Source organism: Rhinolophus ferrumequinum, chromosome 7, assembly GCF_004115265.2.
Source record: "Rhinolophus ferrumequinum isolate MPI-CBG mRhiFer1 chromosome 7, mRhiFer1_v1.p, whole genome shotgun sequence".
Taxonomy (NCBI): Eukaryota; Metazoa; Chordata; class Mammalia; order Chiroptera; family Rhinolophidae; genus Rhinolophus; species Rhinolophus ferrumequinum.
Window position 1 is genome coordinate 63,318,243 of NC_046290.1, and position 60,948 is coordinate 63,379,190.

Here is a 60,948-nt window from a genome sequence, read left to right on the forward strand (position 1 = left end):
AACTATGTTCCTGATTTTAAGAAAATCTACACAATCCTCTTTTGCTAATTCAGTTAATTTGAGCTAGATTAATGACACCACCAGTTAATTATCACCAACATTTAACTTCCTTGGTAAATCAACCTCCCATTAAAAATTTAGTTTGCAACTTTTAAGTGAAAAGACATAGTTTTCTACAACAAACGTTCCAACAAATTGGGTTTCTATATATATAATGGTCTAGTTTGGAACTTACAAGTCAACAGTTCTTGAAACTACTCAAATCAGCATCTCAATATTTTAGGAAAGCTGAATGCCGTTCATAGCAAACAGAGACAAATATTCAATTTTATGATGACAAGATAGAGAATAGGTTTATATTTAACTTAAATTTTACCAGAACTCTTCTGAAAATATTTGTCACTGTCACCTTATCCACTTAAGATGTAATGGCTGATTTAAGACTTGTCTTTTCAAATCTCATGTCCTCAATAGATTCCCACTCTTTCCTGGTTCTTTATAAACAATTTCTAGTGGGAGCTAGAAATCCACCAAATTCAGTTATACTTTTAACCAAAATGTATTTATATAAATTAATCTTATACTTTTCTGTTTTTACAGGTCTGTACTCAAAGTGACCCAGTCTTGTGTTTTCTCTGCAAAGCAAGTAGAACGTAAGATGAATTTTTAGAGATAAGACTCCACAAGCGTGGAGGAATGAGCTTAGAACCAAACCATATGAGTCAAAAAAAATTCCAGGCACAAAGCTAAACCATGACATGTGTCAAACTAATCATCTGCCACCCCCCCTTCTAATTGATACTCCTTAAATCTGTGCAACATTTAGTGATGTGTGAATTACCGGTAAGCAGGTTTTGGCTATTGGTTGCTTGGTTCGAAGTTGTGATTGCTGTTTTAATCTCCACTTGAGGGCACAGCTTTCTTCAGCAGGAGTGGGGCCAATTAATGTTTTGGTCATTATGTAAGAGGTCTCCTATGAAAAATTGAAGTAACTGGTGCCATAATTCTGACTTATTCCAACTATATCTTCAGACCTTAAAAACTAGTGATCTGACTGACCTGCTTTCTCATCCTGCCTTTGGCCTGTCATCCTGGTTTGGAACAGGCCATCGCTTAGACTGATTTCTAGTATTGGGGTGGCTATTGTCCCCAAGTGATGACTTACCTCAAAAGGATGTCTGCTCTGGGATTTCACTTCCTGAGGTAGGTGTACTCTGCCACTAACCCAAAAGCTCAGAGAGCTATACCTCCAGGTCATCCTCATTCCCTCTCATCCTGACATGTGCCTTTTATCCCATCCCTCAGGCTCACTCAGACTACAGCAGGTAGTCGGCCATCTCTCACCCTGAACGTTTGCTAGGTAGGAATCAGACATCAGCCCACTGTGTCCTCCTACTCTAAGGGGAAACATACCAAGTTCTCCAAGTGATCCTACAGAAGCCCTGAAGCCCCTTCCTCTTGATTTGCACTGCAGGGTAAGTGCCCCCCCCCCACACACACACACACACACTTATAAACCTTTTCCCCTTGGGAATAGATCTCCAAGGAAATCCTCCTCACAAATTCTCCCTGATCCCTAACAAGTGACCCTTTTTTTATCCTTGAGGTGTTTGAAATGTGCTATCATCACGTAAATGATTTTTGGATATTTACTTGGAAATTTCTATAAGATGCTCTGTCTTACAACTCATATTGTTATCTGATATCTATTACTGGAGAGTTTAGCTAAAACTTCCATTTTAATTTTCTGTTCCCAGCAAGGGCTAATCGCTAACCTATAACAGTATCAAAACCCTATAAAGTCATCCAGATAAAAAGTTAAAAAGTGCTTTACCAAGCACATTTAGAATAACAGCCCTTCATCATATCTCACTTGGAGAACTACCAGGTCCTGACCACCTCATGCCCTATTTCTCATCCTTACAGTCACGTGCTTTTTGAGGAAAGCTTGACAAATGGCATTGCTTTGACTCATTCTAAAGACAGGACTACCTTGGTTGCCTGAAATAACTCCCTTGATCCACCTGTATGAGTGTCCAATTCCCTCCCCACAGAGGGCTCCATGTACTGCAGATTGAGAGGGCATGCACGTTCTGCTCAGCAGCATTTCTAGAGTCAAAACTGCTATAAATAAACACAAGTCACTTTTCTGCTCTGGGGTTTGATAGCTTGAGTCTATGCATCTTTCTGTTTATATCTTCTAAGTAGCAGGACAGATAAATCCATGTTGACATTAGATAAGGCATGGGATCTTCTAAGCACTTATAGAGGCAGTACATTCTTTAATTATTTTGGAACAGAAATTGTAAAAATAAACATACTCATTTTTCGAAGAATCAGCACAGACCAAATAAATATGTGATTTCAAAGTCACTTGAATCCTCCTCTCTAAACTACCCATGACTAACAACAGGTAAACATCCTTTCAAATACTTTTCTACGTATAACATACAAATACAAGGACAGATAGCTACTTTAAATAGCTCAATAGATAAATGGAGAGAAGTATCTCATTCTTTCTTTAAAAGCAAGAATGAAATCTAGCGTAGCATCAAATACCTCCAAGCTTCTTTGTGCCAAAACTTTTTGGGGAAATATCGGGGTTCTGTTTTGTCTCTAAGGAGAAAATAAAACAAAACAAAACAAGAATCCCCTTCAGAAATTGCAGCGGGGGGAGTTAGGTGAGAAATCCACAGTAGATTCGTGAAATTTCCCCACGAGCACTGGCAGATTCTGGAGCAAAGGATAGAGAAGCTGAGTGCTGAGAGCGCTTGGAGACCAGAGGAGGTATGATAAAAGCAGAAAGATATTTGATTTTTCATACTTTGCTTACTTTTGAGTTATGGTCTTGTTTTATTGAACAATTTACTCATATTAAACATAAAATTTTGTCTGTGAATATCCACAGCCCTACTTTGAACAGAAAACATTTGTCAGATGCTCTGTTAGGTTCTGGAAATGCAGAAATGAATAAAAGACCAGCTGTGCCTTCACGATATTTCCAGTTCCATGGAGGAAGCAGGACAACACTGGACAATGACAATAAGATGTGGGAAATGAAATTCACTTACAGATGACTATTAGAACAACAACAAGCGGCTTCGTCTGAGGCATTCTAGGCAGACAGAGTCGTGTGTGCAACAGATATGGGAAGTGACAATACATGATTTATTTCTGGAATGGGCACTAGCGTCACAGGCAGAGAAGGCTGCCTTATCAGCATCCTGTCCAGTTTTGCGGACTCAGATGTACACACTTATAGGCTGCCATCAATTTCCTAAGCTGCCGAACAAGAACGGGGAAATGTATGTCAGGGCTTACCCAGGTACCAATCAAGTAGCCGTGACATCCTGAGACTATCCTGACAGGTAGGTTCAAGTGCTCCACAGAAATAGCCACCTCACTTTGTTGTCGCATTCATCCGTCCGTGAAACTGTGTGCCTGCTATATGCAGCAGAGGCTATCTAGTCAACTGAAACAACACATTTTCTCTTCCCTGTCCCACCTTCAAACCCAAGCCTTTCGTTCATCTCTTCATTTGTTCCTACTTACAGCATCCAGAGGTATCATGTTTCCAAATAAACTTATTTTAAAATAAAAAAGGGCTTTGAAGATATCCAGAACACTTTTCTAAGAATTTTGGAAAGGGGGGAAAAATAGAGAGATCCAAAATACTTACAGATATTGAAAATGCCTTGCCCTAACCAGGATTATTTTCCTTAGGTAGGTTTCTTCCAGACCACCAGCCTTAACTGGGGCTTGTTAGAAACACAAGTCTCCAGCCCCCTCCCAGCCCCACTGAATCAGAACTCAGGGGCTGGGGCCCAGCAGTCTGTGTTCTCACAAGACTCCTGGCGATTCTGATGCAGGCTCAAGTTTGAGAGCCACTGTCCTGGAGTGATAAGTAAGGGTCTGGAAAAAAACCACAAATCCACAGATATTCTCATACAAGACTGCCATTTATGTTACAGAAATGTTTATCATTTAAATGTATTCCGTGGGATCAATGCACGAGCCCCTCACAGTGATCATACCTTACTTAGGGAAGACACAGCCCACAGACTCCAGAGAGGTGCCTCAGGGGTCATCTGTCTCCTCCAAACCTCCTTTTTTAATGATGAGAAGACTGGGACCCAGAGAGGCCAGGGTCACAGCTGATCAGCAGAGATGAGGTCTTGTCTCCAGATTTCTTGACACGAAGTTCAAGGTCTGCACCACAAAAATGAACATAATTACACATAAAAATTCAGTTCCTCTAGCAAACACTAGAGATTCAAAGAAATGGATCACAGTGAAAATAGTTCTATTATTTCTAGACAGTTTTTTTTTCTTACTAGGAAAGAAGTGTATGTTCAATGTAGGGAATTTGGAATTAATAAAATGCATAAAGAAGACAAAAATAAACTACTACTATACCAAGAGATAAGTGCTTTAACATTTAAGTGTGTGTTCGTACATGTGTAAATATGTGTACAGAGTACTCATGTGGAATATATATGTGTGTGTTTGTATATAGAGAGAATGTATACATAGAGAGAAAATTTTTATATTTGGATTATATAATACATAGAATTTATGTCTTGTCTTTTTACTTAACATTTCTTTAGTAAACAAAAATCACCATTTTAATGATTGATTTGTATTTCATCAGAATCCATTTATTTAATTTTCTTACTGATTCATATTTAAGTTGTTTTCAATGTTTTGCTCTTGTAAATAGGAAAGATGGTAAGATTTGAAGTTTCAGTAAGATGCAGGAAAGGTGTGTTATATAAGCAGGCCAGCATGGAGTACCGAACAAGCAACCCTTGTCCACTGAAGAACTAAAAGACTGGACCCCTATGGAGCTATTAAGATGGGGAGGAGGAAATCCCCAAGAAAAACTGGCCATTCACAAATTTTCCCACGGTCCTGGGTACCAATATGGCAACCCCTGAAAGAGCACGTAGGTTTATCCAAGGTCAACGTGTCTCCCCACCTCCCTACATTTCATTCATAACTCAGTGAGAAACTACTTTTCCAGAATACTTCAGTCAAGTGATAACAAACTTCTTCAGTGTTTCATTTATCTTAGAAAGGACAATTCAATCAAAACATATCTTCGGAAGAATTCTTGAACGATAGTACACCCTTTTTATAAATATTTGTAATGCCTTTTGTTTCCTCTCATCTGAATACAGTACCCCCACCTCTTTTTTTGTTTTTACTCAGTGCAAAAAAATTCTCAAATAATGATAGATGACCTATTTATATGAAAAGAAAATAAGAGTATACTACTTCTAACCTAAAAGGCTATGTTTAGGCTGCTCAGCTAAAATGTTCTCTAGTTATAAAATGTTTACGAAAAATTTTCCTATGTTTTGCCCTTTCAACAGGTTCACAATTATCCGGGTAGTGTTTGGATAAGAACTACATTCGTATTTTGCTAGTTACACCGTTTCCCAAGCAAATAGCAATCTTTTCCTAATGGGCCCTTACTCAACACAATGACATTTATTTTTAATTCCATCCAAATTTTAGAAAGAATTTAATATTTGTTTCAAGTAATATTTGTTTAATTGCAATATTATCCTGATCTTCAAGTGACTTTAATTTCCATGTATTCCTCTTAGCTCTTTTCTTGCTTACAGCATTTCTGTAAGACTGACCTCTTTTTAGATTTTGGATTTTAAATGTCTGTTCAAGGAGTAGATTCACAAAGATTCAATCATACAGAACATCAACGGAATAAGACAACACTGCTCTTCTGAAAGGCCGCCAGGTATTCCAATGTCAAACTTGAGTTTTAGTAGAAGGACCGATCTCCTGAGCAGTTGGTGTTGATCCTGGTCCTATACCTCTGCTTGGGCAGGGGTTCCGTTGTGTTAGTCCACCAGTGAAAATGCCACTGACCTGTAAAAGAATTTCTAGGAAATTCCTTTCTGAGCTTTGCACTGGGATTATTCTCAGAAACAAACTTTCTAAGGCAGTATTTCTGAAAGTATGTTCTGAGGTTCACTGTTTCCCTGGGATGATGATAATTCTTTCTCAATGTAAAATAAAACAAATTTACGTGGTTATAAAACTTTTGAAAATGAAGTTAAGCAGTTTGACCTGCTAAAGCACATGCTGAAGAGGGAGCTAAGAGAAACAGTGTTTCCTAGACTTATCTGACCACAAATTCTTCTTTCAAGGAAAAACCATTAAATGTCCCGATGAAGAATTTGAAGCCACCAAGGCAGTTTCGAAGGTAAATTGTCTCTCCCTCTATGTCCTACTCCACTGCAAGTTACCCCCACTCCACTTTTAGCTGCACCACTTCTTACTGACAATTCTCCAGATTACTTTACCCTTAGCGGTGTAGCTTTCCTGCATTTACATCAGCAGGTGCTCACCCCATGTGTTAGAAAGCCTTTTCTTTAGTGAAAGAGTGTAATTGTTTTATTCTCTCATTTCTATAAAAGGACAGACAGCTGCTCCTAATATGTTTCATGGCAGTGCTACTTTATCTCCTGATGCATTTCCCCAATGCATGGCCTTCCCAAGTGCACACATATTTTGAATTGAAATCAGTGGAATTTTTTCCACATAATTTGATTGTCTCTCTCCCATTATTTGTTTCCAAATAGTGGTGGTTTCTTCCGACAGGAACCATGAAATGTTCTTTGCTTCCTGTCATGAGGAAAGAGTAAAGTTGAGTGAACAGCCAGCTTCTTGCCGTGGCAGAGGTGGGAATAGAAGAAACCTACTTCATAGCCAAACCTCTACTACCACCTCCTGCACCTCATGTTGCTAATCCCTTTATCTCTGTCCCCTGAACCAGAATGCAGATCTGTTGGCCCACCTGATACCTACATGTGACCTGAAACCTCAATAGTAACAGATTTGTCCTTCTTTCTCTAGACCAAGGGATCTCAGAATCCAAATCGAAATGAGAGAAAAGTAAATCTCCTATGTGAATCATGCTTTTCAAATTTTCTCGCATTGCCTTTGACCTGCCCTAGCTAGTAATCCTGCATCCACGAGAGCTCCACTTCCAGCAAGGTCGCTAACCACCAGACCCACGGCCGGCCCCCACATCAGATTCCATAGGACTCTAGGGTAACTAACCACTGAAGGGTTTCCTAAGACTCAGGACTTTCCGTGCAAAAGCAGGGAAAGTCCTGGACAAACTGGGATTGGTCACTCCATTCTCAAGCAAACCATCTTTGACAATGGTTTTTCCCAGTAAGAGCACACAGTTAGGGTAGCAGAACTCCTCCTTTCACAAGATTCCTACTTGAAAGCTCGTGCCTCCGGGCAGCTAGTAACCAACTGGAGCCAGGCCAAGCCCATGACTCAGTGGGGAGACTGGCTCCTCCCTTCCTGTCTCCTCCCCCTCAGCAACTCCAAACTCCCCCCTGAAGCCTCCTCTTCCCATCTCTGTGTCCTTCAAGTCTTGGTCACAGAATGTCCCACTTTAGTTTATCATTTCCTTTAACATGTCTTCTGAACATGTCATTCTAATTAGGAAAGTTAGTTAGACTTTATCTCCCTGGAGCCTGGAGTATGCACATAGGGTTAGCACAATCAGATGTCCTGCTATTGGCTGGCACATCCATCTCCTTGCAGTAACACCAATGCTCTTTCTACCTAGTTGTTATTTCTGACCAATGGGGTGGGTAAACCCTCCTGGCCTGGTCCAGTTCCTCCCAGAACTATCTGGCTGACTCACAGCTTCCTGAATTCACCTTTCCCCATTACACAGAAACAAATACATATCTACGTTCTATCACCAGATGCATACTGAACAGAGAACACTGAACGTACACGAGTGTCACATTCTCACTATCCATTTCTCCCTTATAGCAAGTCTCTCCTACTATGGGCAGTAACAGAGACATAGTGCCAGAGCATGATTGCAATAGGACAAGTCACAATTCTTCAACAAATGACAGAAAGAATCTTAAAGGTTAATGAAAGTTGCTGCAGGGAAAATGGATCTGGGCTCAGATTCCCAAGGCTGCTCCTCCTGTTTAGAGGTGAAAATGTCAAAGGGACAAGAAAGATAGGTTTACATGAAAAGAAGTAACATTCTGAAACTCTTTCGTGAGGATTTGCAATGTGCACTCTCAGCCATATACTCGCATACACTACTATTTCAAGCTTCCTAATGTTCAAATTGTCTGTAATTAAATTGTTATCCTTGAAATTATAAGGTTTTATCAATGTTCTCAGCTGAATCATGTTTTGGATACTTGGAACATTTTCACTCCAGAAGCTTTAAAAACCTGAATTATTACAAAACATACAGGAAAAGGTGATTAAGTTTGCACTTTGGGGAAATTATTCCACATCTCTTAAACACCACAGGTCCGTGAGCAACTATGAATAATTCTAAAATAAATTTGCTTTTGCAGAGAGAGAAGTTAATTTAAGTTTACCCCAGACTAGATTTATCATTCTTTATCAGTATATATTTTTTTAAAAAACTTATGAATATATAAAAATAAATTTGGAGATGAGACCTAAACACGTTGCCAAGATGAGGTAAATTTTTTATGCTTTCTAATGTTCAACTAGCCATTCAAAAAATATATTTAAAACATTAAAAGGTATTCCACATCAAGTGATTCAATGTCTATCTCACAAATAAAATATTACTAAGTCAGTGGGGTTTCACATCTTTGACTTGCTTATTCAAAGCTTTTCAAAACAAATGTATCATTTATTTATTTCTACACCTAAGATCTACATATACGGTAATAATACTCTTTTTATTGTATCAATTAGGGTGTTTCCACTGCAAGTAACAGACAATCCTATTCCAACTAGTTTATACAATAAAGGGCTTGCATTGCTTCGTAAAACTTGCAAGTCTAAAGTAGGAAAGTTTTTGGAGGTTATCAGACTTAGTGCTCAGTGAAGTTACCCATCTCTAACACTGTTCTCATTGTCTGCTCTGCCTTTCAGAGTTTTGCTTTCTGGTAAGACCAGAGTCATTACCCCACCAAGGTTTGTTTCCGTCACAAATTGGATCATGTGGAATCCTCAGGGCTCATTTCTTCATGATCCTCTCTTGTGCCTAACTCCTACATCTGTGCCTGGGTGTCTGTTCCACCAGGGAAAACCAGGCACAAAAATCATGACTGCTCACTGGCTTCCAAAAACAAACAAAAATACCCTTCTCCCTAAGCACTTACTGAATCTAGAAACGAAGATTTGCAGTCAAAGTTGGGGTCACCACAAGCCCTAGCTGGTCCACATCTCAGTGCTCTCTCCTCACTCTTTCACACACCTCCCAGCAATTCTCCTTCTTCCCAGCATCCAGTCCTCACCAGCTTCCTAGAGTGCGGCTTCCCTGTTCCTCTAAGAAGTCAGGGCACTAGCGGACACACTCCCAATTCATGATGCAGTCATTGTCCTTTAAAAAGTGGTTGATGCCATTTGGAGGCTTATGCACCACCTGCAGATAGGGGAAGGCCCACGCGGGGCGGAGGCCCAGGGAGGGCCAGTGTCATCCCCCATCCCTCCCACCAAGGGTGGCAGCAGTTTCCAGGTCCTTCCACCACGGAGTGCTGCCCAGACAGACAGTAAAGAACAAACTCTTCTTGGATATTTGGATGACTTTCTACAGTATTCATCATTTAGTCAGCACCATTATTATATATATATATTTTTTGATGTTTTTATTTTTATTTTTTTTTAATTAAAGTTTATTGGGGTGGCAATTGTTAGTAAATTTACATAGATTTCAGGTGTACAGTTCTGTATTACATCATCTATAAATCCCCTTGTGTATTCACCACCCAAAGTCAGTTCTCCTTCCATCACCATAAATTTGATCCCCCTTACCCTCATCTCCCACCCTCCCACCCCCCTTACCCTCTGGTTGTTATATATTTTAAGTATTACAATATAAATATCTTTTGCTCTCTTTTTCTCCGTTTGGATAAATTGATAAACTGCATTATTGAATAGTTTTATTTTATTTAACACACAGTTTTATTATTTATTTATTACTTAAACATGCAAGACCAACAAAGAATTCTCCACTAGAATCCCCAAGGACTTTGTCAAAGAGATTTTAAAATAAATAAGGAAATGCGTATGCGCCTATGTACTAGACATCCGTACACAAATCCATTCTTCTGATGCGCTTCACAACAGTTGAAGACTTTCCTCATAAGTATCTTCAATATCCCTCTTCAATTTTATTTGTTAAAATTATTGCCTAGACTCAAGCTTTTTAAAAAGGGGAACCTAGCAACAATGAATAACGGGTGCATGTCAACACCATCTCTGGTGCATTTACCACCACCTGAGATGGAAGGTGGGGGGGTCTCCCTGACAACACACAACTTCAAGAACAGTGTCCACTATAAAGCCAAATGTTGGGGAGAGGAGGAAATGAGATAACCTGCCGTGCCCATTTCATAGCCTAAATTTCACGGCTTCTAATGAAGAGTACTTTAGCGTGAGCTGCATTACGATGCCATTCCTTAAAGAATAGTTTATTCCATAAACATGATTAACGTAAACAATAGACTAAAAAGCAGGATGACGTGTAGCTCAAAATTGCCTTAAGGAAGACTGTAACAAGCAGTTGGAGAGATGCCTGGCTCAGAAATAATGTTTGTTTTATTAACTAAATACCAAATTCTCTGCCAATCTATGTTTGATACAGTAATGAGAGAGAGAGAAGACAGAAAGAAATATTGAGACAGAGAATTGAATTCTGTCTCCATGACACCAAATCAAGAACTGCCCCCTTCTCCATCTTTCACCACTATTTGGAAGATGCCTGTAGAAGAGGAAAGAGCTGAGCGGCTTCTGTGGCACAACGAGAATGAGACATAAGCAGCTCTGATGACATTTCCTTGAGTGACGCCCTGTCACCTGCAGAGCTACCTTTGCTTCTCCATCACTTCCCAGTTCTTAAATGGCCCCCTGGAATAAATCATCGGAAACCCCGTCATCACTCATGGGGGAAGGGTGAAGACTAGTGACAAATGACAATGTTTTCACAGAAAATTCTAAAAACCCATAATTTAAATGAATAAAAATGCTTTTGTCCTCTAAGCTTTATTTGGGTATAGTTTACCTAAAATAAAATGTATCCATTTTAAGCATATAGTTCACGGGGTTTGACTGGAGCTCTACACCTATGGAGTCAACACCACTGTCAATATAAGGAACATTTCTATCACTCTGGGAAGCTCCCTGGTGTTCTCCCCTGTAAATGCCCCCAGGAAAGTATTTTTTATTTTGTAAGTCATAGAACATTTATTTGAACTTTTTAAAACTGGGGTAGCATAGAAAAGAAGCTGTTCGCTTTCCAGAAACAACATTCAGATCTTCAATTCTTAACGGAAAACCAGATAACACTTCTCTAAGTATAATTTTAGCACAGACTAGCTACTGATAAGAAGCCATTGCCACTGAGCTTTCAAACCTGGCCAATATTTGAAGTGTAACATTCACCCAAAAATCCGAGTGGGAAAGGGGTGTTTAAATCTACTTGATATATTCTGAAGTTATAAAGGTCTCGTAGTAAGGCTACATGGTATGTAGTTAACATGGGTGAGAGAGTTGAGGGAAGGGGGAAGCAAAAATGGGGGGGAAAGACTTCCCTTAAAAATGTGATATCACATTTATGCGTTTATATAAAATTGTATATGTATGTACATCAATGGATATTGAATATAACATTTAAAACATTAAAATAAATACAGAGATACCCCACTTCCTACAAAATTATTTTTCAGAGTTTCTTTTTTGTGTCTTTATTTTGTTTGGGATGGAGAAGTTTATCAGTTTACATGGATACTTTTTCATGTTACAAAAATAAAAACACCATGTTAGGAGTTCCTGTAACAGTGCCATGAATGCTTCTTCAGAAACAATGTGGTCTTAGAGGCCCAAGTTTCCAAATTGTTTAACTGGATCTTACAATGGCAACTTTAGACACAAGAAGAAAGAGAAAACCCAACAGTTCTCTACAAGAACTAAATATTTTTGTCATAGTTTTCCATTATGGACTTGGCATCTTAAAGTTTAAGAAAAAAATTTCCTTCACAAGGAAGTAGAAACCGAATTCATACATTTGCCTGTGTTTACATTTCACCAGGCTTTGTTCTGACATAGAAGTCATAGTACTCAAGGACCCAGGAAACACTATTTGACTGCTCAGCTCTCCCTCGCCTGCAGGGTAAAATCCGAGCTCCTTAGTATGCCTACAAGAAGACAGAAGACCCTTTGGGGCCTGGCATCTACTAACCTGTACAACCTCATCTCTGACTATCAACCCGCCCTGTTCCTGCCACTCAGCCCTACTTGCCCTGAATATGGGCACTCCCTGCGTGAAACATACTTCATCCACTCTGTGGTGGGGGGATAACTCCCCCAGGGCCACAGGACTCCCCTCAGGTGTCACCTCTTCCAAGAAGTCCTCCTTCCCTCCTTCCCTGCAGGCGGCTACGTGTTCTTCCTCTGGACTGCCACAGTGTCTTTGCTCTCCTCTATAATTGTACTTACCATAATTCATCTTGAAAGCCTGTGCACTTATTCTAATTTCCCTTTTATAATATCAGAGAAGACAGAGTTTTTTTCCTGTTTTGCTCATTGCCATACACCCAGTGCCTCAAATGTACTTAGAAGGTACCCAATAAATGTTTGCATGCTTGTTTGACTGACAGAATAAATGAGTTGAGTGAACAAATGACTGAATGAACTCAGCAGAGAACTTGAGTATCTAAAACACAAGGTGCCTGACAAGGGGTAGAAGTAATGCCAAAAGCAGAAGGGGGCAGAAAAGGATGACGGTACATAAAGACTTCAAAAAGAAGCAACTTGGCAAGGTGAAAAGGGCATCAGACACACGACTATGTGACTGTGAGAAAGTTCCTCAACTTGTACCTGTAAAATGGGACACTATGCTTACTCAGTTGTTGTGAAAACTAACTGAACTATAAATATATAAATACACACACACAGTACTTTGCATGTAGTAGGTATTCAATAAATGTTTGACTTTTTCCCTATTCCCTTATGTCTATTTTTATAACTATGAAAAGCTGATCACAAATTTCTAGGAAAAAAATGAACTGGACAAAATTTTTTTACTTTAATTTTTTAAAAGAAAAATCATGCTAGAAGAGCAAAGGGAAGATGCCCAAACTCTTACCAGGGGAGGCATGACCCTAAGGAGAGGTAGGGGTGTAGCACATACCGACGTAATGGGCCCCTCAGAAGGTTATTCAGGGGTAAGTTTGTACAGAACAGAATCTCACATATTTTAATGGTGGGACCTAAAGGTATTCCCAGAGCAAGGAAAAACCTCCCCCTTATGGATTTCAGTACACTTTCTATTGATGAGACAAACACATACAATATTAAGTTCTGTCCTAGAGCCATTTGGCTAAATGTGTGGATGTCTAGAGCCAAAAATACATTCATTGATTTGGGGATTAGAATCTATTTCTGTGCTTTCAAACAGATATTTCTGTTCACCTTGAAGCCTTGTGCTTATGTTGGGCTGGAGGGGGACAGTGGGGACACGGTCTCACTACACAACAAAAATGGGCTTCTCCAGATCAGTAGAGCAGCAAGTGGGGTGGTGGCCCACACCAGCTGGTGCCCCGAGCTGACTCTCTCAGGGGTGTCGGATGGAGGTGTTTTTAGAGCAGACTGCTGGATCCACAGGCTCACTCAGGGCCTCCCTGGAAGAGTAAGAAACTTCCCCACAACAAAGATTTTTGCAGAGAAATGAAGGAAACAAGAAATGGGACTGGAGAAGCTAGAGTCAATATTCTTGGTGCCAGCAGCATAGCAATTCTGTAAACTAAGTTAACAACAAGCACAAGCTTTTATTGCCTCCATAAAAACTCCTGGCTCCCGTATCTGGTGGCTACACAATAAATCAGCACTTGAATTGTCATGGCCTTTGAAATATTAGCTTACCTAGCTTTGTACTGCATTGTCAGCCAGGTGGGTTTTTGTCAGTTTTTTTCCATTGTTGAATTTTGTTTGTTGTTTTGGACGCTGTTTGCACATGTGAATATGTGTGACAGACTGTATACAAAGATGAATGCACTCCCCCAGAGAGTATGTTTTCCTTCCGCATTTTATTTCATTGTAAATTATCAACGTTACTATATTTTAACATATCTCACTTCTTAATTTGGTTAGTCGATGTGTTTAGCTGACATTAACCAAAGCCAGCTAAAGGGCAGTAGGGGTTGGGGGCAGGAAACACGCCTAAGGGAGGTGGGAATTCACCACAGCAGCTTGGCTGCAATTAGCTATCTGGGGAGAAGCTGTTTGTTCAGAGGTGGGAGGGAAAGAAGTGGTAACAGGAAAACAGAAAATGGAAATAAAGAGCCTTGCTGAAAGGTGGAAGGAGGAGGAGTAGCCAGGTATAAACACAAAGGTAGGAATGACAGCAAATTGCTAGCTGACACCTGAGGGGTGCCTGGTAAGATGTGGTTTGGCCTTGGGTGGAGGGGGGGGCGGTGCAGATGGTAATGAGAACCTGGGGAAGATGTTCTGAAAGGAGAAACCACCTCCAGCACTGCTACAGTGTAGGAAAATTCACATAGACGTGAATCTAAGACACTGAGAGGTGGATGGATGGATTGGCAGGTGGGTAGGCAGCTAGAAGACTGTTTATAGGAACACAGTATCAATTTTAGGAACACACACGAGGCGGCTCCTGACCAGAATTATGTTCTCTGTAGACCTTCAGGGATGCTACCTTTAGAAATTCCTTCCTTTGAGTTGTTCAGTGTGTGGTCCTTGGATCTCTGGATCAAAATGAGCTTGTTTAGAAACTCATGGGGGTGGGGCCTGAGAATCTACAGTCTAAGAAGCTCTCAAGTGTTATACACACTAATGTTTGAAATGCCCGGACTAAGGATTGTCCTTTGTAAGGGGTAAAGCCCATACTGACTTCCTTAGATCCTTTTCTTATAGACAACTGGCTACAAGTCAGACAGGAAGAGAATGGGACACGAAATATTTGGGGGATGGCAAGGGAGCCTGTCCTCTCTCCAAGTGTCAGTGGAGATCCTACACAGTAAGAGCCCCTGGAAGTGTCCTTAGGGCTATTACGGGGGAAAGAAAATAGTCCAACCTCCATGAGTGCCACTCAGACCTTAGGGACTCCCCAGCTGCATTTTTCAAGGTCCACGTAAAATGCCAGCTCCTTCACAGTTCGTGCCATATTCACCCACCTACCCCCAGAGAGAAGTCAGCTGTACTTCTGAATTCCCCTGTAGAATTTTACCTACACATCTTTATGGACTTCGTTTATTCACTTATTTAACACATATTTACTGAGCACTTACCAAGTGCCAGACACTGTTCTAGGCACTGGAGCAGAGGAATCAACAAAGGAGACCAAAATTTGTGCCCTATTGAGCTTAGATTCTAGCAGGGAAAATATTTAATAAGAGTAAATGCATAAATGCTGAGGGGTAAGTACAGCAGGAAATAGTGGTAAGAAGCGTGTGTTTGTAAGAGGAAACAAGAGTTTTAGATAGCCAGGGAAGTCCGCTCTGACTTGAAATAAAGACCAGAAGGGAAAAAGGGAGTGAGCAGAGGGAACGTCCAGGGAAAGTGCATTTAAGCTGAGGCAACAGCAAGATCAAAGGCCCTGAGGCCAAGGCTACTGGTATTTTCAAGGAGACCCAAGGTGGCCTTTGAGGCTGCAGGAGAGTAGGCCAGGGAAAGAGACAGGACAGGCAGTCAGGAGCCATGGGCGGGCCACATCACATCGGCCTCAGAAAGCTTTTGTAGATTTTAGAAACATTTCGTCCCTTACAAGTTGGAAACTATTGAAGGATTTTGAGCTGACGAGTCTCATGATCACTGTAACTTTGACAACATCACTGGCTATTTCGTTGAGAATAATTGTTGGAGGACGTAATAAGTTTAATAGAAGAAAGATTGGTTTTCGCAAGTTATTGCAATAATCCAAGGGAGAAATAATGGCAGTTTGGCCCAGTGCGGCAGCAGAGAAGGTGGTAAGAAGTGACCCGGTCTGGATATATTTGGAAGGTTTGGCAAACAGGAAGGGTAGGAGAAGACAAGAGGAGGGTGAAAAAGAATTCCACGGTTTGGGGCTTGAGCAACTAGAAACAGGCTGTTGTCATGCACTGCGATAGGAAAGGCTGTCTGGGGGAAGAGGATCTGAGGGATCATCAGCCTACAGCCAGCAGATTCAGTGAGATCATCAGGTCGTGAATGGAGAAGTCCAAGACTGAGTACTGGCACGCTTCCACACTCAGAGGCAGAGAGTGGCCAGCAACGCTCGTTTGCCCAGGGCGGACGGTTCCCAGGACATAAGACTTCTGACAAAGTTCCAAGCAAACTGAGATGATTGATCACCTGCTCGGAGGTCAGGGAGCTGAAGGAGAAACCCATGAAAAGGGAAGAGCAGAGCCACGGGAGACACGTTGCCCTGAGAGCCAAGTTTAAAGAACTTGAAGAACAAGTTTCAAGTAGAAGACAGTCTCAGCTCTGTCAAATACTGCTGATGGGGTAAGATGTGGACTTAGAATTGACCCCTGGATTTAGCAAGAGAGGTCAAAGGGACCTTGTCAAGAGCAGTGGAAAGAGTAAGGGACAGAAAGACTGACTTTAGTGATTCAAGATTGTCTTAGTCTGATCAGGCTGCTATAAGAAAATACCATGGACTGTGTTGCTTAAACAACAGAAGTTTATTCCTCATAATTCTGGAGGCTGGGAAGTCCAAGATCAAGGCGTTGGCAGATTTGGTTCCTGGTAAGAGTCCTCCTCCTGGCTTACAGCCGACTGTCTTCTCACTGTGTCCTCACACTTTCTTCTGTGTATGTATGTGTGTGTGTGTGTGTGTGTGTGTGTGTGTGTGTATAGAGGAAGGGAGGGAGGGACAAAGAAATACTGAGATTGCTTTCTCTTCTTATAAGGACACCATTCAGGGACCCAGTTTTATGACCTCACTTATCCTGAATTAATTCCTAAAGATCCTATCTCCAAATACAGTCACATTCATTGGGGTTAGGGTTTCAACATATGAATTTGAGAGAGGGACACAATTCAGACCATAGCAAAAAGAAATTGGAAAGAGCAAAATATAAACACTTTCAGGGAAAGGAAAGTGATTTTCCTGTACAGGAAAGGAAAAAAAAAAAGTGAGTGGTAGCTGAAGGATATATAGGATCAAAAGAAGGTTATTTGCTTTAAGGTGAAAGGAAGAAAAAAAAAAGTATGTTCGTATGATGATGAGAATAATCCCGTAAAGAGGCAAGAGGGAGTGGGACCTCTGGACAACTGGGAATGGCCTGAACGAGGAGCAAGGAGGGTTCAGCTGCTAAAACAGGAGAGGAGGCAGAATTTATGGACACAAATGCACGTAGGTCTAGAGATGTAGTGGGTGGGCTCCTCAAAATTCCCTTCCATTTTCTTGGTGGAATAGAAAGGAGAGGTCATCAGCTGAAAGTGAAGATGAGAGAGGAGCTGGTGGCGGATTGACATCAGAGGAAAAGGTAGGAGAGCAGGAGAATGATGGACTAAGGAAATGAACTATAATTGCAAGGAGCATCAAGGACCCACTTAGCACTGAGCACCCCTTTAGAATGGAAGTGAAACACTCACACCTTAGCAGAATTCAGTGTGATGCCTCCCAGGAGGGAACGTGCAAAAGGGATGATTGGAAGACTGGGGGTCTGGTCAGATTTGCACCATTTACTTATATGAGTCACTTAACCTCTGTGAACCTGTTTGCATTTTTATTTGTCAAATCTAGTCTTCCTTTCTCACCTACAGACCCTGTATCTGTTTCTCGGATAGTTGCACCCTTGGGAAATAATCACTAATAATAGATACAGCCTAGCGGATTCCCCACCTGGCATTCAGCTGAGCCCTTTAGATGTATTACTGCATTTAATCCTCACAACCAATTTATGAGGTACCTATTGTTAGCTCACTTTACAGATGAGAAAACTGAGGCTTGACAAGGTAAAGTAATTTTGCCCAAAGTAAGTACTTTTGAGGACAAAGTACTTGAGGGGTCAAGGTCCTAACCCACTCTCTTGGTGTCCATAGCCACTTGTCCTCTGTCACTGTTGTGTCAGTCTCCCTTGGCACTTGATAAAATGATACTTAGGATGGTTTAATGAGCCTTTTGGACTGCATAAAGAAAACACTAAATACTGTATCTCTAGGTTTTGAGGGCTTAGCTTAGCACCATTGAAGCCAAATCTCATGGATGGTACTTATCTGTGGGATCAAAGTTTGTCGTTCAGCATCCTGAACATCCTGTGCCCTCCGAGCAAGGCAAATCCAGTACTATAATTTGAAAAGTAACACAGCCAAAAGTATCATTTCTATATATGCGGGCCTAGTAGTATTAGTAAATCATCCAAATTCCAATTTTAAGACTTGGGAAAATATTTCAGAGCTAAAACAATCCACATGTTATTGGTGAAATAACTGACCGAAATTTCTCCTACAAAGCCAGAGTTCAGTATTTTATGTAAAGCCGGGTCCCACCTGCCGTCATTGCTACATTCTTTGTCAAACGCCCCCTAGTGGCCTTTTAAAAGAGTTGGCTTCCTTAACAAACATGCTAGAGGATGATTTGGGAGGACCGTAGTCTTTCATTTGCTTTGTCTGTTTTGATGGAAATTGGTCTTTTATCAAACTGTGAAGGTGAAAGCAGGGGAAGGGTGTGAAATATCAATTTTAAAATGGCCCTTTCCCATCTAATGAGACAAAGAGGTGACAGAACCTAGTGACTGTTATGACAATGAGCAGTAAGCAGGCCCTTGAAGCTCCTAAATCCCAGGGATTTAAGAATTTAAAGTGTGAGGGCCAATCCCACTGACATCACAGACCCTTCCTGCAGTCACAATGCTGCTGAACCACCTCAGGAAAATGTCCCAGAAACATCTTCATGTTTAGTCAGGATGCGATCAAGTTTCCTTAGTACTTGGGTTTTCTGAGAGAGAGAGGGAAAAAAAAAATCTCTGTTCCCTTTCAAAAAAATCAAATTAACAAAAAGAAAGCCAAGAAATCAAGCATCATGAGTTCAGGTATTTGTCTCACAGATTACTCAAGATCTCTAAATTTCTCATACTTTCCTATTTCCTATCTGACTTATATTTCATAGTATGTATAAACAAGGTTATACATCCTAAAGAAGACAGTTGGATGGCTTGGGCATAGTAGGGTGAGAAATCATTCCCTATTATTTTAGAAGGGTTTGATCTCAATACGTGCTTTTCAACAAAGTTTTCAAAATGTCTAATGTAAGTAGCTGAGTTCCTAAGTACTTCTAGTTGACTATAGATGTGATGGGGTCCCTGAGGGGAATTGGGGTACGGACGGAGGGAAGAGGGGAGTGTAAAACAAATTGGAAGGCTCCCTTTAACCTTCACCATATGTTCAGAAACTGCCCTCAATTTTAAAGAAACCACCGCCCTGCAAAAATGCACTTGCCATAGTTCCTGATCTGATTCAGCATTCCGGTTGCCTAGATACAGATGTAAACAAAAGTACCTCCCCGACTGCAGAAGAACAACCAGATGAACCTGATGGCTCCTTTCCTGGCTCAACCAGTGACCAAGCAAGTATTTTTAGATATTCTTATTAAAAATAGCATATTTTGTTCAGCTTCTTTAGAGCTTAGCTTCACTTAGAGAGTTGTAAGGAATCCTGGAAGAGTTGTTTTTCTTTTCACTCTACCCATATTTCCTGGGTTTTTTCCTACTTTGATAAAGTGACTGATGACAGCACAAACTGAAAAGCAAAAGGGTTTCAATTTGTGAATACATTCATTGGACTGACTTTTACCATGTAGGGCTAAAAATTAATATTAATAAAAATTCGATAATTTACTTTTTATAAAGATTCAAAAGAAACTATGATAAACTCAAGGTACAGACGTTATCTTTCACATGAAAAAGAATAGCTAAATAGTATGTTTCTTTAGCGGTGCTTGTCTTATCTTCACCATTAATGAAAAAGAACATTCAAAGAAGCAGTGTTTTTAGACTTGCTTTGTAATTCTCATAATACCTAACCAGCTTCTTGTGATGAAAAGAGCACTGGAAACCAGCACAATATCAAGCACTGATATTTTGCATCTATTGGCTGTACCACACATTAGCTGTGTGACTTTCAGCAATCACGTAACCTCTCTGTTCCCTCTTCTATGAAATGGACTAGTGAAGCCTACCTTACAAAGAAGTAGGGTTTGAATGAGCCACTAAGGTAAAGGACTTAGCAGGTAGGAAGGACTCAGTCAATAGCTATAACATGAGTATTATCACCATCTATATGATCTTGAACAAGTCTGTTACTTCTCTGCTCATTAGCTTCCTCACCTATAAAAATTATCATCTTAAATTCTTTCTGTAATAAAGAAGGATTTCAGTTACTTAATGTTATCCTTTTGGTAAAGATAATGATTCCTGCCTTACAGGACTGTTGGAAAAATAAAATCAGATCATATACGTGAAAGTGTTCTATAGGTCATTAAGCCATAAAGAACTATAACATTTTAAAGTATTATTATGAAACAGGTCAAAACTGACATGTGTACAAGTCGCATAATAATCACCAAGTTGTTTGTGAGAATTTTTATATAATTATATTCTAGCTTGTAGGAACAGGGATGAAACAGAGCTGACTCCTATAGTCAATTAGCAAAGATATAAAAATTTACTGCTTTAGATACATTTAAAAAGGCATAGAAAAAAAGAAATGTGTCACAATATTAATGTCTTTTGATCTAGGTAGTAGAATTCTAAGTGAAAATATTTTTTCCTGTATCTTTCATTTTTATACATTTTTCCAAGATTTCCTCCATCATCAGGTTTAACACTTGTTACTTTAAAAGTGAGTGCATTTTGAGAGGATGCTATTTATGATTTTCCAAATAAGACTTAAAAAATAAAACATACACATCTGTTTCACTCAAGGAAAAAAGAAGACAAAAACCCAATAATTTAGTGTCCTTGGATACAATGTTTGTCATACTCTTTGATTCCACAAATACTTACAAAAAAAGCCCATGAGGCACCAAACACACAGGTCGGGGACCAGTCCGTTGTTGAGGAAATACCACAGACAGACTCCCACAGGCAGGGGCAGCGATGGAGAGGTGAGAAGGAAAGAGTTGGCACTAGTAATTGAGGAGCCCCAGGGCCCAGCCCTGTCCGAGAGGAAAACTGGAGTGAAAACACAAACCAGGGGAAAAGGCTAGTCACAATCTCCAGTGAATTAGGATGGTTTTCACAGCGTGGATACCTCGGCACCCGGATCAATGGATTCCTGCTACAGGGAAAGCCCAGGCTTCAGAGCGGCACCCCCACTGCAGACCCCACTCAGCAATAGGGAGAGAGGGTCTAAAGCACCATCATCGTGGCTCGTGGGCTCCATCCTTTGTAGCATGGAGCTGTTCTGGTTGCCTACCACCAAGGGGGCCCGGTCAGGAGAGCCTGATTATTGTCAGGTGATCTTTAACTGCTTCCTTAATAATTGACTAACCTTTTATTTTTAAGTTTTGTTGGAAGAGAAAGGGAGATTGCCAATTAATTTTCCTAGACCCTAAATTAAGAAGTGGTAGTTCCTCAAGCACTTGCAAAAGGAATGATTTCTGTATGTGAGTCTTAACATAGTCTGATCACCATTATACTATACAATAACATAGACCCAGAAAAAATAGCCTAGGAACATATTTTGTTTAAGTTTTAAAATGAGGTGGAATGCCACTCATTCTGTCCCTATTGAGGATAAAAATGGGTCTTCTTTTGAAACTTAAAAATAAAAGAACATCAGAGTTGAAAACAGATTCAGCATATGTAAAACAGTGACTACTGTTTCCTCCTTCCTCCTAGAAATGCTGCAAAAATATGAACTGTCATGCAAATAGAACTCCCTAGTGGTACCATTTTATTAAAGTAATTAAGTGTTCACATGGCCAGCTATGTTTAATGCTAGTAGGTTATGTGCATAACTGTGCTCTGTATTTTTCTTTCTCATTGACTATAACAATGTGACATTTGTGTTCTAGCTTTCTTAGAAAACAAAATTACCTGGATAGACTAGTTTTCTAGTTTTTGGCTTTGTTTTTGAAGATTAGCCGATTCCCTTCAGAATTCAGCATGTCAGGATATTGGATATTTCATTTAAAAATCATCTAAGAGTAATCTACGGCTTTGACCTTTCCAGAAAGATTTTCCTGTGATCTCAAATCTGTGAAATACAACTCTCCACTTATCATTGGCTATTTCATTAAAAAAATTATCTAAGAGTAATCTATGGCTTTGACCTTTCCAGAAAGTTTTTCCTGAATATGAAACCAAATCCGTGAAATACAGCTCTCTAGTTATCTTCCCAGAAATTGATTTTGGTTTTAGTCTCTAGCAATACAAATGGGGCATGTGCAAGATTAACTGAGCTGATGGTCTATGATCTATAGTATATATTTTGTTTAAAATTCAAAAATTTGTATAAGGACAAGATGGACAAGATTTCCCTGTAAAGTAACTGATACATTCTAAACCCATAACTCTGTTTTAGGTAAGATTATCTCCAGCCAAAATGTCAACCAAGAATTCTACAGATCTAGTTGAATATGTTAACAAGTAAGTCTGTGATTTACAACTAGTTTTAACTATTTACTGTATTTAATGATTCAGTTAGAGATTTAAGTGCCTGAATGAGATCTTTGAGTTCATCTAAACTAGTCTTCTGCTTTTGAAACTTAAACCATCTCTGAAAGACGAGCCTCTCTATTCTATCATTTTCTGATTGACCGAGAAAGCCGTTTTTTACAGCCCCCTCTTTAAATAACCTCCGTAGGTTCCTATAGATTTATGAATAAAATAATACAACACAGGCAATGAATGACATATGCTATGATCTGATATAGTTAACCATGACTTTCAAAATAAATCTGTTAATAACATCTCATAATAAAAAATTAGGAAAATGTGAAATATATTAAATTAATCATCAGAAATTTTGGTTCAGCTGTTTATAGTGCCACACCTGGAGCTCATCCAGGGAAAGTCTACAGAACAGGGACAAATCTTGGGACTAGGAAATATAACATATTATTGATACATATGCAATGTCCAAAAGATCCTAGAATTCCAGTTTGAAAAGGTGAGATCACGGAAGCAATACGTATTAATTTGAGTTGTTTTCTATTCCATTTGTCAGAGGAGGATTTTATGCACCTACTAATGTATTCAAGGCACTTGGGATTTAATATCAGGCTTTCTACAATTTTCTGTGTCACCTCCGTCAGTCCCTTAATGTCTCTGGGCTTTGGCTCTTGCATTTGCCAAATGAAAAGGTTAGATTAGAAGCTATCTAGGACCTATTGCAGCTTTAAAATAATTCTGATCCTAAAATATACATCATGACAACAGACGAAAAAAGGGACGAAGCAAATGAAATGAGTCGATGTGAAGAGAAAAATCTACATACTGAATTTTTAGTTTTCAAGTACCTTTAACAATGAAGATGATTTCAAATTCACTGATTTTTATTACAATATGTTCACAATTAAGAATTTTATTATTCTTGAATTAATTGAATTTAATACATTCCAAACAGTTCAATCACAGTATTTCCTCTCCTCTTTTCATGTTACCCATATTTGCTTATATGACAATGGGACTATAATTTAGAGAAAATGGAGCTAAACAAGAGAAAGGACTTTTTTTTTTTACTGTTTAAAAATATGATTTTTGGATAGAAGATTTTTCTTCTGAGTTAAGAGCAATGAATGTGGTATGCACAAAAGTATTTATCATAAATGGATATATTAGCTAACCTTGCATTCCAAGGAGAATGAAGACCTGTTTGCACCTGATTACCCACGTGACCAATGTAAATTAGAAATCATTCTTCTGATCTATTAAATTCCAATATAAACCTAAGTGAATTTCTTTAGCCCAGGCTGGTGACCTACATTCCAGCAACTGAGAGAGCAAATTCCTGGAAGATGGCAACAGACTTCAAAAGAAACCCAAGGAAATTTTTGCCATTTCTTGGATTTCAGAGAAACTAAAATTAAGAAAAAGGGGAAGAAACAGTCCATAAATCAAAGCAAAAACATGAAGATTATCTGGCCCCAACATTCATTTTCTACCTGGATCTCTCCCACAGCTCTTCTCTTGCTAAGCCATATATCTAGAACTTTCTATATACCACCTGAAATGGTTAGTTTTCTTCTGGTCTTTCCCCACTAATCTTGCAGAACAGGCTGCAAGCTCCCTAAAGACAGGCACTCCGTGGTCTCATGTTGCTGATATCCCTACGGTAGCGTGTCACAGTGTACTGAATACGGATTGTTGAGAAACTATAGTTGACAGATTTAATGGAGAGTAATGGTGAGCCTGTGACTCTGCTTAGAGCAGCAGACTCCTGGGTAGCTGGTTAACTGGAAAAGCAAAATGGCATTCAGGCATTTCAATGATCACTGCAGATGTTTTGAATTGACTTGTTGAATCCAAAAAAAATAAACATACAAAACAATCAAGTTTAAAACAACTTCATCCTTCAACTCATAGTACTCATTGAATGGCAACAAATTTATCGATATGCAAACAAAGTACTTAGACAAGTAAAAGTTATTACTGACACATTACAGTGCCTCAATATATACGACATATTCTCAGAGCTTCTGCCTTAGAAATCTATGTGGGTATGTTTATAGGTAATACTAACAAATAATAACAACCAAAAAAAATTAAAATCCAGCAACAAAAGAGGTAATGCCTATCCTATGACCAGGCTTGCCTAGAGATAAGCACACTTAAAGGATAGGCAGACGGAGTGTTTACAGGGCGCTTCTCAGCTCAGGCAGCTGGAGTGACACCCACACATTACTAGCACTTGTTAAATTGTTCGGTCACATTGAGAACCCATGGGGCAGGGGGAGGCGGAAACGCTTGCAATCATTTGTGAGACAATTACGGTGACACTACATCAAAGGCAGTAAATAATTCTGATTTCCATATGTTCATTGGTTCACAATGAGCCGACATCCACTGATTTTATGACAGTGTGTGTATCCAAGGTACATTTAAGCCTAATGGAGCCGAAAGTACCAAAGCCTGGTTTTTCTTCTTTTCCTCCTACTGGTGGAAGGAGTGCTGCATGGAGGCCAGGCACCTCAGGTCTACTCCTGAATCCGCCTCTAATCAGCAACGTGACCTTGAGAAACCGGTCTTCTCTCTGGGCAAGCTCTGTAAAATGGGACTGGGTTTTCAGTGATGAGTGATGAGCAGCCTGAGAGCCAAGGGCTGTCTGTGTTCAAGACAAGATCCAGATTTCCTTTCTAGGTTGGGGATTAGAAAAAAGTCTCTACCTGTTATTGCTCAACTCGGCCCACAATTTCTCAAAAATACTCTTTTATGTAAAAAAGTAAGTGGCTAAGATTTACACACATATACTATTCCCTCCATAGGATTTAATTCTGAATGGAAAATAAATTTGGTCCATAAATCACTTTTTATTTTTCTTCAGTTGACACTCCTTTAAAAAAATAAAAAATTAAAAAAAAAAATATATATATATATATATATACACACACACACACACACATATGTATTTCTCACCACTAAATCAAATAATTTATAAGGGCTCATCCATCCCTAAGATTCTTTGGTCTTCAAAAATCAAGTGAAAAATTACCATTTTTTCACTTAACCAAACATTTATTGAGTATCTACTATGTGCCAAGTACTATGGAGAGTCGTCAGTGAAAAAAGCAGACAAAGCCCCTGCCCTCCTGGAGCTTCTGGTCTAGCAGGAGGAAGGGACACACCTTGTTAAACAGAGTGACAAGAGCAGGCCTCACTGAGAAGCTGGCATTTGAGTGACAACCAGATGAGGGAGTTGGCCATCATCTCGGGGAAGAGCAAAGTTTCTAAGGCAGGAACGTCCCTGTGGTGTGGCAGAAACAGCAAGGGGGCGAAGATGGCTGGAGGGAAAAGGAAGGAACTATAAACCTGAACTGTAATGCTACCTACATCAGGGAAATGAAATTGTTTCGTACTGAGAAGCTGTGCAGGCTGAGCTATAGCCAACATATATCTCAGAAATTCTCTCAGTAATACATTTTGGGAAGATGAGGGCCTGGCTGACAGCCAAGGAATGCTACTTAAAGTTCAGATACACAAAACTATCAATAAGTCAAATGGGCAAAATAATCAATGATTAATGATTTCGCCTTGTGATAGAATATGGCATTCAATCTGAAAAGGATTCATCTTCAAGGCTTTTTCTTAGGACCATGGCAGATATTTTATTATACCGTGATGTACTGCTTTTGTCGCTACGTGATGAAGATGGATATTTCACATTACAGTACACAAGAAAGGAAAACAAAATGTTGTCGTTGAGCTTTCTATGAGATAAGTAAGTCATGTTTGGTTGGAGATCTTTCAGGTTTTATTCTGCAATGTAATATCTATCTTTGAGAGTAATTAGCTCCCAGCTGAGAAATCTCAAAATAGTCTGCACAGCTTATGAAGGAAGGAAGGGATACGTGGGGCACTCTCACCTGTCAGAAAGTTTTTCTTATTACCTGGCAGACCCTCTTCCACCCTGAACAGTTCCCTGGCACCACTAACCATATTTATTATTAGAGCTTCCAGCTTTTCCTCAGTGTTAATCATCTCATTTCATCCTCACAATAACCCTACGAGGTGGATAGTGTCACTATTTTAAAGATGCGGAGAAGACCCTGGGGTTCAGAGGAGTCAAATATTGACCCAAAGTTATATAATGCTATGACATAACCAAGATACTCACCCAGAAATTTATGTCTATGTTATTTCAAAGCCTATTTTCTTAACTACTCTTCTGTTTCTTAACACTCCCTGTCAGCTGTTCTTTCAATGCACATACACACGCCCTGGGACATCTTCACCTCCATCCTTCCCTCGCGTGGAGATGTGACACAACCACAGATTTCTGCTCTTCCTCCGTGGGTGCCCCTCTGCAGTGTACAGGCAGCCTGATCTCACAGCAGCATCTTCGCTGCACCTCAGAAGCACTGCTGTCAGCCACAGGGCGGCCTTTTATCCTTCTCTCTCTAGCCTCTTCTCACTGCCCCCTGCCTCTGACGGGGTAGACGCTGGCTAGAGGTGGGCACAGCGGCAGGAGCTGGACATCACACACAGCGCACTCCAAATCACTCAGGGCAGCGTCTGCCCCAGTGAAGCTTGTTCCCTGCTGCCCCAGGAGGCTCTCTGGACTCTTGCCACACTGAAGAGCTTCTGCTCAAGTGTGAGAACTCTGCTGAGGTCAGGCTGAGGCCAGTCTCAGTTCTCTAGAGCAGAGACAGAGCCCTTCCAACCTCTGGCCTCAAAGAGGACCCTTAGGACTCCAGGGAGAGACATGAGCCAAGCAGAGGAAAAGCAACTGGAATGAAAATTACTATAATGTTGGGAGCAAGTTACATATTAAAAAGCAGAGGAATAAGTACATCTTCTCTCTCTGAGAAAAACACAAATATAACAGGAAGAGCTACTCATTCATCTGCACAAAGCTGCTGTGATATAGGACAAAGAGCCAAAGAGGCAGGTTAAAATGTTTCCCAGCTGAGTTAATGACAATCTCCGAGCCTCGGTTTCCAACTAAATTGAGAAAAATTTCACTTATGCCACAGGGTGGTTGTGAGGATGAAACGAAATAATGTTTGTGAAAGTCGTACGTTGTCCACAAGCACTAAATAGAAATAAGGTCGTATAATAATCAATTCCTTACATTGCTCCTGGACTAGGAACTCCCCTCAAATAATTTACCATCTGTATCAGTTTCCTAGGGCTGACATAACACAGTGCCACACACTGGGTGGCTTAAAACAACAGAAATGTACTGCTTCCCACTTCTGGGGATTGGAAGTCCACAGTCAAGGTGCCAGCAGGGTCGGCTCCTTCTGCGGGACCTGCCGGGGGCACCTGCTCCATGCCTCTGTGCCAGCTCCCGGCATCCCTTGGCTTGTCGGTGCATGACTCCAAGTGCTTCCTCTGTCCTCACGTGATACTCTCCCTGTGTGTCCCGGTCCTCACATAGCCGTTCCTTACAAGGACACGAGTCATATTGGATTAGGGGCCCACCCGACTCCAGGAGGACCTCATTGTCACTAATTACATCTGCAACAACCCTATTTCTAAATTGAGTCGCGTTCTGAGGCACTCGTGTTTAGGATTGGGGGCCTAAACATATCTCTTCTTTGGGGGCCGGGGAAGGGACACACAATTGAATCCATAACACCATCTAGTAATGACCAATAACTGTAAGAACGCATGTCTGTAAAGCTTGTAGGCGCTACAAAGCACGTCAAATGTGTTAATTACATTGATTCCCTCAGCCAGTTGGTCAGGGTAGGAATCATTATGTCCACAGAACAACAAGGAACTCTCTTCTGGACAATCGAAAAGAGGTGAAAGGTAGTAAGTGGCAGAGGCAGAACTTGAACCCAGGTCTTCTGTCTCCAGGTACAGTGTTCTTTCCCCGGAGACTCACATAAATGATACACACCCTTTAAACATAGCAAGGTAATATGGGAAAATGTCTCAAGAGCACTACACAACGCAATAGGAACTCCAAATGTCATCAGAACAATTTGCTGCTGCAGTTTACATCCATTCTACCTGTGAGTAACCCAGACGCCCACTGTGCATTCACAAAGGGACTCTGGAACACTTCCCAACCTGCATGACACTACAAGGGAGCCAGTCACAACAGTACATCATTGGTTCCGTAATTTTATTTAAAAACGTCCTGAACATGAGGAGTTTGCCTCATAAAACTTTTCTGTCTAAAAGAGCCACAACTAGTCTCCTTCTCCAGTATCCTCTTGGCTGTCACTATTTGGAGTCCTCTCCTTTCTAGACCCTTCCATGCAGATCCCCACGCTGGCCTAACCGTACTGGCTTTGGTCTGCCCTTCTGGACTGATCCACTGAAACCTGAATTGCCTCCCTCACCTCCCCAGAGCATTCAGCCCTATGGAAAACTCAGCGAAAGCAGCTTCTGCAGCCACCAAAATCCATCTGCCAGGGGGGCTATAAACAAGCAATGGAGAAACTTTAGAAAATATATTTTCAATTTCATCGCTCCACACACACACACACTATTTTTGTGAGACACAAAGAATGTTCTATAAAATTTCACTATTTATGTATTTATATTTATATATTTTGCAGGACTCTATGCACTCAGAATACAACTGGTCATGGGTTAGCTCTTATACAAAAATGAAATTTTTTTCAGTTATGCCCTTTCATGTTCTAGAAAAGGATTTAACTTTTCAAATTTTTGTGTCTTGAGTATTACAGGTTGCCAACATGGTTTTCAGACTCTCCTAAGTAAATTTAGTTCTGTATTCGCGAGAACAGAACAGGCAGAGAAGTGAGAGGCTCTGTGTACTGCTGCATCTGCCAGCAACAGCACAGCTGGTGTAAGTCGCACAGAACTGCAGAGAAATAGAACTCAGAGTTTGTGGAAAATCTGTTCACAGTCAGTTGTCAGCTACATCATCATCAATGATTTATGTAAAGCCCAAGTATCTCTCTGAAAAAGCTCCCTAGGAATTCTTCCTCCTGGGGCTAGCAACTCCATCTGGAATCTTCTATTATTTCTTTCCTTTCACAGTTAAATTTCTATATAAGTTCCACTGATATAATATACTAATAAAGCAGTGATTTTTTTTTTTAATTTGCTGAAAGAATCAGGGTGACCACACCGTGCTACCAGTGCACGGCCTGAGTTTTTAGTCTTTTGAATGATCCGATGATTTAAACAGTGGTATCATTGGGACCCTCCCTTAGAAAACTGAGTGTTCATATGTTTGTTCTTCCAGTTGTTGACTGAGAAAGGTCAACTGGAAAACAATATTTTTCTCTTTTGTGGTAAATGGAAATAGTAAAAAATATAAACTCTATGTTGATCTTGCAGGAATCCTGTGAATAGAATTAAACATAGCATCATTTTGGTGCTTCATTAAGAATCACTAATAAGTAATAATAATAATAATAATACTTGAATTAATAGTAAATCTTAGGCATGAAAAGAAAGTTCAAAAAGGGATGCCCTCGGGGCCGGCCCGGTGGCTCAGGCGGATAGAGCTCCGTGCTCCTAACTCTGAAGCTGCCGGTTCGATTCCCACATGGGCCAGTGGGCTCTCAACCACAAGGTTGCCAGTTCAATTCCTCGAGTCCCGCAAGGGATGGTGGGCTCCGCCCCCTGCAACTAAGAATGAACATGGCACCTTGAGCTGGGCTGCCGCTGAGCTCCTGGATGGCTCAGTTGGTTGGAGTGCGTCCTCTCAACCACAAGGTTGCTGGTTCGACTCCTGCAAGGGATGGTGGGCTGTGCCCCCTGCAACTAGCAATGGCAACTGGACCTGGAGCTGAGCTGCTCCCTCCACAACTAAGATAGAAAGGACAACAACTTGAAGCTGAACAGCACCCTCTACAACTAAGATTGAAAGGACAACAATTTGACTTGGAAAAAAAAATGTCCTGGAAGTAAGTACACACTGTTCCTCAATAAAGTCCCGTTCCCCTTCCCCAATAAAATCTTTAAAAAAAAAACACTCATAATTTAAAAAGAAAAAAGGGATGCCCTCCACTTAAATGTAAGATAACTTTTAAAAATAAACTTTAAAAACTAAAGGAAAAGAAATAGAGTCCAGAATGTATGTGTGTCATTGATGTCCCCACGGTTGCAGGCAAACACATTCACATAGTACTGGGGGTTGCCGTCCTCAGAGGCTTCCTTCAAATAATAACAACACTGAGACCAGACATGTCAGCAGGACCGCAGCCTAGCAGCTCAGCGGAGTGGCTGCCATGTTCGATTGGCCTTTCTGCTAGCCAGGTTCAGCTTCCTCATCTCTTTCTGGAGACAGTCTTGACAGCATCCAACAGCACGTCCAAAGAGTGAGTGCATATGGGCCCTACGTGACCCTAGACGGCAGGGCCGCCGTATGGCATTGGTTTTACCATCCCCTACCACTTGCTTCTCGCTTGTTATCTCAAAACTTACAACCATACAGTGAAGTAGGGCCTGTTAGCTGTGATTCAAGATGAATTAAGTGAAACACTTCGTTGGTAAGTGGAAGAACCTATATTCTACCCTCGGTTTATCTCACCTTCCAACGTGCCAAGCTGCTTCTGACTATCTACATAACTTGACAGCTCATATTCCATATTTCATACTTCAGCACTTTATGATATATCCTGCCTTCTATTAGTCCCTGATTCACATGACTGGTCTTAAATCAGTACTGTTCAATCTTTAGAATACATTAGAATCACATAAATGCTTATTTAAAATACATATTCTTGCCCTCCACTTCACCAGACCCCCAAGATTATGACTTAGTAGGTTTATGGTAGAGCCAAGGAATCTTGATTTTAACAACTTCCCTCACTTCCCGACCCCCATGATATTAATTCAAGTTTATTTATGAGACACACTGAATTAGACTAAGTTCCTTAAGGGACATAACTAGTGTTTATGGCACATGGACTACGGCAGACCTTTAGTAAATTCTTGCTAACTGACATATTTCTATTTCAACTGACATTTTTATAGGTAAGTTATTAGATACAGATACAGTGCTTTCAGCGGTGCATAAAAACACTCCAACCAAAATGGCTTAAATGTAAGGGCATTGATTAGTTCACATGAAAATAAAAAATCTGGAGTTTGGTTAATTGAAAGGCTCAATAACATCAAGAACCCAAGTGCTTTCTATCCTGCCTCCCTGCCATCGTCTTTTTCCTCATGATCCCAAGATGGCTTCAGCAGTTCCAGGCATCAAGCAGAGACAAGACAACATCCAGCAAAGGGAAGGAGAATTTCTTCCCATGTGTCTCTCCTTGAAGGCAAAGAAACCTTACCCAGAAGCCCCAGAGTAGGGCTCCTCTTGAGTCTCATTAGTCAGAATTGCTTTACATGCTCTTCTCTAAACCAACTGCATCTCAACCCAGAAGAATGAGACCACCATGATTAGCCTGCTCCCTGCAGGACACGGGACAGGAGGATGAACCAAATCAGGCAGAAGGGAAGGATGGCTATGGGGAAGGTAACCTTCAGTGTCTGCCGCACTGGGAACTCCTAAGAGAAAATCTAAATTTTGAGAGGAATGCAGCATAATTTACAAGTGTTTGTACAGGACTGAAGATGGGAGAGCAAATACCCTTTCACTGGCAACTGCAGGCTGGAGATTATCTAGAGGCCAGAAAGAAGCACTATCTCAAGGAAAATAATGAGCAAATATGCAGCCACTACTACACCACGTGTCACCATAAGCAGGGCCCGACATCTTCCTCCCCTCTGCCTGGGACTCATACGTGCGATCCAGGGTAGCACTGTCAGCATGCTGGCGGTTTAGAGGAATGGATTTCATATAGATGAGGTTCCATTGGGTAATTTTCCAGAACATTTTGAGCCAAATGAGTGGTAGATGGAATCTGATTAATGAAACCCCTTAGCAAAGCCTTCTCCATTCCTCAGATATGCAGGTGATGGGAAAGGGGAATCTTACTCTCATGTACTGTTGGTGGGAGTGCAAATTGGTGCAGCCACTATGGAAAACAGTATGGAGGGTCCTCAAAAAATGAAAAATAGAACTACTTTATGACCCAGCAATTCCACTTCTGGATATTTATCTGTAGAAACCTAAGAGAATTTGAAAAGATATATGCATCCCTATGTTCACTGCAGTGTTATTTACAATAGCCAAGATATGGAAGCGACCTTCTAAGTCGCCTTCGGTAGACCAATGGATTAAGAGATGTATTACATATACGTATACAATGGAATATTACTCAGTCATAAAACAGAATGAAACCTTACCATTTGCGATAACATGGACGGACTAGAAGATATTATGCTAAGTGAAATAAGTCAAACAAAGACAAATACCATATGCTCTCACTTATATGTGGAGTCTAAAGAACAAAATAAACAAAACAGAAACAAACTCATAGATACAGAGAACAAACTGATGGTTGCCAGAGGGGAGGGGTTCTAGGGGGATGGGTGAAAAAGGCGAAGGGATTAAGAAGTACAAATTGGTAGTTACAAAATAGTCAAGGGATGTAAAGTACAGCATAGGGAATATAGTCAATAATGTGGTAATAACTATGTATAGTGCCAGGTGGGGACTAGACTAGTCAGGGGGATCACTTCGAAAATTATATAAAACTCTAATCATTATGCTGTACACCTGAAACTAACATACAATAATAATGGGGGGAAAAGAAAGCAGCCTTCCTCTCAATAGCCAATTAACAGGTATTAAACGTATGTGGATCCAGCCTGGCTTGTTACAATAGTAGGTAACATACAGAACAATTCCTGCTTGGAAAACATGAAAAATGCATGTTTTTCATGCAAGTCAAGGCCTAAGTCAGATCAGCTTCTTAGATGAGACATAGACCAAGATTCTAACAATGCCATGCTGAAGCCCTAGAGGGCTTCTCACCGGGGAGAAAAATATGAGAGGAGAAGTGAGGATGCAAGTTCTATTTCTGGCTCCTCCAAGCTCATTCTTGTAACACCCTGGGTGTTGTTTCCTTTTCCTGACCAGGGATCATTCTTTCCTTCCTGTCATTCCAAACACCCAGAGAAGTCAGCTCGACACCAGGCTAAACAGTCAGGAGCGCACGATCGCTTTCCTCCTTGAACAAGCCTTCCACATCAAGGAGGACATCTCTGCTTGTCTTCAGGGGACTCACGGCTTTCAAAAAGAGGAGTTACTAGCCAGGAAGCTACTGGAAAACCATATCCAGACCATCACCATCATCGTCAAAAAACTCAGCCAAAACATTGAGGTAGTTCTTTGTTTGCCAGGGAGGGATCATTGCTTGACAGCGATTATCAACCACCAAGGTCATTTTTCAACTATAGAAATGAGTTGCTATTGTTTAAGTGTAAATGATTACCATTTAGTTGCCTCTGAGGAAAACAGTTCCATATTCCAACTGCTCATTTGTGCCAAAAAGTAGAAGGAAATTCTAGTCAAAAAAAGTTTGATGACTATCTATGTGACAGCAAAGACATTTGTTTAGCATTATGTCAAACATTGTGTTAAGTGCTTATCTTACTCTAAATCTCCATGATTCTATTAATGTAATCATTTCAAGTAGAGGTTTCCATAAGGTAGTGGCAATGCTGGTTCATAGGACCACTACAATCTCTTTGTATCCCAGCTCCTACTGCTCGCTCCTTCACTCTGGCCAAACTGCCTCCCAGCTCTTCCTAGAACATAGCAAACACCGTAGCTTCAGGGCCTTTGCACCTGCTGTTCACTCTGGCTGGACCGTCTTCCACTAGATATTCGTATGAAATGTTCTTCATTTCCATCAGGTCCCTGAGCAAATATCACCTTCTCAGAGAGGATTCCCTTGACATACTGTGAAATAGCACCCCTCCGTACCCTAACAGTCATAATCTCCCTTAAACTGTACATTATTTTTATCCATAGCCCTATCACAAACAAGCATGGTCTGTAATTCCTTATTGTTTGTTTTCCCCTTCTAAAATATAATATCCATGAGAGCAGGGACTTTGCTTTGTTCACTGCTAAATCCCACACCAGATGATGAGAAAGCCTGGGAGATAGTCAGCACTCAGTAAATATTTTCTGAATAGATGAATGAATGAATGAATGAATGAATGATGTTTAAGGTGTTAAAGGAAAAATAGAGTTTCTGATCAAAAAAGACAATGCTTGAGTTAAACCAAGACAAACAGGTTTTCACTACAGGTCTTTCAGACCTGTTTTTAAAGTGCTGGTGTGGACTATGAATCCGGGGTAGCAACTTTCAGATAAGGATTCCAAAGAATACCCTTTAGGAAGCTGGCCAAAAATGTGGGGAATTATCATAAGAATTGATGACAATGTCATCCTTTTCTACTATTGGAGACAACAGTGGATTACACAAAACAAAAAACAACGTGAGATCGACTCAGCAAGGACTTCCTTGTGACTCTGTATTTAAGACTAAGGATATTTATTAATTTATTTTCTATCTGTAGGGCCTGGAAGACCCCAGAATGCATTTGAGGGAGTGTGGAAAGTTAAAAAAGAAAAAGAAAAAACAACACCTTAGTGACCTTTTAAAAGGTACTTTATTGGTATTTAGCACATACTGAATTGACTCCACTGCCTAAAAGTCAATGCCACTTCTCATAGTGGTCAAAGGTGTTTCCAGGCAGAATAGAGTGTCATGGAAGTGACAAGAGATAAGGGGCTGGTGCCTTTGAGATGAGGAAATCAAGTTAGGATAGCAGAGCACTACAATAAGATCCTAATTTAGGAATCAAAACTTCTTGGTAATTGAAGAGAACAGCATTCTGAGAAATATCAAAATACTTATAGAATGTTCCACATTTTGATATGGGTGGCTCACACGTAGTTGATTATATCTGTCAAAATTCATCCAGATACAGACTTTGATTGCTACATTTTAATACATATCAATCATACCCCAATAAAATACTCTTAGCATTAAGAGGAGAAAAGTTCCCAGATCTCTGGAAACCTTGCTAAGAGATTATTTTCCTATAATCATCATTTTAGATTAGTTCAAAAAAAGATAAAGCTGAAACGTTTTCCAAAAATTGTAAAATCTCAAGATATTTGCAATCATGTTAAGAATTTGGCATATATAGTGAAAATGAAGGGGACTGGTCTGACTGGGCAGAAAACTGAATTAGAAAATATTTTAAAGGTTATGGATAATATAGTTAAAACATGAAGAAACAGGCGACCTAACTAAGACTATAAAGTAATACGCAGTTTACAGAGAAATGGATGTTATTCAAGTATTATAAAAGACTATAAACTCATTAACCAGAACAGCCTACTTGCAAATTGGCCAGATAGATCCAAGTGGGAGTTGAAGTCTCACATGGGTCATTAAAAGGCATGAAAAAAAATTTTTTTCATCAACCATAATTGTAGTAGTTAAGTTGCTAGTTCCTTTTTAAAATATCAATTTTTAAGCCACCAGCTGTTTTAAAATTAAATTATTTTAACTAAAGAAATGAGAATTTTATGTATAACATTACTGTATTGTGTTTTCTCCACACTTATAAGAGTAATACTTGCTCATTGTAATTATTTTGAAAGTTTAAGAAAAACATTTAAAACCTTGGGAAAAAATTTCTTGTAATTCCACCACCAAATGGTAATCTCTACAAACACTCAGATGCATCTCACTCTAGTGCTTTCAGACATTCCATTTAGGAGGCTCAGACTATATTTGTAAGCAGAATATTTAATATAAAATTAAATCATAAATTCTTTCATATGTCACTAAAAGCTCTTTGCATGGTGCATACACCATGATTTGCTTAATTATCCTCCTAATATTGAAATAGCTTTGTGTATAGATATGTGTCTGCATTTGGATTATTTCCATACTATATATTCTTAGAAGTAGGATTACCAAGGTATGGACACAGTGAAAACTTTTGATGCATGTTGCCAAATTGGTTTCCAGAAAGTTAATAGCTATTTACACTTCCATTAGCATTATATGACAGTACTTTCTTCTCTATGCTGATGCCAGCATTGAGATTTATTGTTTTTCATCTTTCTTAATTTGATGGGATAGTAATGAGATCTTTCTCTTTTTTTTAACTTCTTAAAAGTGACTATAACAATTTGCATTTCTTCTGTCAATAATCTGTTAATGTCTTTAGTGAATTTATTTTGGAGGGTTTCAGTGATTTTTTAATTTGTATTGGTTTGAAGAACTTTTTTATTAAGGATAATAATCAGTGGTATGTTGGTAAATGTTTAATAATCAGCAAACAATTTTTTTCTGGATGATTCAAATCTAATTTGCAGTGTTTGCCAATTTCCGTGGTGTAAATACTCTCACCTGATCGATTTCAAACACCAACATGACTGAACACGAAGATGGGAAGAAGCATGAAAAATTGGGTGTCGCGAACATGTGCATGCTGATTGTAGCACACCACTGAAACCTTTGACAATAACATTTGTTATAAATGTTTTCCCAGTTTTTTGTTTCTATCTTAATTGTATTTAAAATACTTTTACACATTTCATATAAAGTTAAACATTCCAATATTTTGCTTTGTGATTTCTCTCATTACTTTTAAGAACAGAAATTTCTTCAAAGATGAAATTATCTCTATTATCTGTTATTTTTATGGTTTAACTTTTTATTTATTTGTAGTCTGTCTTTTCCAAAATCTATACTAATGTATGACATGAAGTAGGGATCTAAATGGATTGTTTTCTGAATAACTTACCAGAGATCCCATAACCATCTGTAGAATTCCTCCCCCCTTGATTTGTGAGTCTCACGTATAGCATATTTCTTTCTTAGATTTACCAAGGTCTTTGTTACGTTACATTGATCTATGTAGCTATACTGATTTACTTATCTTTATTTTGTAAGATTTTTTTAGTATTTAGTAGGGCAAGTTCCCTTCCATCACTGTTCTTTACCAAAACAAAGCATAACAACATCTACTGTTATGGTCTGAATGTTTGTGTCTCTCCGAATCATATGTTGCAATCCTAATGCCCAGTATGGTGGTACTAGGAGGTGGGGCCTTTGGGGGGTGCTTAGGTCATGAGGGTGGAGCTCTCATGAGTGGGATTAGTGCCCTCTTAAGAGAGAGTCCACACAGCTCCCTAGTCCCTTCCACCATGTAAGAACACAGGAAGAAGCTGGCAACCTGCAACCCGCAAAAGGGCTCTCGCCAGAACCACACCAGGCTGGCGCCCTGATCTGGACTTCCAGCCTCCACAACTGTGAGAAATAAATTTCTGTTTTTATGAACTACACAGTCTGTGGTATTTTGTTATAGCAATCTGGACTAAAACACCTACACACATACAAAAAATAACACAAAACAAATGAAAATAAACAAAACTCTAGCTAGGGTTTTTGACACTTTTAGGTCTTCAATTAAAGCATAGGTTGTCTTGATCTGCCAACTTACAAATGGACAAGAGTCTGTCTATGGTCTTTGAAATTTCTATAATTCATTTGCTACAAAATCCTTCTTTTTCTCAGAAAATTCATAAATATAATGTTTAAACATAGTTCAGGCCTCGGTCAAATACAGCAACTAAACTTGAATGTTTTCCCACATCACAAATTTGTGTTTTCCAAAGTCCTATACTCTCACTTTTTTTCTGAGTAAATACAAATTATTTTTATATATCCTTACTTTACATTGCAATTTGTTTGAATGTCAAATATGATATAATTTTTTCAATGGACAAGCAAATTTTTTTCAATTATTAAATTAATATTTATACATGAATGCAAAAGATTAGAAACTACTGTTCTTGGGACCACCAACTTGATGTAGAGTCAGCTCTATTTTAGAACACCCAGATTTAATGAAGACATGACTAAGGATCCTCAAGGACAAAATCTGAAGACAGTTGAGCTATAAATCTCTCATTTTCTCTAAAAAGGTTTAGAACAACAACCCTTTTTCACTCTGTGCTTGTGAAACACTTTGATTCAGATTTTCTTGTGTTGTATTAGCTTCATTGTTTCCTGATTCAATCTGTAAAGGGCCTTGCCTAATGCATATGAAAGATCCCTTTTTCTAAACTTACCACCAATCCTGCAATAGGTTTTAATGAAAAGTTTTTGTATCAATGATGGCCAAATGACAACCCATGGCCAAACAGCATAATAAGTATGTTTTTTATGGCCCACACAGAGTTTTTAAAAGCTTTTGAATAAGATGTCAATATTTTAAAATTGAGATATTTAACATAAAATCCAGATTTCTGGCTTCTGTTGAAACACTGTTGGACCATTGTTCTCACGTGCAACGATCAGTTGGAAGTAAGCCACCACTGCCGCCCTGGAATAAGGCAGGGATGGCCTCTCTCTGACATAGGACTCTCTCACTCATTTATACTATTAGCCTAACTTGAAAATGCATTCAATTTTGTAACCTCAGCTTTGAATAATATTTTCTTACGTGTGATGGGAAATTAATGGGAATTTTTCCTTAACATTACAGATTTTAGAAGATCAAATAAGAGCTCGAGATCAGGCAGCCACAGGAATTAATTTTGCAGTACAGGAGTTAAACACCAAACACCTTCAAGGAGTTGGAGATCTTCGAGGACGAGTCGCCAGGTGAGAAGCGGCATTAACTAACATTTAGTAGCAGTCAGTTCTTGGCCACTGAATTCTCATTCCCAAATAAGTTCCTTATTGTTCCAAACAAGTTCCAAACAAGATACTGTCTTTACATTAAGCTAAACTGATGAGATGGTAATTGAGAAAGTGTGTCATAGAATTTAAAAAGCTCATGCTACCTAAGATCCAAGGTTTCTATAAAATTCCCCTCATACAGTGTGCCCAGTTTGATCCACAAGTGACAAGAGTCTTCTCGACAGACTTCAACTGCAAATGCCAACATCCATACAAAGACACACCCTCATAACCACTTATAAAATCCCCAGAGGTGTCAAATATAATTATGAAAACATTTAAAATATGTAAGAATTCCATATATAAGTCTAACAAAGGGATTTACTGCCAATGGATAAAATTTTGAATAACATCTTTTGTACGAGATCTCTAAATCAACAGAATCATGGTAACAACTCAATAAACATCTGTAGGCATTCACAGTGGCAGGACTACTCGGGTAGACACAGCAAAGATAACTTGTGAATGGCTGACCACGAACACCTTCCCATTGCTACATCTTCTGCACCTCTTTCCTCAATCCTGGAATACCCCTACCTCCACCTTGTAAATCACTCTGAAGTGTTAATAACCAAATAAGAATTAGGGGATTAACATGTAAGACAAACTTCTCCGTTCAATTCAACAAAAATATATTAAGCACTTACCATATGCCAGGCATCGTGCTAGGATTCAGGGATTCAGCAACACAGGCCCCCTTTCCACAGCTGTTTACAGTCTACCTGGGAAAACAAGCCACAAATATAAGCCATGAGGTGAGCATTATAATGAAAGCCTGGGGGGTTATGGGACTATCCAGATCAGCTTGGGACATTGGGAAGGCTTCCTGGAGGAGGTGAAATTTGAGATGAGTTTTTAAAGCTTGGTAGCAGTTAGCTAGACAAGGAAGAGTGGGGGGAAAAAGTCACATTTAAGAAATAACGTGCAAAAGAACAAAGGGATGAACTATTGTGACATGTTCAAAGGCCTACCTTTGAGAAAAGTACTTTAATTCTGGTATTTTGGGATTTGCATTTCGAGAGATGAGAGACTGGGAGATAAAGCTAGAGAAGAGGTCCAGAGTTGGATGATAAGGGATCTTGTGGGCCAAGATAAAGAGTTTGAACTTTATGTAGAAGGTTATCAATAGCCATGGGAAGATTTTAAGTAAGAGGATAACATTATCATGTTTAAGTGACATTCTGCTGGATCTTGTGTGGGTGCTTCCTCTGTGCCAGGTACTGGCTAAATGCTTTCCTTCATCACCTCCTTTCATCCTTAAATAACCCTATGAAGTATCACTATTCAGGACAGCTACATATGAGTTTGGGCACATGCAGCGTTCCAGGAGACACAAGTCACATCATCATCTATGTCTGGCAGGCCCTGGAGTTGTGTGGTGGACAAACTCTGCAGCTATATGCAGGGATCTCGGCATCATTACCCCCTCATGGAGGTTGAGAAACTTGTCCCAGTTCACAAACCTAGGAAGCAGCGGAATCTGGATCCAAAGCCTGGTCTATCTGACACCAGAGACCAAATCCTTAACCTCTAGCCTACACTGCACAGACCAGCTGTCCCAGAGGATGGGGAACAAGGTGGGGGTGGGGGGAGCAGAAGTGTGAGGGAGTGAGTGGCAGCAGCAACTACTCCTGTGTAGTCTTTGGGGGTGTGAATGTGGACTCACGGGAGAATGTTCTAACTAACCAAAAATAGAAATTGTTCTGACAATAGCATTTTACGTATACAAATGTCTGAAATGGCTTTTGATCATGACATTGGTGTATACCATGCAGCTTCCATTTTGATTAGATTAATTCCTTGTTTATTTATTTTTTTAATTTTTCTTCCCAGCAGTCTCCCCACCCCCCACCACAGTCGCCTGGTATCCGTCCCTTCGAGGGATTGCTCAGGCAAAATTACCATCCTGACTCACCTTTGGCTCAATATTGGCACCACAAAAGTCTTAAGAAACGTAGTTCTGGGTCCTAATAATGTTGACAGTCATAAAACAAACAATATGTGTAGCACTTAGCATGATAACATGAAAATGTGTTTCCTAATATATATTATTTGATGACTGTCTAAACAGTTACTTTAAACAAGGACAGACTTCAAAGGGGATCTCTGATCATTCCTGTAGAAAAGACGCAGCCCATCAGCGTTCTCTCTCCTGTCTCACACACACAGGAGCACACTGAAACTTGTGAACCACACAATATGTAACCTGCTCTCCCGAGCGGCCTGAGTGGGGTGGTGGTGTGGAGATCCCTGACATGCTGGGAAGACGGTTCATCTTTCATTCCAGCCCCGTATCATTCGAGTTCCCTTCCTTAAGTTACCAAACGCTACTTAAGGGCCAAAGCTTTATTCATGTGTTAGTGTGAATTATTTTTGTCCTAATATAAGACAACACTTGACTGAGACCACGCAAGGAGCAGGCATTTCGAGTGGAGCTAAGAGGAGGGAAATTGTGTTTTGAATATGGGTTAAAAGACTTGGGTGGGCCGGGACATTTTTCCTAACCAGAAGAGAATTACCAATCTGGGAGACATGGAAAGAGGCTAATAGGTGAAAAATAGATTCAAAGTATGACATAGGAGAGGAAAAAATTTCAACTTTGCCCTTACCATACGCAGCAGGGAATATTCCCAAAACATGAAAATCTTCTGGCACTTCTATAACTGAGTTAACACAGCAGGCTAAAAATTTTCTCCCAATTTCCCACTCCATTCCAGTGTCTTCATCTACTCCAAGTCAATTCTCTGATTTGGGCTAGAGTGTTAATATCCAACCTGGTTTCTCTCCCATCCGGAAGAGAAGAGGAAACTGAAGAAGGAGAGTCCTGTATATGCTCCTACATCTACCAACTCGTTATTCAAAGAACTTTAGAACTTTTACCATCAAATGAACACACAGATCCTACTGTAGTATTAACAAATGTTATGAGCCTATTGATCTCACAACCAATTTCCATCTGGCCACTAGATGTGATTCCAGCATTGTGAAGCTTTCTGGAGATATGCATTTCATCAGGCACGAGCACCAGCAAATTGAAAAAACAATTCAAAAGCTCGCGTCTGCCATAGAAACTGTTTCTAAGAACCTGGATATGAAGGTAACTGAAAATAGTTGGAATACTTATAGTATGTGTTACTGCCAGAAGTCAGATCAGTACAGCTTATCAAAATGCCCAGTCAAGTGGCAATTGTTCAAAAGAACTCTTTTCTTCCACAGGGTTTAAATATGACAGCTCATGCATATACACCACTAGTATTGTCAGTTCAATCAACAAATATTTAACGAGTGAGTCCTATGTTCCAACACACCCACCCAACTAAGTGTGCCACTTGATTTTACCATTGCCATTATTTCCTTCCTCTCTGAGTTCCCCTCAAAACTATAGAACCAGGGGTTAAAAGCAAAAGAATTTCCCATGGTAGCTATTATTATTAAAGTTCCAACATAAATGTGAGTTGATCATGGCATATCCCTGCCATCGGTTATGTCTTTTACAAAATAATGTGTAAGACCACTGGCCTGGAGGCTCAAGGCCATTTCTACACCGGCCCCTGCTTCTCTCTTCAGTTCTCCCCGTGACCTGGGGCTCATCCTTTGTACACAGTGATACTGAACTACTTTGCAGGGCAGTCCCCGCTCACTCCAAGATATTGCACGGCCTCCACGTTGTTCTTATTCTCTTCTGCCTGAAATGTCTCTCCCCTTTCTCATCTTCCCAGCTAGTGGTTTGACTGAAGAAGCCAGTGCAAAGCCTTCTGTGCCCCACTTTGTCACATGCCTTACAGGAAGCAAGCACGTCTCTTCGGAAGTCATTGGGGCAGAACAAAGTAGAAGTCTTGGGCACTGGGGGAGATGAACGTGTGGTGTGTGATTATTTGTTTCTGGGAGCCGGTTTGTCAAGCAGGGAAGGTTCACAGGGGCACACAGCTTACTCCAGTCCCATCAGCGTCCCCTGGTCCACGCCCGTATGCACCCATCTAATTAGTCCTAATACTTTTCTGATTGATTCTCTTCGTTTTTCAAGATAGTCAATCATGTCAAGAACAAATTATGACAACTTTACCTCTGGTTTTCTGATTTAACTCCTCATTACTTTTTCCTTAAGGCCTTGACCAGAACTTGTTAAATAAAAGTTGTCATAGAAGCAAGTTATCTGGTTCCTGACTGTACTGGAACAAAGACTGAATGTCTTTGTTGTTTGGTGTTGGCTGTTGATTTGATTGATACATTGTTAGCCCTGTGAAGGTGGTATCCATCAGTTCCTACTCCGTTTTTATTGGGACCGAATATTTATCAATGTTGATGCCTTTTAGACGTCAACGAATGCCTACAACACCATATTGGTTGTTTTTTGGTTTGGGTGTTTGCTTGTTTGTTTACTTCTTTGGCTTTCTAATGTGCTATGTTACTATATTTCCCAATACTGAAACATTCTTGCATTTCTATAACGAAAGCTATGCAGTCATTGTGTAATATTTGATTTTGCACCTAAATTCAAAAGTGACACTACACTATAGTTTCTCTTTCTCAGTTTAAAAACAAAACAAAATAGGTAATACATACATATGGTCTAAAAATCAAAATTATGCAATATACCCTGAGAATTTTCACTCCCACCTTTGTCACAATTATCACACTTTTATGCCTCTCATAGGTAATCATTTTTACTAGTCTACTATGGATCATTTCAGTATGCCTTTATGCAGATAGAAGCAAATGCAAATATATATATATATTCCTATTTCCCCTTTATTACACAAAAAATAGCATTATATATATGTGAGTGTGTATCTATATATCTATATCTATGTATCTATATATCCATAGATATAGATATATAGATACATAGATATAGATGATGTATAGATATAGATATATATTACAAAACATCTATCTCTTTTTTTACCTAAACAAATATATCTTGGAGAGCCACCCTATCAGGACATGGGGAGCTTCCTCGTTCGTTTTTAACGACTGCATGTTCTTCCTCTGTATACAGTAGTTCATTTAACTAGACTCGTGATAAACATTTGGGTTCTTTACAACATTTTGCTCTTTCAAACAATGCTGCAGTGTATAACCTTGCATTTGTGGCATTTTGCATGTGTGCAGGTATGTCTGTATGATAAATACCAGAAGCGGGATTGCTGGGTCAAAGGTACATGTGTTTATTTTGAAAGATCTTGTTCTCTGTGGGACCTTAATCATATTGCACACTAACCAGCAATTTTATTGTTCCATAATCCTATTGCCTCACCAATGATTGACTTTTGAATTTTATCATTCTTATAGGAAAAAGACAGCATCTCCGTGTTTTAATAAGCCTTTCTTTTTATGAATGAGGTTGAGCATCTTTCATATATTTAAGAGCTATTTGTATTTCTGTTTCAGTGAGCAGTTTGTTCATGTCTTTTAACCATTTTCCTATTGACGTATTTTTCCTTTTCTTCTCAGTATCTAAGAGCTCTTTATATGTTGGGAAAATAAACTCTTTCTCTATAAGATGAGCTGCAAATACATTTTTCCAATTTGTCACTTGTCTTTTGACATGCATATGTTCTCTATCAGTCATTTCTTTTGTGGCTTCTAGAATTTTAAGTCACAGTTACAAAGGCTTGAAAGAATTGGTCATATTTCCTTCTAACATTTTCAATGCTTTATTGTTTACATTTAAATTCTTGATTTGGTGTTTTTCCTAGTATAGGATGTATCTTAGTTATTATATTTTTGAAGGCTCATAGTGTTTTTAATATCTGGTAGGGCTAATCTCTGCTAGTGCTTTTTTTTTTTTTTCTTTTTTCTTTTTTTTAATTGGGGGACAGTGCTTTTTTCCAAGACCCATCAGCTTCAAGCCGTTCTTTTCAATCTAGTTGTGGAGGGCACAGCTCACTGGCCCATGTGGGAATCGAACCAGCTCAGTTGGTTATGAGCACTGTTCTAACCAACTGAGACAACCGGCTCATCCGCTAGTGCTTTCTTTTTTCCCTTTTCCTGGTGATAATTGTTTTTGCACAAGATTTTAAAATCAACCTATCTAGTTCCAGCAAATGAAAAACCTCTTTAAAAATAAACTCTTTAATTTTTGTTAAAAACATGTTAAATTTATAAATCAACTTTAGCATAGACATAGTCACAATACTGAGCTTTCATCTAAGAACATGGCGTGCATCTAATTTATTCAGGTTTGCTTTTATTTCCTTTAGAAAAGGTTTCAGATTTTCCTCATACAGTTTTGGCATCATTTCTTCTTAAATATATTTTGATATTTTATCTTTGTTTCACTTTAGTTTATTGTAATGGGATTTCATTGTATCTTCTGACTGGTTGTTAGTTGTATATCATGAAGGCTATGTTAATTTTATACTCCACTAACTCAGTGAATTCTATTGTTGTTGATAATAATTTTTCAGGTTTTTTTTTTCCAGGCACATAATCACATTTTAAAATAATCTTTTCCCATTTTCCTTATCTTTCCCCATTTTCATATGCATTATTTCTCTCTCTGTTCTAATTGCTTTAATATTAAATACGAGTGCCAGGAAGTGGGCATCCTACTCTTGTGACTTTAACAGAAATGCCCCCAGTATTTCCCTTATCACAGGGAAGTAAGTTTCCTCAATAAACATATTTAATACACAATTATTCCTATTTTACGGAGGTTGTTTTTTTCCTAACAAAAAATGATTAGGAATTTTGCCAAATGCCTTTTCAGCTTTTGTGGAAATAATCATGTGAGTTTTCTCCTAAGTTCTACTAACATAGTGATTTGTATTAATACATTTCCTACTATAAAACCATCCTTGCTGTTTAAAACATAAATTGCACTTGATTATGATGTGGTTTTTGTGTGTGTGTTGCGGGATACTGTTTGCTGCTATTTTATTTTAAAACTTTGCATCAATGTTTACAAATGAGATTAGCCTCTGGGTTTTTTTAATGTGTGCACAATCTTTTCGGATTTTGGAATCAATGTTGAACTGACTTCAGAAAAATAATTTGGAAGTTTTTCTTACTTTTTCTATGCTGTGAAACAGTTTAAAGAGCATTATAATTTTCTGTTTTATAAGAATTTGGCGGCTTTGCCTCAGAAATTATCTGGGCATGATGCTTTAATGGAAGGAAGAGTTCTTTGATATCTTTGCTCAATTTTTTTCTATGGAAATTGGTCTGTTTAAGCATTCTATCTATTCAAGGGTGAGCATTAGTAAATTATTTTCTCTTGGAAAAAAAAAATGTTTCACTCAAATTTTGAAATTTATTTATTAGCATAAAGTAGTGCAAAAATACTTTTAGGATTGTTTTAAACTCCTCCACTTTTATTTTGTTACCCTTGCCATTCTATCATTTTACTTGTTCTCTTTTCCCCTTGATTAGTTAGGGTAGTCACGGCTTAACAACTATATTGATTGTTCTCCAATGAACCACTCTTTTAATGTATGTATTTTAAAATTCTGCTTCCATGCTGTCTTCCATCTCGCCAATTTAAGCTTTTGTCACTGTTGCTTTTCCTGCAGTTTGTTTTGCTGTTCTTTTTCTAACTTTTTGAACCATATGTATTTGTACATTTATGGCTGTGACTTTTTCCTGAGCATTCCTTTATCCCTAAATCCCCTGGGTTTTGATATGTAATGTCCTCATTGTGTGCTAGAAATTTTGCAATTACATGTTGTATTTTTCTTTTAATTGAACAGTTAAGAAGAATTGTTGTTGGATTTTCCTCTAAGTACTCTGTATTTTTATGCTGGTATTTATTTTTAATTTTATCTCATAATAATTAAAATCTGTTGTATATACCAGTATATACCAGTTTTAGATTTTGGAATATTTTGAGGGTTTGTTTTTTGTTTTTTGGGTTTTTTTGGTGGCCAGAAAGTAAAATTTTGTACATGTTCTAAAAGAATGTGTATATTCTGTATTTTTATCATCTGTTAGTTTATCCTTGTAATTCTATAGCTGTTTCCTTTTAGTTCAACATATAAGGTAAATAAAAACCCAAACCTCTATTTTTTACTGTGGATTCTACTTCTTCATCTACAAAAATGACCATCTTTGTCCATTTAACATGTTTCGCCTTGAATAACATTTTTATCTAACAATTGCTCTGACTACTTTCGTTTTCTTCACTTTTGCCAGGCATGTATTTGCATATTTGCCTATTATTTCACTATTAAAACAATACTGTCTTAAGTGTACCTCCTATAAATAGCCATTCATGTATTATTGGTTGCCCACCCAACATTTATCTATTCAAACCCTTCCATTATTCACCTTCTCCTTCTCTAAGAAAGCTCTGATTATGTTAAGTGCCCACTCTCCTCCATAGGACCTTCTGTTTCAGGAGCTGAATTCTGTTTGGCCAGAGCTGTCATTTAGTTTCATTCCGCTTAACAGGGATTAGTTTAGTCGTGATTATGTGCTGCCACTCTGCATCTGTTTTCCAATCCAGTCCTTTTACCTAAAGGAACTTCCTCAATATTTCTGGCACGTGCAAAGCACTCTTACCCTAACTTCCAGGACTGGAATTGTTTATATGCCTAAATCATTTCACTTGGGATTCACTTGTGCTCATGTCAGAGTCCTACCTACAAGTTCCTGAGGCCTAATATTAGGCCACTCATGTGTGTTTTTCTCAGATGCATTAAATAAGTACTTGGTGAACATTTACCTCTGGCCACCTAATGTGCACTGAGGATATGGCGGTGCTAGAGGATATCGTGGCTTACGTTGTGATTGGAAGACAGAATGAAGAAATCATAAAATTAACACATTGAGAAATAAACTGATATCAGTAGTATGTTTTTTTCTATCATTAATAGTCTATTGTCAAAAGAACATTATAAATAGCAGAAAGGAACACTCCCCTATTATTCTTTCCCTGAAGATAGTTCTGTAACTGTTGAATCATTCCTTTGAAAAATGCAAACACACTTTAGGTTCCAGTCTGTTTCCTGGCTCCTTTAGGAATAAAATATAATTAATGTAAGTGCTAGTGATTTTGTGCACACGCGCAAAAAGTTCCCTTTTGTACTTTGATTAGGTAATGCAGCTCTCAGGGAAGATAGAGGCTTCCAGTTCTGAGCAAATCTCAAATTTAAAGACGGTCCAGGGGGATTATCGCCACGAAATGAATCTTTTGGAGTTCAAGTAAGTGAATGGAAAATTTTTAATTCTGTTAAATGCATTCCAAAGAGTTTTGCCTAATGAAAGCATTGGCATTAAATAAAAACCTATTCCAGGAATATGAACCTGGCCAAGAAACAGAGCAACAAATTGATGTGCAGAATACTCTAAAGTAACTTATGCAATATTCATAATAAAAGAATATTAATATTAATTTTGTCATTCTCTTTGCATAATAACTCAATTGAATTGATATACTCATTCAGACCTTTCCTATAAAGGAATTTTATCTATCATTAATTGTATATTGCAATGCCTCAATGTTAAAGCACTACTGAATATACATTGATTCCACAAGATTATAAGCAATTTGTAAAACACCTCTGATTACACAAGCTTTTCTTAAAAGCCTTTCTAAGATTTCTTCTCAGATCCTCTACTTGTTCTTTTACATTATCCCTTGTTGAGACTGGTCTCTAACCCACCTTAAATTGAGTTTTTCCCCTACGCAATGGAGAAAGCAGTAAAAAAGACAAGACTCCACAAACATTCAAATTATGGGCCTCCTTATGCTCAAATCCTCCTTTCTTGTTTAAATGGCCACCACTTCCTCGGATCCTGGTACAGGCAAAAGAACATTCTAGTCAGTCATTTGGATGATACTACCTTACTGCCCCCTCTACCCTTGTTCTTTTTCCTCTCTGTCCCACATTACTCGGGTTTAATGCCTTGGTCAAATCTCATATTCTGATCATACTCTGCTTTCTCCATTTTTCCCCATCTCTACCATATTTCATGAAATCTAAGTGCCACTGACTATAAGATGTACCATTTTATTTCTGTACCTCTAAAACATGAAGCTAACCATTAAACCAGAGCATACCATCATTTTAAGACATCTCCCAATTTCATAGATGTTAAAATGGGAAGTATGTGTGCCCTCGGCATTGATGAAAAACAGTAGTCATCACTAAAACTCAGAGAAATAGATGTCTTGAATAAACAGAAAATACCCACTTTATTTAAAGTGGGTATATGCTCTAAAAAAGCATATCTAGGTTCTTAAATTCTAGCACAATGAGAATGCTCAATAAACATATGTGGGGTTTCATCTCATTGCTTTCACTTTGAATTAAGAAAAATGTCCAAAGGAGAAGTAGAAAAGTAAAGTGTTTCTAGAAATACAGTTTAAGAATTGATTTTATTGGGGGAGAAACTGGACTTATAATCTGAAATGGACTGGCTTAAAGAATGAAGTATATTAACAAATAGAAAAGAGTGGTATAGGAATTGTATACCTGCAATCTATGGAACTTTAACTATTGTCACCCCAATAAACTTTAATTAAAAAAAAAGAAAAGAGGAGTATAGGAGACGTTTAGATCTAGGGCTAATTGCTTTATTGATGATGCTGTGTACTTTTTTCATCTTCAGTCCTGTGGGAAATGAGCTTAGAGACAAATAATCTAAATAGTTAAATCTGAATCTGGGTACTTTTATAATAGTATAAACTTGAATCATTTCTCATTTGAAATGATGAAGTCTTAAAATTTCATTAGTATTAACAGTAGGTAACAGTAAGTTTATAAACTGGATTTTTCCCCAGGCAAATATTTATGAGCTCTAATAAGTCATTGAATTACACAATTGAGTCTTTTATTTAAACTAATATGCATTCATTATAACAAACAAAATAAAACAAAGATGAAAAAAGAGGTCACCACCTCAGCTTCCTTGTGTAACCAATGCTAATACCAGGGATGTATCATCCCACAATTTCTTCCTTGTTAATATAAATATGTAACAGAAAGAAGATGCTTTGTGTGCGCGCGCATATATATGCGCGCACACACACACACACACACACACACACACACACATATACTGGGATGCCAAAAAAATGTATACAAGTGGACACTTTTGTCCACGTTACTCAAGCAGTTATACTCCATAATCAGAAGTGTCCGGACGCTGATGGTAACCACTTTGAGCACCTCTTGTAACTGCAGAAGTCAAACGTGACTTGTATTCATCTTTCGTTATTGGTATATATTATTACAATTTAATAGTTTTTTTCTTTCTTAAAATGGGTATACATTTTTTGGCATCCTCTATATATCCATACTTACATATACATTTATATATTTATATATAACATGTATATTATATATGTGTATATATAAGTCACACATTATAGGCATGAGTTTTTAAAGTAAATCCTGTAGACATTACTCAATAATTTGCTTTTTTCCACTATAGCTTGGATCTCTCTCTAGATCAGTGAATATTATGCTAATAATATTTTTCAAAAATGCATAATATTTTAACTTGCAGATATGCCATCATTAATTCAACCATTTATCTTATTGATAGATAATAACTTCCTTCCAGTTTATGGCTACCACAAACAAAAACATTACCGTGTGTACATCCTTAGATAACCTTAGCTATAGGGGCTTTTATTTCTAGAGCCCAAGATTCGTAGGTGAAAGAGTTTACATATTTATTAATTTTTATAAATTTCTTTTTTAAAATTTACACTCCCGCTGACAGTATATGAGATCTTTCTCAACATCCTTACCAACACTGACTGCTCTCTCTTTTTAATATTTGCCAATTAAAAGATGAAAAATAACATCTCTCCTTTTGATTTGCATCCCCTTCTCCATTTGTATTTTCTTTTCTGTGAATGGCCCATTCTTATCATTTGTCAAATTTCATATTGTGATTTTCATCGTTTTTTTTTTTAAATCAATTTATAGGATTCCTTCACGTCAGGGATATCAACCTTTTGTATTGCAAATTTATTTTTCTCAAAGAGAAAGTATTACAAGTACTTTCAAGAGAAAGTAAGGCAGGTAGGGCTCTTTTTTAAAAATTATTATTAACCGGAGCATTGTCAAATCAAAGTAGATGGGGTATAGAATTGCTTCTTTTTGGAAAAGGAAATAACTTTCTCTGATCAAAGGGATTAAAATCATTTTAATAACATTAAAGGGTAAGTTTAATTGAGCAATTTTCCATTTAGAAATGTTAACAAATTCAAGTTGAATGGCCATTTAAACACATTTTACATTGAACTTAAAAGCCACTATATTGTCTGCGGGTTTGCTAGTGATTCCTAGGACTTTGGCGCTGATCACGAAACCTGAAAAAGGAGACACACAGCCTGTCATTGGAGCCCCTGCATTGAGCCCCCTTTTTCCAGAAGGGTCTTAGTCAGATGCTTAGCTAAGTAATGACCAAAGCCAACACGTAGCACTTAGAGAGCAAGTTTGGGCCATCGTGACATAAAGCTGCCTTCTAGCAAGGGTTTGGCACAGGCAGAACCTGCCAGTCACTCCCCTAGATAGCCCTTGCTGCTGATGCTGTCTAATTGATAGTGATTTATAAGAAAATAAAGAAGTACTTGGTCAATGAAGTAAATGCAGAGGCTTAGATGTTACCACGAAGCTTTAAAAATGCTATCACAGAGGAAAGTTACAAAATGATCCAAGGCAAGAACATATCTTATCCATCTTTGTATCCTCGGCACCCCTTATTTGGACACAAATAGAAGCTAATGAGTGAATGAATGAGTGAATGAATTAATGTTTTCAGTACCTATAATATGTTATGTTGTGTTTTGGAATATCCAAAGACATAATCCTAGCCACAGAAATTAGAGGAGAAAATATATAAATAAGTGAAAAGTTAAACATAGGTAAAGTAAAAGTTAAGGCAATATTAAGTGAGATACATTGGAAGGCAGAAATAATATAGTAATTGTTATTGTTAAATCCCTACCAATCATTAAGTGCTCAAGACGTGCACCCAACTCTGTAGGGTGGGTCTTATCCCCATTTTCAAAGATGAGGAAACAGCTTATAATCATGGAGATTAAGTAATTTGTCCAAAGTCACACAGCTAGAAAATGTCTGACTACAAATCTCTGGTTATTTTCATTAATCCATGATGCCTCCATCTCATGATTTGACTTGTTACTAAACTAATTGGCGTAAAGAAGTTTAGAGAAATGAAAAGTAACATCTGATTGAAACTATGAAGGTATAAGGCTATGAAGATACTGGGATTTAAGCTCAAGTACAATTTAGAATGGCCAAGACATAAGTCTTCCTATCAGAATGGAGTTGGAATTGCTTTATAATTAGTGTCCCTAATTAGAAATCACAGAACATTAAGAAGTTAGTTTAAGGTGTAAACTTAGCAGAAAAAAATATTTCTGGAAATTAAGTTCTTGCTTCTAATATGAAACAAAATCTTAGACGTAATCTCCAAAGAAATAATAGTACACGATCTAAAGCATTTATGGAAATACAACTACAAAAAATAAAAATAGGTTCTGCATTTATCAGCCCATCAAAGGGCACTAATTATAGTCACATTTGGTTAAAGCCATTATCTAAATTCTTAAGAGCCTGTTAATAGTAACAGTTTCCAAGAATTCAGAATTTTCATGTCTTCCATAAAAGTTCATTCAATAGGTTATAAATGCAAGACACTGTACTTAAGACATAAGTGAACTGATAAAACTAGTCCACCATGGATCTCTGTCCTCATTTATGTATGTCACCCATAAGCAGGGAGGCCACAGGGATGTTTGTTCCGAGCAGTGTACATGGGCCATGCTCACTTTTCTCTCTCGACACAGCTCTCTGCCCTGGATTCTGTCATGTCTATAGACCTCCGTTACATTTTCTTTTACTCTTTTGTAACTTCCTTCCTTATAATCGCCCTTGGAGTGTATTTTAATCTGACTCCACCAGTATAAATATTAAGGAAAAACAAATCCAGCCAATACCTTACATTATCCTAATGAGGTCTCTAGCCATAATTCAAAAGTCTTTTTGTGTTTTTAGAAAAAAGGAAAGAAAACGCTATCTATCTATCTATCTATCTATCCATCTATCCATCTATCCACCCATCCACCCACTCACCTACCTATATCTATCTACATCTGATAGAATTACCCCCATAACCACTGGAATAGAGGATTGGAAATTAAAATGTGAATATCATCCAAGATAAATTCCTCCTCTTGAGATTTTAATTGTAAGTTTTATAATTAACAGAAAAGTAATTTTTACATGGTAAATCATGTCCATTATGTTAGGAAAAAGTGTACAGAACGAAAAAGATTTACATAAGCTTTTATTTTACGTTATCCTTTTTATCTTTCAAGGAGAATTTTTTTTTAAATAATGCTTTCATACTTTGATAAACGACCATCACACAGAGTCTGACTCCTGATTGTTACCAGGAAAGTGAATCTCCAATTGCAGGCAAAACCTTGTAATAAAAGGATAAGTAGTAATTCGTTCTATTTGGCTTTACTCAAATTTCAGAATTTCAATTACTGATATGTCCTTCCAAAGATATTACCTGGGCAGATTGGTTTTCAGAGGGATTTTAATATTGTACCAGTGATGAGAGTAAATGCTCTCATTTATTTACACAGTAAAGGTGAGCAGTGAAGGCTGGTTTCTCAACTGTAAAGCTACCTCTCGGTTATCTGAGGATTTACTGTCCCCCTTAATCACTATTAATTAATACTTCCACCAGGAATAGGGAAGTGAAAATGAAAATCAAAGATTAGATCTCTAAATAAGTTGACAAGTCTATGATTTATTTGTGAAAAACCGTAATAAAAGGAATGAGAAAAAATAGCCCACTTATTAATTTATTTAGCAACTATTTTTAGAGTACTTTGTATATTGCAGGCATTCTTCACAGACATTAACAAAGTAAAACCCTGCTTTTATGGAGCATATGTTCTAATGGAGAAGACAGCGCACAAATTAGCATATACTGTGTTTCCCCGAAAATAAGACCTAGCCGGACAATCCGCTCTAATGCATCTTTTGAAGCAAAAATTAATATAAGGCCTGGTCTTATTGTACTATAAGACTGGGTCTTATATAATATCATATCATATCATGTTATATCATACCGAGTCTTACATTAATTTTTGCTCCAAAAGATGCATTAGAGCTGATTGTCCGGCTAGGTCTTATTTTTGGGGAAACACAGTATGTGGTCCTTTACAGAAAAAGTTTGCCGATCCCTACTTTGAGTAATACTCCCCAACCCAAGTGACTTATTAAGGCATTTCTTCCACACACACGCAATGCACCCTGGGCCCTGAGAGGTCATCTGTGTGGGTGACATGTGTGTTTCTGTGTGGCTGTCTCCTGTCACTGTGTGTACATGTACTTTAGGGTGTGTGGAGGGGTGTTGTCAGCAGCTGGGCTGGACGCAAGCTCAGGACAGGGCCCCAGAGTGTGACCCCCACCCTCACATCACCCCATAAGTACTTGCTAGACACACTGAGTCTCAGCATCTGAGAGAAACTGCGGACGTTTTCAATACTGAATTTCGGTTTTTCTGTTTAAATTTAGTTATTAAAACAGAACTATTTTTTCCCTTAGATTTAATTCACTTTCAAATAATCTGTATGAGGAAGTTGAGACCAATCAAAAATGGACAGAAAAGCAGTTCATCAAATGTGAAAAAGACCAGCTCGGCCCTATGAATCAGTGTCTGACGCTGCTCCGGGAAAAACTGGTGAGCAGCTCTGTTATTCATTAAGCAAATGCTGCCCGGTCACTGTCTGGAGTTTAGCCAGGAGTCAAGGTCTCCAAGTGAAGGTCACACTCCCACATTCTCAGTTACCTACCTTTTTGTGGCGCCAGATAGGACTCAGAGGCCGGTCTTCCTGTCCTGCTTGCTATTCCACAACGCTGTGATCCCACACTGCTCAGAATGTCCTCTACCTGCACCGGAAGAATTGAAAGAGCTTTTAAAACTATAGATTCCTTGTCCCAACCCAGGGCTGAGGCATCACACAGCCTCCGGGGCCTCCCTGGGAATCTGTGCGTCTAGGCGAGCTCCCCCCGTGATGCTCAGACACAATCAAGCCTGAAAACTTCTCCCTTAGACGAGCTGTTTTGCCTCTCTGGAGAGAGATCCATTAGCAGATCAAAGGTTTTCAAAACCCCTTCGCCAGATTCGATCTTGTAGAGAAAAGGCCCAGCTGTGCGGTGAGACTACAGTCGGTGGGAAATCTATTGCAGAACTCCGTTCTCCCAGCACAGCGGCCACGCTGAGCCCCAACAGGAAAACAGCACGGGGCTGTTCTCAGGGGCTGCCACCCATGCAGGTGATTGAAATAAGATGTTTCTGGAACTTTGGTAGGGGGATGCGGTAAATAACACTCCTGTCCCCCCACCTGAGTTTGTCAACAACTAATCCAGACATGGTGCAAGGGATGGAGACAAACGTGACAGCTCTACCACGGATAAGGCTACTGAAGTCTGTGCAGTCCAACCTGCAGCCCCGCGGCCTGTTCGTCCTGCTACCTGACTATGGGTCACCTGCAGGCAGAAGCCCCCGCACCACAAGGGAGAGAGAGACTGGAATCCACCATTCTGGAGGCAGGCAGGGCTACAGACAGGAGAACCAAAGGGGCTCAGTCAGGCAGCCCATTCCTGTGTAAGAGAGAGGAGGAGCCAAAAAGCTAATTAGCCTCAAGAGGCTTCATATGAGAATTACTTGGAGCATTTTAAACTAGATCAATTCCTGAGTTCCATCAGAGGCTAATTGAAACAGGATTTGGGGGGGTGGTGTATGGTCCAGGTGATTCTAACAGACAACACGGGTAGAGAGTCCCCATTCTAGCTGAAGCCTGTCCACGTGGACATACGAAGCTCTGGGAATAAGGACATCTGACACTTAGGAGCCTATCCCAGGAGCATGGGTCCAGCAGAACCGAAAACACCTTCCTTGGCTACCCTGCTTTAAATGCTAGACTAAAATTCCAAATCCTCAGGCATTTCAGCAAGATCGCAGCCCTTTATTTTCTTTTCCTCCATAACATGCAGAATTCCAGAAACTACAAATGAACAAGGCCAAACAAAGGGATGAACTCTTATACTTGCGAACACAGTTTTCAGTACAGGGGAACTTGGTTTGAATTTTCATGTATAACATGGACAAATGAATTCGTTAAAAACAGTCTCTACGCCGAAATACAAATGCACACAGATTTTCTGCAGAGTTTTAACATGTGATATCTTTTATAGGAAAAGTCTGAAAATAAAATGGAAAAAAAAATACTGCAGCTTTCGAGCAAATTAGAGCACTTCATTACTGCACAGAAACAGACAGCAGAACTGAGCAAAGTAAAGCATATAGAAAATAAACTATCCAGAAAGATGACCCAACTGGAAAAGCACATCTGGGATGAATTAGAGAAAATGCAGAATGAATACCAATCAGGTGAGCAGACCCGTTTGATTAAGTAAAGAACGCCAGTCCTTTCCTATCGACTCCCTCAGAGTTTTCTACTTGGAGCCAATGGCCAGGAATTGATCTTGTCATTTGTGACATCCTTTTGTACTTAATCTGACTTTTCCTAAACCTCCCATAGACGGTCAGCACAACACTGGGAAGTAACCAAACAAGTTTACTTTCTTCATGCACACTTGGCAGCTTCACAGGCTTGCCATTGCTGTGAAATGTTTTTTAATCTCTAAGATCACAGACTCATAGAATTGTCAGACCTGGAAAGTCCTTGGAGATCAAGAGCTGGCTTGTGGCTATATCATGAAATGAGGAACCTAAATCAAATTCTCCTCATTGAACTTGCAGGTAATGAGCCTGGACAGATGTCAGACCGGAGACCTGACCTTTAGAAATGAGAGAGAGAGAGAGAGGAATTAACAGAGTCCGGTGTGGCGACTGCCTTTCTTCTTAGAGAGGCTAATGGCGGCAGTGTCAAGCTGAGCTAACATCAAAGAGGATTAATTGGCAAGGCTCATCAAATTTGTCAAAGGGAAGGACAGAGAAATAGGTGCCGTGGAGCAGCCGTCTGCCTCAAGTCACAGTTCTGAGGGAATTACCAGGAATCCGAAGTTTCCTTTATTAGAGAAAGCCCCAACTCATTTTCTGTCCTCTAGAACTCAGAAAAATGCATGTAAATTCTACCAAATTTTGGTCTTATACATAGATGCTTTGAAGGTGTCTTGGAAAGACTTCATGGTCTCCTTCTGCCAGATGTTGCTGGCATAGAAGTGAAATTTGCTGCCTGGTAATCTGACTCCCACACCTCTGCCCCCCAACTCCCACTGCCAAATCAGACTAATGAATTATCTCGCCAGGAATCACATCCCACACTTAACTGGCCTTTCTTTTAGGGCCCTACTGTCTACTTAACTACCAGAAGTTTAATTTTGTTCTTTCCAGTAGTGTAACCACAGGGTGATTTGCTGAAGAGTAATTTGCAATATACATGTCTCTGCATTTTACTAAGTGGGAGTTTAGCAAACAGGGACTCCAAATTAATGGTTTGCTCCTTTATGCCTTTAATAAAGATGTGTTTAGAAATGACTATGTGAAAGGCTCTAGTGTATAAGAAATGGGCTGCACTGTAAGAAGCTTGAGATCTGGGAGGTATGTGGTTATGAATGACTAGACTTGTGTAAGAGAGATGCAAAGTGCTGGAGAGCAGCTGAGGGGGAGAAGCCAGTGGCCGGCCTCTCTAGGTCCCTCAAACAGGTTAATTTTAGAGAAAGTTTAAAATCTCATCTGTAGTCTTCAATTGGGTAACAAGAATTTAAAAAAGAGATCATTCAAATCTCTTGTCAAAGTATACAGAAAGAGAAGATATCTTCAATTTCTCTCTTGAAATACAGAATCATTTCATTATGCAATATATTCGGGGGGAGGGGAAGGAAAGGAATTGAATTATTAAATATTTTCACAATGAAACCAGATACAAGTTGAAACACTATTACTAATGCATCTTTATTACATACAAGAAATGGATTGTTATACATTTTTAGGCTGGTCTTAATAAAACTTAATGTGCTTTGAATTAAAAGGTCATCCGTTATGACAGGACTGCTGATTGACAACTTTTGTAAAGATAAGAAAAGTTCCAATGCATCGTTTAAGCATACCTATTCTCATGTCCACTTCTAGGATTTAAGTCGATTCATGACTCTCTCACCTCCCTCCAACAAATACAGAAAACAAAGATGGATTTAGAGAAATATAAAGTTCAGAAAGACCTAAAGAAGTTACAGCGTAAGATAGTGGAACTCCAGGAAGTATAAAACTTTCCCGTCATCTTCTTTTTCACCGGCCAATGAAGTGGTTTGTTGGTAAAATTTGGGAAGAAGAAACCTCTGGGATGTTTATTGCTTCCACTGTCTCTGCATGTCTTACTACCTTTTAAAAGGAGATGAAAGCACCAGAAAACCCAATAAAGCAAAGAAACTTTATGAGATTTTCATTTATTAATGAAAAAATTAAGGAATTTTTTCACACACACATAATATTTTTATTTACCTGCAAATACAAAACAGGCAATCTACATAATATAACTAAATGAGTGAAGCAGGCTATATGTAATACATTAAATAGCAGGTACTGAGGCAAATTGGAGACCACTTACCTTGTCTAAAAAGAACAGCCACTGTGCAGTTCCAGTTCATTATTAACACATATATGTGATCTATTATTGCCAAAATTTTCATTTTTCAAAAGAAACCAGAAATCTGGGTTTTATGTGAAACCACTCCATTTATAAGCATTAGCACTAACTACAGTTGATCCTCCATATCCACAGGTTTTGCATTAGCAGGTTCAACCGTGGATAGAAAATATCCCTCCCTCCAAAAATCCCAGAATGTTCCAAAAAGCAAAACTTGAACTTGCCATGCACCAAACACTGTGCTGAATCCATGAGAATAGTGATACGTAGGCACACCTTGCTATAGTCTACATGCAAATATAGATTATATGCAAAAACTATGCCATTTTATAGGAGGAACTTAAGCATCCTTGGATTTGGGTATCCTCGGGAATGGGGGGTGGTGGTCCTGGGACCATTCCCCCCTCACCCCAGGACACAGAGGGATGACTATAGTTGAAACTAGTTCTTAACCTGTGAGGGAATGCTTGACCGGGAGATACCGTCAGTGGGCTGTCAATTTGCAACTTCTGACCTAGAGGTTTTTGTTTTCTAATAATCCCAATATTTTTAGCAAGTCTAACATGCATATTGATTCACTGTATTCAATATGTATCAGAATTATGAGCAACTAAGAGCTAACTCATACAGAGTAAGAGAATATAACAGTTCCCAAGAAAAATATCCAACATGATTTGATCTAGGTGCTAAATTCAAAAGCACTTCAAGAACACTAATAAGTTTCCTACAAAATTAAAATATTTCTAACTTTTCCAGATATAAATGTTAAATGTAGAGCCTGGTATTATGTAGTAAAATCAAGAAAAATAAAGCAAACTCTCCATGTCTTGTACTATGCACTAGAGCAAGGACTAATTTGTAATCACAGAACTTTTTGTCAACTTGGCAAGAAGACTTTTGCTCTGGACTTAGGCTCCTTCCTTGGTTTAGGGAAGAAGAGTAACAATTTTTCCCCTAATAAAGAACAAACTTACCTTCCAAATAAGTTTACGATCAATGCCTCCCTCTCTAATTTTTTAGCTGTATGAAACATCTCCATTTATTTTTATTAATTTACATATAACGTCATGGATTATATTTCAAGGGATTTTCATTAGCAGAATTTAAGAGTCGAAAACACACCAGCAGTGTGCTTTGCAATCGAGTGTCATGCTAGGACAAAGGGCTAATATCTCAAGTAATCTCAAATAACTCTTACAAGAAAATAAGAAATCAATGTGTTTTTTTTAATGGGAAAAGAATATGAACAGGCTAGCTACAGAGGAGTACAATCATAAATAAAGATATGAAAAGACATTCAACCTACTAACGAAATAAAAATTAAAGGACTCCTTAGTGACTATTTTCAGACTGACAAATATTAAAGTGATTGACCATGCTGAGTTGACAAGGCTGTAGAGAAATGTGCATGCCCATACATTATTGGCGAGTCTACAAATTGGTACAGTGATTTAGAAAGCAATTTGGAAACATCTATTAACATTTTTTTCTTTTAATTTTTTTTTTATTGGCGAATGTTGGGGAATAGTGTGTTTCTCCAGGGCCCATCAGCTCCAAGTCATTGTCCTTCAGTCCAGTTGTGGAGGGCGCAGCTCAGCTCCAACTCCAGTCGCCGTTTTCAATCTTTAGTTGCAGGGGGAGCAGCCCTCCATCCCATGTGGGAATTGAACCGGCAATGTTGTTGTTGAGAGCTCACACTCTAACCAACTAAGCCATCTGGCTGCCCTATTTTTAAATGTATATATCCTTTCACCCTGGAATTCTAAATTTCTACTAGAAATTTATGTTACAGGGGAAAATACCTTGCAAAACATGCAAAGATATATGAACAAGGATACTCATTACAGCACCACTGGTTATAGCAAAAAAACTAAAAACAACCCAAAATATAAGGAATTGATTAAATTAATGATATCAGCAAACAAAACTGCTATCCAGTCCTTGAAAAGAACACAGAAAGATATCCAAGATATACTGTTAAGTGAAGAAAAGCGAGTTGTAAAGCAATATGATTATGATCCCGCTGTGTCAAAAAAGTAAAAATTTATAACAAGTTAAGCACATTATGCATTCTACAATATGCAAAACAGGTAAAAATTTATAACAAATTTAG

The 60,948-nt window shown here is 38.9% G+C and overlaps 1 protein-coding gene across 1 annotated transcript; it reads left to right on the top strand.

The window, feature by feature from the left end:
* Positions 1 to 16,645: 16,645 nt before the first annotated feature.
* On the top strand, positions 16,646 to 60,425 carry FAM81B (family with sequence similarity 81 member B). The gene is made up of 10 exons (XM_033110156.1): positions 16,646 to 16,743; positions 19,479 to 19,567; positions 22,528 to 22,592; positions 33,577 to 33,820; positions 39,024 to 39,142; positions 42,188 to 42,317; positions 48,258 to 48,364; positions 54,769 to 54,904; positions 56,422 to 56,617; positions 58,322 to 60,425. The coding sequence occupies exons 3-10, from the start codon at positions 22,549 to 22,551 to the stop codon at positions 58,453 to 58,455; spliced, it is 1,110 nt and encodes a 369-aa protein (XP_032966047.1). The 5' UTR covers positions 16,646 to 16,743; positions 19,479 to 19,567; positions 22,528 to 22,548; the 3' UTR covers positions 58,456 to 60,425.
* Positions 60,426 to 60,948: the final 523 nt, after the last annotated feature.

Coding starts and splice junctions, on each gene's coding strand:
- FAM81B (XM_033110156.1), top strand. CDS start 22,549: ATGTCAACCAAGAATTCTACAGATCTAGTTGAATATGTTAACAA. Junction 48,365..54,768: donor ATGAATCTTTTGGAGTTCAA/GTAAGTGAATGG, acceptor TTTTTCCCTTAG/ATTTAATTCACTTTCAAATA. Junction 54,905..56,421: donor CGCTGCTCCGGGAAAAACTG/GTGAGCAGCTCT, acceptor TATCTTTTATAG/GAAAAGTCTGAAAATAAAAT.